This window comes from Labrus mixtus, chromosome 9 (assembly GCF_963584025.1).
Source record: "Labrus mixtus chromosome 9, fLabMix1.1, whole genome shotgun sequence".
Classification (NCBI taxonomy): domain Eukaryota; kingdom Metazoa; phylum Chordata; class Actinopteri; order Labriformes; family Labridae; genus Labrus; species Labrus mixtus.
The window spans coordinates 17,168,907-17,240,476 of record NC_083620.1 but is presented as its reverse complement, the minus strand read 5'-3'; the positions used below and the strand labels follow the sequence as shown (position 1 = coordinate 17,240,476).

At 42.0% G+C, this 71,570-nt stretch overlaps 3 protein-coding genes across 9 annotated transcripts; all 3 read left to right on the top strand.

The window, feature by feature from the left end:
• The first annotated feature begins 22,499 nt into the window (after positions 1–22,499).
• Positions 22,500–33,234, top strand: LOC132979942 (multiple epidermal growth factor-like domains protein 6). The gene is made up of 24 exons (XM_061045764.1): positions 22,500–22,695; positions 22,747–22,893; positions 23,011–23,175; positions 23,294–23,445; positions 23,621–23,789; positions 23,971–24,079; positions 24,517–24,653; positions 24,854–24,979; positions 25,504–25,683; positions 26,342–26,566; positions 26,711–26,837; positions 26,950–27,149; positions 27,246–27,461; positions 27,598–27,743; positions 28,180–28,307; positions 28,448–28,592; positions 29,845–29,977; positions 30,135–30,290; positions 30,388–30,514; positions 30,603–30,814; positions 30,909–31,071; positions 31,230–31,318; positions 32,685–32,845; positions 32,972–33,234. The coding sequence occupies exons 1-24, from the start codon at positions 22,500–22,502 to the stop codon at positions 33,098–33,100; spliced, it is 3,738 nt and encodes a 1,245-aa protein (XP_060901747.1). The 3' UTR covers positions 33,101–33,234.
• Positions 33,235–33,245: 11 nt separating this feature from the next.
• Positions 33,246–37,781, top strand: LOC132980450 (uncharacterized). The gene is made up of 10 exons (XM_061046604.1): positions 33,246–33,559; positions 33,650–33,698; positions 33,788–33,934; positions 34,073–34,399; positions 34,519–34,616; positions 34,698–34,804; positions 34,881–34,960; positions 36,337–36,365; positions 36,444–36,575; positions 36,989–37,781. The coding sequence occupies exons 1-10, from the start codon at positions 33,470–33,472 to the stop codon at positions 37,463–37,465; spliced, it is 1,536 nt and encodes a 511-aa protein (XP_060902587.1). The 5' UTR covers positions 33,246–33,469; the 3' UTR covers positions 37,466–37,781.
• Positions 37,782–41,230: 3,449 nt separating this feature from the next.
• Positions 41,231–50,901, top strand: scn3b (sodium channel, voltage-gated, type III, beta). 7 transcript variants are annotated; one of them, XM_061046600.1, is made up of 8 exons: positions 41,242–41,375; positions 41,539–41,636; positions 41,786–42,004; positions 43,710–43,888; positions 43,984–44,212; positions 46,726–46,864; positions 49,189–49,272; positions 49,887–50,901. In XM_061046600.1, the coding sequence occupies exons 3-7, from the start codon at positions 41,950–41,952 to the stop codon at positions 49,250–49,252; spliced, it is 666 nt and encodes a 221-aa protein (XP_060902583.1). In that variant the 5' UTR covers positions 41,242–41,375; positions 41,539–41,636; positions 41,786–41,949; the 3' UTR covers positions 49,253–49,272; positions 49,887–50,901. The 7 variants fall into 7 exon arrangements, with proteins under 7 accessions (XP_060902582.1, XP_060902584.1, XP_060902586.1 ...); XM_061046599.1 differs by lacking the exon at positions 41,539–41,636 and having other exon boundaries at positions 41,231–41,375; XM_061046601.1 differs by adding an exon at positions 42,925–42,951 and having other exon boundaries at positions 41,234–42,004.
• The last annotated feature ends 20,669 nt before the right edge of the window (positions 50,902–71,570 follow it).

The following is a 71,570-nucleotide window of genomic DNA, read 5'->3' as shown; positions in this document are numbered from 1 at the left end:
AAGTCTCCTTCAGCAGACTGCGGTGGCAGCTTACATAGTGACTGTGAGCATTGGACCCAGGTACTCTCAGTCAGGCTCCTTATACAGCCAAGCCTACCAGTTACACAAACCTGAAAGGCCACAGGTCACAATATCATACTACTGTGTTACAGGTTGTTAGTCATATACATTTAAGACAAATGTTATTATTTTACTACAACCAAGTAATAAAAAGCTGAAAATCAATGGATTTTGTTTTTTATATAATTAGGAACCCAGCATGCCACCCAGTTCCCCTGTCCTCGTGGATACTATAACCCAGAGCCCATGACTCAGAGTCTGGACAGCTGCCTGCCCTGTCCTCCGGGACACTACTGTGAGAAGGAGAGGCTGACTAAAGTGTCTGGAAAATGCAAAGCTGGTGAGTAATGTTTTTTTTAAATGTATTCTAAAGATACAAACAAAGCAATACAGCCCAGTGTCAGGACTTTGTTCTCTGTCAAAGGCCAACAAGCCAAATCGAAGCGGTCTGGAAGTATTGACGACTGCTGATAAAGAATGCACATTATGCACAAAATATCAAGACTCAAATCCAGATACATCAATTATCATTTACCTGATCCTTTCATGTACTTTTTATTTCAGCAAACAGCAAGTGCATAAGTTTTTAGATGTACCTTTTTATGTTAATATTTATGTTTTAGGTGCAGAACAGCAAAAGTGTCTACCTGCTCCATTAAGCCTTGTTTTCACATCAATGACTCATCTCTCTCACTTCCCTCTGTACTGCCATCATCCAGCTTTTTTGGCACATTTGGTTTCACACTCTGCTCAGGAAGTGATCGGGGGATATCTACAGAGATGCTTCTTTTTGTGGCAGAAACAAACAGTGTTTGTATATATCAGAATGATACAGTAGTCAAAACAGCAGTACATCACCTTCTTTGTCTCCCACTCTGTCTCCTGCTGTTTTTTTTTTTCTCTCAGGCTGGTTCTGTGTGTCAGCAGCATGGAACTCCCAGCCCTTTGACCTGGACAATTACACAAATGCCAACTGCCTCTGTCCAGCTACATCCACAGGGGGGCGCTGCCAGGTCGGCTTTTACTGCCCATTGGGTAGCTCAGAGCCGCTGGCTTGTCCACCTGGAACCTTCTGTAACATTTCAGGTATTCCGGCAGGGATCATCAAATACTTCACAGCGACATCATAGTCCACAGTCAGCATGTCGGTGGTCTACACCGCTGGTGTCATGGCTTTAATGTGAACCAAACACATGTGTATAATATTACAGTTGTTGTAGACGGTGAAATTACAGTTAAAATATTGTATTGTTTGTTTGTGAAATAAAGCTACAAAACATTCAAAGAAGGTCTAAGATCAGATCTGACCTCAGTCTTAAAGTCTATGTTGTTCATGTGTAGCATATTTACCCAAAGCCAACCTAGAAACGTCCTTATGTATCAGCTTTCATTTTTAAATTTTACAATATACTTAAGAGTAGAAAAAATTATATGAATTATGCTATATTCGGTCCAAATATATAGTTAATATACAGATATTTCTCTACTATTTTAATAAATGATGGTATTGATGGTTGGGTTTTTTACTTTTATTTGGCCAGTCTTATACTGTATATACATATATATATATATATATATATATGTATATATATATATAAATGTATATATATATATATATATATATATATATATATATACACACTTCAGTATCCACATATATTCTATCTCTGATTGAAAACTTTCATTATTACTTTTAGAAAACGTATTTATGGGCTGTATGGAGACACACATATTGCTCTACAGAAGAAGAGTTAGTCCTGAAGCCATGAATACATAATTGATCTGAAGTTAAATAAACTTTGAATAACAATGTACCTATGTCTCCCCTAAAGGTTTGGCTCTACCAATGGGTCCCTGCTCCCCAGGGTACTACTGTGTAGGAGGGGCCACGGAGGCTAGACCAACAGATGGAGAAACAGGCAGCATCTGTCCACCTGGGACATTCTGTGGTGAGCCCGACATTACTGCCTTCAAATGGTTGTATTATAAACTTGCCAACACAGCAAGCCTATGAAAGGTCTTTTAGTAAAGTGCTTGGTAATACAGAAAATTATGCATTTTCAGTATTTATTAATGAGGATACCTGGCAGAAAATAAGTTCTTATTGGCTAGGCCTTTAAATATCTTACTTTGTAATCAAAGGGCCAAAGTTTGGAACTGATTTGAATAGTTTTTATAGCAACACTGCCCCAGGTTTTTTTAATTTTTATTCTCTAAAGTCTTCCCAGAGCCCTGAGACATGCAAATTAGATAGACCAGAGAATCTGTAAAGTATGTAGCTATGACTCAGGTGGACACCCTAAATCACCCATGAGTATGAGTGTGAGTCATCATGTGTCTATTTGTGTCAGCCTGCTGATAAACTGCTGACCTGCGTAGGGTGTTTTCACACTTTCTGCCCATTGTGTCCCGGAAAGAGCTTCCATGCCCTACGATCCAGGATATACATTTGAAATTAAAGGCAAATAATAAAAGGATGAATGAATATATACTCCACATTTTTACCCTACAGTTGAGGGTTCAGGAGAGCCAGAGGTGTGTCCAGCGGGTACTTTCTCCTCAGTACCAGGTCTAACCAGTGAGGCCGGCTGTCAGCCCTGCACCCCAGGTTTCTACTGTAGTGGGGCAGGTCTCAAGGCTCCCACTGGACCCTGCAGTGAAGGTCAGTCCATACACAGCTTTATGACTCATTTGCATTATGTAACTTGGGTACATTTTTAGCAGTCAACTGTTTCATAAGCATATACTGTATGCATTTTTTACTCTTGTGTATTACTTATCTTGTCACCCTGAAAGGCTACTGGTGCCCTCCTGGTCAGGTAGTTGCTACAGCCATGCCATGTCCTCCAGGCCACTTCTGCTCACAGGGTAGTGCAAATCCAAAGCCTTGCCCTTCAGGAACCTACCAGGACAGAGACAAACAGGCAGCTTGCACAGTCTGTGAAGCAGGTAGGAGCCTCCTTTACTCTTAAAACTCTGTTTTTCTCCCTTCAAGCATTTTTGTTTGGCTGAACAGACTGAAATGAAAACAGCTCTCAAACAAAGCTTCTTATTGTTTTTAATTTATAAAAACTGTGTGCTTTTATATATGCATGCATTCCATTTATTATGCTACAGTTAACTCTAAATGTTAGTGTTTATCATCATAACTTCATGATGCTAATTTTAAAACATGTATTTCTCCTCTTTCAAGGTTACTACTGTGATATGAGACTAGCAAACGCCTCTGTACAAAGGCCCTGCCCTGAAGGACACTACTGTCCTGCAGGTACAGCCTTGGCCACCCAATACCCCTGCCCCAGAGGCTCATTCAACCCCAGACAGGGAATGGACAGCCTTGTAGGCTGCACATCATGTGCTGCTGGACATCATTGTCCTTCTGTGGGACTGTCAGAGCCTGCAGGTGAGAAATGGAGACTTCTCTTCTTCTCCAACCTCCTCAGTCTTATGACATTCATATAGTGATTATAGAAAAGCTTTGTGAGGGCTTTATTAAAGGTTAATACACACTTCAGAATTTGGCTTTAAGGTGCCTGTTTTAAACATTTGAACAGGTGGCCTACCCAACTTGAAAATACACATTTTTCAACTGAATACTAGTGGAGACAGTTAAGATAACCCTAACCCGTATTGGTGTTTGAGAGTTATATGTTAAGTTACATTGATTATGCAATAATTAAAGCCAGAAGCCATTGATGTATCTGCAATACTGTAAACTGATCATTTGTTATGATATATTCTTACCCATAGGACTATGTCATGCTGGTTATTGGTGCAAACAGGGAGCATCCTCTCCCAGCCCACTGGATGGACTCTCGGGTTCCCTGTGTCCGCCTGGTCATTTCTGCCCCTCAGGTTACAGGCTTATCCTCTCTTAAAAGCAACAAGCCATCAGCAGTTGTTCAGTGCTGCTGTGCTGTTGATGCCTATAATGTATCAAGCTGAAGGAGTCCACGTTTTCAAGTGGATGCAATTATTTTCCGCAACTAAATGCTGACACAATCTGTTTTATTGGCTTACGCAATCAAATTTAGATCGCGTGAGGCTATTTACATGCTACTGTTTTATATTCAAGGCTCAACATGTTTTATTCATGTAAATTACCATTTAGGGCCCTACAGGAAGCTCTGACAAGATTTATCTTGTAACCCCATATATTGTTTTCTTGAATTTAATTTTTACACTTGCTGTCTCAAACTTGCTTCAAAATACTGCTGTAGGGTAAACTCTGTCCTGAATTGCTCAAAGCTGGGTGTGATATAAGATTATGTCCCTTTTTTAATTTATTTCTTAATGCTGCTTACAGCTCGTAAAATATTGTCACAGTTGTCACCTTTTGATAGTCTTTAATGAGTTTACTGCCTACTCTTCTGTTTACGGGAATTAAAATGTGAGTTGGTGTTTGTGACATCTTTGCAGGCACCACAGCTCCTGTAGCCTGCCCCGAGGGAAGCTGGTCAAACAGCTCCGGCCTGCGTATCCAGGAGGACTGCAAACCCTGTCTGGGTGGATTTTACTGTGACTCCACTGGCCTCACTAAACCTAGCGGACCCTGCATTGGGGGGTACATCAGACTAATTAAATACTTTTTGTAATGATTAAAGACAAACTCATGGAGAACTTCTTTCTGGCAAACTTTATTCACATGCCGGCCATATTCCTCTGAACCCACTAGCTAACATTAGCATTCAACCGCTACCTAGCTAATATTCCTTTAGCTAGGCGGTAAATTCCTAGCTACCATTACATAGTTAGGGATTTACACACTTCTTAGTCCATCATGTACAAAACAGCAATATTAGCTTGAAGCCACTCCTAACTAGAACTTGCACAGCACTCAAAAAGTGGTGAAATGTTAATGATTTTTCAAATACCCTAAATCTATATGACTTACAACAACACAACAGTGGGACATTATTACATTCTTTTTGCTTCCCAGACGATCATGGCGACAGAGAAATGGCTGCTGTGTGAATATGATCAATTGTCACGGTTGTTCTAGTTCAACACTGGCTTTTGTACACACAATATAGACATGCTTTCATGTTTCATATGCAGGTTTTACTGTGTTGAGGGAGCAGTTACATCCACCCCTGTTGATGGAATAACAGGGGGACCCTGTCCTGAGGGTCACTACTGCCCAGAGGGAACTGTTCAACCTGTACCCTGTGATCCAGGGACATATGTTGCAGTTACACACGCAACTCACTGTGAGACCTGTGTGCCTGGCTGGCACTGTGTGTCTGGCTCTCTGTACTTGTGCCCTGCAGGTTTGCAGTTTTAAATCCCCTAAAAGACATTTAAAAAATACATATATTTAATCTGTGTGGTAATTTGTATTAAATGGTCACACAAAGGAATGGCTAAACGAAGAAACAATGATGACAAGTGAAAAAGCTAATGAATTTACACAACAGTATTTATTTTTATATTTGTTCTCTGGTCTGAAGGCTTTTACTGCCCTGAAGGCACCGGATCTGACTTAAGAGGCTGTCCAGAGGGAACTTACGGTCCTGACCCTGGCTACTGGTCTGTATCTCAGTGCAGGCAGTGTGACGGCGGCCATTACTGCTCTTCCAGAAATGGCACAGCTGTCACTGGACCATGTCAGGCAGGATATTACTGTCCACATGGAAACATCTCTCCGCAACCTTTCTCAAAGACTGCAGGTAAACAAATGTCTTTACCAGTCATCATGTTTGCACATTCAGGAGATGAACTACAGTACAGTCAGTACATATTTTCTTACTTACATGTGACAACATTGGAATCTCAGCTTTGTATTATCTGTAGAAGCATTTCTACATCAGTTTTCCTATTTGGAGACTGTTAACAAATGGCACCATGTTCTCTGTGTCTTTCACCAGGAGAGGGGGGGCCTTGTCCTGCCGGTCATTACTGCCCCCAGGCCTCCATCCATCCTCTGCCCTGTCCTCGTGGCACGTTCTCTAACCTCACCAAATTAGTCTCCCAGGTCATTTTGACTCAATGTCGCACTCACATGCCTCCCTGACAATGATTGAGAGAGAAATATTTTCCCCTCAAAATTGAACCACAATTAAATTATTTTTAGGGGTTCGAAACGACTCTATGTTCTTTCCTTTCCTTGTTCAATTCTAGTCTATTGAGATTCACAATTCATTATATCTCTATTATATATTTATATCTATTTGAATGTCAGCAACGACTACTTCCATAATTAGCTTTGTTATTTTTCTGTTGATTGCCCAAAAGACTTGTTAAAAATCCCAATATGAAATATAAAATATTAGTGAAGCTATTGTGAAATAAAAAACGTTGAGGATTATTTAGGGTTGTATACTTTGTCTGCATTTATTTGTTTGCCATATTAATTTTTTTCATTTAGTCATTTCCTTTATTATTTTAATGATATTTTTTTAATATTGAACACGGCGTTGTTTGTGTTCTTTTTGAACATGTGTACACCAGCTCTAGACAGACTACACAGTAGCTCTCATTTTTTTTCTGTTGTGGTATAATCAATACCTCATCCCAAATCAATGTTGCAGTGGGGCACACTCTCTCTCTCTTTTCATTATCTTACAGCTTCTCTCTCTCTCTCTCTCTCTCTCTCTCTCTCTCTCTATCTCTCTCTCTCTCCTCCTTTGTCTTTCCTCGTCTTTTGTCTTTCCCCTCTCAGGAGGATTGCCAGCCATGTCTCCCTGGTTACTACTGTGATGGTGTGGCTCTCTCAGCACCTTCAGGAGAGTGCTGGGAAGGTTTCTTCTGTTTGGAGGGGGCCGTTCGTCCTAACCCTCCTCTGAGAGATAGCCGGGGAGGACCATGCCCTAAAGGTTATTTATTCCCCAAGAATGTATAGTCTTCTTTATTTCAGTGTTCAAACAGCAATGAGAGAGTTTTTTTCAAAAGAAGGAATGAAGACAAAAACCACATGTGGATGTTGTACTCTTGTAGCTATTGCTTAGAAAATAGAAAGCCATATTTTACTTTTTAAGCACATAATTAAGTTTAAAATGTAAAAAAGCTTAGAGCTAGCTAAGTGAACAGGTAAACAATTGACTCTTTAAGGTAATAGGGCTAAACAAAAGCAGCTGCTCTGTTGACACTGGAAATTGAACCTGTCCCCCCCCCCTGTGGTTTGTGTGTGTCTCTGGGTGTGCTTGATTGTGCATCTCTTTCATGATTCCTGTCTTTGCATAACCAGGTTATTACTGTTCTCAAGGCTCTGTGGCTCCTAGGCAGTGCCCCCAGGGAACCATCAGCACAGACAACGGACTAGCCAGCTGCAGCGCATGTCCTCAGGGGTAAATTAACTTATCAGCCACACAGTTACTTTGCATTGTAAACATGCACATTTTTCCACATTTAATCATGATGGATTACTAAAGAACTAACTGTGCAGATTTCTACACGCAGTAATGATTTCTCCCTACCTTGCATACATATACTACGCACCGACAAAAGAACATTCATGCCTCATTGCCACCAAAAGAAGCAAAGTGCTAATTTATCCCCTTCTTGTTGTCTGGGTAGCTTTTACTGCCCTGGCAGGAGTAATGGCTCTCTGTCTAGAAGTAACGAGTGTCCAGTGGGCTATTACTGCCCGTCCGGGACATGGTCCAAAGACCAGTTCCCGTGTCCAGTTGGATCCATCAACCCCCACACTCGCATGGCAAAACCCCAGGACTGCATGCCCTGCCCTCCAGGTCAGACACCATTTATTGCTAATTATGCCATTCCTAGTTTCCTTAAGGTTAAGTAGCTGAATAACGGTTTTAGGACGACCTTGATGTTAAAGTAGCAAAATAAACTGTTTCTTCATTTGGCTGGGATCAATACAAGATTCAACGCTTCAAACTAGTTATTCTTTAAGAAATTCTCCATTCCTCTCGATTTACTCTGTGTCCTTATTTAACCAGGTTCCTTCTGTGCTGCCCCTGGTAAGGGTGTTACATCAGGTCAGTGTGATGCAGGGTACTACTGCCTCTCAGGGGCCTGGTCACCCACACCACAGGATGGTGGGACTACAGGTGACAGATGTCCTGAAGGCCATTACTGTCCCCAGGGCTCCTCAGCACCCCTGCCTTGTCCCATAGGACATTACAGCAATAGAACCACAAACACTCGTCTTTCTGACTGCCTGCTTTGTCTTCCAGGTAGGAACTCCTAATGTTTCTTACTTTAGTATTTTATCATGTGTCTTGAAAGATAAATCTTCCCTTATATAATTCATTTTGTCTGAAGGTAATCCGGCTATACAGTACCTGCAACTGTTTAACAATGGTTCTTTTTGTGTTGCAGGCTTCCTATGTGCCACCAGAGGGCTCTCTTTCCCTTTTCAAATCTGTCCAGCAGGCTTTTACTGTCCAAGCAGAGATAACAGCAGCAAGGAGGCATCTTTACCCTGCGCACCTGGAAACATGTGCCCACCTGGATCTGATAGACCGGTGCTCTGCCCGCCAGGGACCTATCAGGATTTACCCAGACAGGTGAGTATGATGAGGATGAATAGTCTAATTATACTGTCATACATCTTACTGTCCTTAAGGAAAGATGAAGCTGCTATAAAATGCAATTTAAATAACATTTAGTGAGTGTGTGGCTGTCAAAAAATAAACACAAGGTGAAATATACTGGAGTTAGAAATATGTTCTACTCTAACACTGAAATAGAGTTATTGACTAACTGTACCAATAAAAGATGGGTTGTGAATGTATCATGAGGCTGCGTAATATAAGCTTTCTCTGTGGGAAGTTATGGCCCTGCTGAAAGCAAAGAAATAATGTCCCAGCTGGCCCACATTTTTTTTACATCAGTGCAAACTGTGTACAGTTTATAGTTCAGCTTTTATCATCTCCAACACAAGCATCCAAAGTGGTCGTGTCATTTGATGTAAGTGGACATCTGTATTCATAATTGTGTTTGCACTGTGTAGAAAAAAAATGATGTGTGCCCCTCCACAGGCAGAGTGTGTTCAATGTCCAGTGGGATTTTACTGTGAGGGCTCTCTGGATGCAGACACCGGGTATTTGTCTGGAACTCACACTCCTATGCTGTGTCCTACAGGACACTATTGCCCTCCAGGTAGGATACTAAAGCTAACACAATGAATGACATACTTACAATGTAATCACATCATTGAGTGTTGGCCACAAGTGATGCTGCAGGTTCAGTGAGATTGATAAATTAATGTGTTAAATTCAGGTTGTGTGTACTCCTGAACAAGTGGCTGTAACAGTAAATGGCTTTCTAATTATACAAATGGGCATCATGGAGCATAATCAAGATGAGGCTGCGCCTCACAACCTGCTCTGTGATGTTTAGTCCCGGACCATCTGTAGATATTACATGCTATTTATCTACAGGAACGCAGTCTGGTGTAGCGTTCCCGTGCCCAGCTGGTGCCTTCAGCAGGCAGATGGGGTTGTCCAATAAGTCTGGCTGTGAGCTCTGCCCTCCAGGCAGATATTGCAGCTCCTCTGGACTTGCTGCTCCAACTGGAGCCTGCTCTCCAGGGTAAACACAGGCTAACTGAACACATACGCCGTCAAGTTTTTAGATAGACTTTGAAAGCTATGACACAACTTGATTTTTGTTTAAATCTGCCCCCCTTGTTTACAATTAAACCTCCCTAATTCTCTGTCTCTCTCTGTCTTTTTTGTCCTCACCATCTCTCTGCTCCTAGTTACCTCTGTATCCATGGTTCTGCGTCTGCCCAGCCAGAGGAGGGCCCGGCAGGAGGCCGCTGCTCTGCAGGGTCCTACTGCCCCCAGGGTATCAGCTACATGGTTCCCTGTCCTGCAGGCACCATCGGCTCCATAGATGGTGACATATCACACTGAAAAATTATACAGATACACTGCTGGTGACATTTGAACATAATGGGCTGGCTTAAGGGGGCTTATCAACAGTGTTAAGTGTGAGCTTTTGTAATCAATGAAAGAATTCCCCTCTGTTTTCATCAGAAAACAATTACTAGAAGCAAATGAAGTGGAAATACTTTACTTGATCCTTCTTTTGTGGGTTATTTTGTCATTTAGATCGAACAAATTAGTCCTATTTTGTGTTTCAGGGGCAGTTTCTATAGAAGCGTGTCAGCCATGCCTGCCTGGCCATTACTGTGCTGAGGTTGGCCTCTCGTCCCCATCAGGACCCTGCAATGCAGGCTTCTATTGCACAGAAGGATCAAAGACTGCTACACCTTTGGGTAATAAAACAGAGAATACGCTAAAAATATTTTGCCCTCAATTTAGTGTTAATTAAAGCATTGCAACATGCACAGCTGGTTGTTTTATAAATTACATTTGTATAAAATGGTATTCCTCTATGAGCTTGTGATTTGCCCCATTTTCTCTCCATGTTTTTTTTGCTCTCATTTAATATTATCATGGCCTTTGCCTCCACGATGCTGAGGAGGTCCCTGCAGAACATTCACTATTCCCATTTCTTTCACTTGGTCATATTTTTCTCTCTGGAATTGCAGAAAATTGCTCTGGCCTTTAAGTTCACTCCTTACCAAATGACATCCAATAAAGGTCTATTGTGTTAGTTTCAGGACGTAACATCTCTCCATCCCCACTTCCTGCTGATTCAACCACTTGTCAGTTCCATGGGGATGTGTGTCCTGCTGGCCACTATTGTCCTAACGGAAGTGCAAAGCCGAGCCCCTGTCCACCAGGTACAACAAAACAGAACCTTTTCTACAAATCGACTATGTAAAAAGTGTAAAGATTTTCTGTTTCCATTTGTCATGATCATGTCGCTAAAATGTCCACTTTCATTTCCCCGAATGGGCTATGTGTGTGTGACCTCTTGCTTTTATTGCACTGCCTCCAAAGGTAGTGTGTAGTGCCACAAAGCCCCCAGAGGTACAGTATAATAGCTTAATGTATCGGGAACTTAAAAGGCAGTAGTAAAACCTAATGGGAGTCCAATAAAACTGTCATAACGGTCAGCTCGCTACTTAACCAAGTGGACAAATGGAGCCGTCTATGGCACAGTAGATGTTGTTCTTTACTCACGTGATTATTTGTCTTCTTTATGTAGGCACTTTCTTAGGAAGGTCTGCAGCTGAGTCCAAGGCTGACTGTGAAGATTGTTACCCGGGTTCTTTCTGCCCCTTGTGGGCTCAGACCTCTGTCGACCTCCTCTGTCCCCCGGGGTGGTTCTGTCCACAGAGATCAGTGTCTGGACGTCAGCCAGGTACAGTACACATCATCAGGGGTCAGCTCAGGTTTAACCACTGTAGTCTGTGCACTTTATCATTCCCCTTTTTTTTTTTCCTTTTTTTTTTATACACAGTGTCTGGTCATGTACAGTAAGTCTGGTGTTCTAACGGTTCTGCTCACATAATGAGGCTGCTTCACCAAGAGGCTTCACGTGTTTCACTGTTAAAAGTAGTGCCACAGTGAAACATTATAAATATATGATGTTCAACATTTTCACTTAAGAGGAAAAACATAATGCCATGAAAGAGCTTTACAGTTACAAACATGACATACGATTGCAAAGCTGTGTAAACTCCCTAACGCTCCACATGCTATTTGTTTGTGTTTTAAAACCATGTATCAGCAAAATATCAGTCTTTTAGGAGATAAGAAAAACAGAACTAGAACCAGGTTTTTGGTTAAACATTTTCTAACGACAAAGTTGCTTTTTAAACTCAATATTGAGCTGGAGAAGGCGGATCACTTTTTTACTCATTTGGAAATCCTTAACAGTAAGACAACGTAAAATACATGCTTTTAATTGGACAGACCGGTTTGGTCAGTTTCGAATTCCTCCCTTTTGTTGATGTCGTAAAATGGAAATAAAATGTCACACCTCACAGTTTTCTCTCCCATCTTTGGTACATATTTTATTTTCAATTTAACAACATTGACCCACTTTCATAGCAGTTTTAGTAACTAATCTGTCACTTGAAAGGCTCTTCATAAAGTGTTTGGTTTATTTTTGTATGCCCGCTTAATCTAGTTATTGTGTAATTGTATCCGTGGATATGTATATATTTACAAACCAGAGCCTGCATGTACATGAGCTGCATTTACCACGGGGTATTTTTACACCTTATATAGGCTTTCCTCCTTCTCTTGTATTACATGCACCAACCAATGTTTGACATCCTTGCCTCTTTTATTGCAATGATCTTTAGCTAATTTAAGCGTGAAATGGCTCAGAACCCATAAAGAGTCTCCAGCTTATGGCTGTCACAGGCGGAGTACCTGCTGCTGAGCCTTTTTGCTCATCTCAGGGTCTCCCACGGGATTTTCTTTACAGTACTAATACTACTTGGCATCACTCTCTTCTTCTTTTCATGGCTTCCGTGGCTCCACACTGAGCATGGAAAAATAAATAAATTCTGCTTTCTTTCATTCACAATATCATATCACATAAATGTCTTTAAGGATTAATCACATTTGTTATGTATTTGATTTAGACATTTCTGTTTTTTTTTTTCCAATGTAAACCAAGATGACGGTTTGAACTTTATATGACTATGTCACAGGATATCAGTGCGCACCTGGCCATGCGTGTCCAAGTGGTAGTGCTGAGCCGACCGTCTGTAGCCCTGGAACGTTCCAATCTTTATCAGGACAATCTACTTGCAACACATGCCCACCAGGTAATTACAAAAAAGACAAGACAAACACTAAAGAACAAAGAAACAAGGGAAACCTAATGCTTATTATACTGTCGTGTCCAGGTTTCTACTGTGAGGCTGGATCTTCTGTGCCATCTCTGTGTCCGATGGGCAGTGTCAATCCATCAGCTGGCAGGACGGCCCTGACTGACTGCTCCCCCTGCCCCTCTGGCTCCTTTTGCAACCGCAGCGCTCTGACGGAGCCAACTGGACCCTGCAGCTCAGGTCTGACAGTCCTCCATCAGTGCAGAATGATGTCAGATAATTTAGCTACAAGAGATGCTTTTCCTATACTGTTCAGGCCACAGTTTCCCCTGAACAGCACGATTCACTTTCTGTTACATTGTTAATGCTGAAGCTTTCTTGGTGAAATGACAAACCTTATTGCCTACCGCAGGACATTTTTGCTCTCTGGGGTCCACTGAGCCCTCTCCTGTTGCACAGCCTTATGGAGATGTTTGTCCCATGGGACACTTCTGTCCTCAGGGTAGTGGGTCACCCAAACCCTGTCCTGTTGGCAGCTTCCTCCCAGAGCCTGGAGCTTCCTCCCCCTCTCACTGCCAACCTTGCCCTCCAGGGAAATACTGCCTGAGTCCTGCTAGCTCAGCACCCACAGGTGGGTGATATTACTAGGTTTCCAGTTAGTCTGGGACATTCAGGCTTAGCATTGCTGGATGAGTATTGATGGCAGATTGTGTCAAATCCAATGCATGCCATGTTTCATGCTGTAAACTGCATCTAATTTCATGTTTGTAAGTTAAACACAAACCATTAGCATGGTTGCAAACCCCTGAATTTCTGGCCTATGTACTTTTTCTTCTGGGGGCTCAGCTGAAAATTAATGAAGACAAACTCAAATATAATTAGGATAGTTCAGGTATGATAAGGCCAGAATTTATATAGGGATCATTATTCCATGTTTACAACCTCTTTCTATTATCTTCCTGTGTCAGGTCCGTGTTTTGCAGGTTTCTTCTGTACTGGTGGTGCTGATAGTCCCACACCTCGTGTGGACTCCTCCCTGTTCAGCTGTCTCTGTGAAATACTGGGGGTTTATACCGAAAAGACAAGCACAGCCTTCTGGATGAACAATCTTCCCTGCTTCAATAACGCCAGTAATTCTGGTAAAATATGGGTTTCTTGAGTCTGTAATAACACAATAAATGCTTCCCTTGAAAGGGCGGTACATCAATTTCTTCAAGCTCTTTAAATGGGGTTCATAGCCTTTCATGTTGTGATAAATGTTCCAAAAGACAGCAGCTTTTCAGTTTGACCTTCCGCATAAGTATTCTACAATTAATCATTACCTTACAGTGCTACATTGTCAAAGATGTTCACAGACAAAACTGTTCAATCAGCAGGTAGATGGAGAAAATGGCTCCTTTTTTTGTTTCCTGTCTGCGAGACAAAGCTATTAACTAAGACATCTTTCAAGCTTTATCTGACATTTTCTATAATAGGAGAGGATGTTAGCTGGATCGAAGAAGCAACATCACAACGGGAAGATTCACACCTTAATAAGACTCTTTCACCACCATGTCTCAAGAGTCCACATTGTACATGTTCCACCTACAGAGGAGATGTATGCCCCAGAGGTGGGTAAATCCAATTAACATCATATCTGAACTTGTGTACGCGATGTGATACTCTGTTCATACCCGAAGGCACAAGTTCTCTTTCCTGCTCGGACAAGGCCCACTTACTGGAACTGCTGAGACGTATGACTGATTTAATTTAATTTGATCTGTACAGTCTGTGTTTGAGAGTACAGCAGAAAGCCACTTCATCATAAGACACCTGTATATATTCTGTCTTGGTTTCTTATTGTTGTTAATTAAAAGTAATGTTCTTTCAATTAATCTCCATCATCAAATTATCTTCATGCTACAGTAACTTAGTGAAAGCAGCAAGAGAAAAAGTAGAATTAGGCCTAGTCCACAAGTTCTTGAAAACAAAGATTTTTTGGTTGGGTTTTGGCCTTTTGTACACACGCAAACTGTGTTTGAGGTCACTGAAAACACACCTTTTGAAAAACTCCTTCCCGGGTGAAGATTTTCATGAACTCTGTTTAAGGTGTTCAGCGTTTTAGGCTTGTAACGTCACACTGTGCGTGGGTTTCTCCCCTATTTGACGTCACTGTGCGATGCTATCACTTTTACTTACATGAGATTAGTGCAATAACAGATGTAACCAAACTAGTGTTAGTGTTAACATTGCTAACTGGGCTTTTTACATGCTTACACATACATACAGTATCTCAGGGAGTTGCTCTCCCACTATGTTGGTGAGCTGAATGGACTTCTTTGTAAATGAAATGGTCATTGCAGAGGAATGGCGAGACAATGTTCGCATGTCATGATTTTTTGACCTGGCATGCTCATGACAGCCGGAACAGTGGGTTTTGCGTTTTCATGTGGACAAAGATGCTTTTGAGAACTTAGTGTGTAGACAGAATATATATATTTTTTTTAAATGGATGAGCAAAACCTCCTAAGATACCCACCTACGTGTGGACTAGGCCTAAATCAACATGTATTTTGAACATTCAAATGTTCATATCTAAAGACCTGAAAGCCTTAATGTTGGGAGTTAGAATTCCCCGGTTGAGGAGCCGTAGATGTTTTGTTGGGGATGCACATAAAAAAACGCAGCAATAAAAATACAGCTGAGGTCAGGCCAGCAAGGAACTGATTTAAATCCTTGCAGCAAAGTAATTACTGCCTCCTGGAACATAAAATGACTGGTGGATTAACAGTTCAGAGAAAAAGCACAAATAAAAGTGTGAGAGTAAAAAAGTTTGAGAAAATCCTCTGTCTCTTGAGAAAGTTTGTAAGAAACAGTAATCCTTCTGATTGGACTTCAGCCCTTGCTGAAGTTGATTTATCTCGGTGATACTTTTGTTTTTGCTATTTTCAGGCTTTTATTGTCCCCTGGGCTCTGGCTTTCCGCAGCCCTGTGAGGCTGGTTCTTACTGTAACCAGACAGGGCTAGCTCTTCCTGCAGGGCCCTGTGCTTCAGGATATTATTGCCCTAAAGGCTCTTTAGACCAACACACCATTCCCTGCCCCGCGGGACACTACTGCCCCACTGGAACTCCGCTTCCTCTGCCCTGCCCTCTGGGAACAATAAAAAGTGAGACATTGCTCTTTTATAATAAACCTGCATTTTTATGATTCATCTCATAATAACTTATCTATTATTACATTTATAAACAGAAACATGTGTGCTAAATGTTTTTCTTCCTTTGACTGTGAGTGATGAGTCAGTGATCCCCTCCCTGTTTCTTCCTCCTGAATTAATGATGAACTGGAAATCAGACACAATACTAAACCAGGAAGTACAACACCTAATCCGCAACGTTGCTCACGTTGTCAGTTTTGTTCCCTTATGTCCTTACATGAACTGTTGTATATCTTTGCAGTTCAGTGATGCAGAGAAATGTGAGAAGGCATTTTCCCTCCCTTGGGCGCCTATGAATAATTTCAGTAACAAAGTGCTCTAATTGTGTAATTGTATTCTTGTCTGGCGGTGGACAACTTGAATCCTATTAATATGCGCTGTAGCTCCTTTGCATGGTTATGAATTAGAAAGTGATGAGGGGGTAGGTATGCACTCTTACTGAATAGACTTGCACTGTCATTGGTGACTTTTTCTTCCTTCCTAGTCAACAAACATTGTGTACACATGGGTTTAGAGATTAACACCAAACATGTCAATACAAATTATTTCAGCTTGTGAAATGATTTCCGATATGAACGCCCTGTGCTTTCTATGAGGTTTCCTTGGTGGATCTGCAGTTGAGTCCTGCCAGCTGTGTCCCCCGGGTCACTACTGCCAACAGAGAGGAAAAGCGGAGCCAAGTGGCCGGTGTGCAGAAGGTTACTACTGTCCTGAAGGACAGAGCTCAGAGACACCACAACAACATTTGTGCCCTGTGGGACATAGTTGTGAGAAGGTCAGTCATCTAGTATTTGTCTTGAAGCTATTGTCAGTCATCCTTACTGAATATTATATCTGATCTCTCTGCATGAGACTTTCCTCTTCAGCTGTGCTTTCATTCTGTCATGACAATCGCATTACTGCATACCATGAACCAATTATTGTGGAGTTCCTGTTTTTCAGTCCTGGCTGTCTTGCTTCTCTTCCCATGCTGCGTCTGTTTCAGTTTCCAGTATCTTTAGTTTATTTTTTTCTCCATGTTGATGTCTGATGATGCATGTTATTCCCCCGATATAAAGTCTAATAAAATCAATTTAATGATGGCTCCAGGGCAGTGTCCATCAGACCGCCTGCCTCCCAGGCAGCTACCAGCACAGACAAGGTCAGGGCAGCTGTGAGACATGCCCTGCTGGATTCTATTGTCAAGATCAAGGTAAAGCTGATGGGTTGACAAATTGTTGAATTACAGAAAAAAAACTGTAGCAGCCTTTCACATAAATGTACTCGGTGTTTCATCGGTACATCAGGGATGACCCTTCCGCTTCCATGTGAGAGAGGATTTTATTGTGCAGGGGGATCTGCAAATCAACATCCCTGTCCTGCGGGGACATACGGAAACATGTCAGGACTCGCTGAGGAATGGCAGTGCTTACTGTGTGACCCTGGGATGTACTGTAGAGGAACAGGTACAATGAATAGACGCCTATTCCCCTGACTACTTCTGTATATTTTACAAATATCTATAATGCAGGCAGCTGCCGTATACATTGAGTTTTATATATCTGAAACTATTAAATTTGCTTTTATGGGTGATAAAATTGTTGCTTGGTTACTATATTTTAAGGCAGTACCTTCCCAAGTGGGCCATGTGCTGCAGGCTTTGTTTGTGTTAAGGGAGCCTTGACATCTTCTCCACTTGATGGTGTGAGTGGATTTCCATGCCCTGCTGGCTTCTTCTGCTCTGTGGGGACGTCAATACCAACACCATGCCCCAAAGGAACATTCAGGTGCTTATCCCTTAATATCTCTGTAACTACTAACGACCAAATTATTCACAAGACAACATAGGATTAAAACTCTATTACAGTATGTTGTGTGACTAAATATTGTCCTCTACGAAGCTCAAAGTAATATTGAATTTGTAAAGATGTAAACTAATCCAGAGACATTCAAGCAGGTAGTGATCCATGCTCACCTTCCTCCTTTATTTGTATGAGCACAACAGTGTGATAAAACAGGAGATGTACTATGGGTTGTTGTCTTTTAAAATGGTTTGTGGTTGTGACATGAATTGCCCTCAGTGATGTTACACTGAGCAATTAGTGTCCGAATGACGTGAAAGCACTTGACAACTACTGTGGTTAATATTTATTCAAATGCGCACATGTTTTGACAGTGAGCAGAGTGGGCTTGTGGACGAGTCTCAGTGTCAGAGCTGCAGTCCGGGCTTCTACTGCTCAGAGAGTGGCCTCTCCACGGTCTCTGGGCCGTGCCTGCAAGGTCAGACATTAGACTGAAGATTTTAAAAAGGCTTACTTTGAGGCATTATCATATTTTTACGAGTGTAGCTGAACAAACTATTTATTGAAGTGTTTTCCCCAGGTTTCTACTGTCAAGAGGGGTCTCATACTGCCACTCCAATATCAAGTGTAACTGGAGGAGTTTGTCCAGCGGGCCACTTCTGCTTGGAGGGCAGCAGTGTCCCCTCACCCTGCCCAGCTGGCTCCTTCCAAAATGAGACCGGAGGGAAAGGCAAAGATGACTGCAAACCATGCCCATTTGGTAATAAAAACAAGGTTTAAACTAAAGTGGGCTAAACTGACTTTAATTTGTCTGTTCACGTTCCCTCGTCCCCTCTGAAGATGTTTTTTTTCCGGTTTGAATGACTTTGCCAGGCTGGTTCCAGGATTTATCTGGCCAGAGAGAGTGTCATCCCTGCCCTCCAGGGTTCATCTGCCGCTCCCCAGGTCCCAGCCCCACCAGGGGGAGCTCTACCGGGGTCTCTAGTCCTCTGCCCTGCGCTGCTGGCTATGTCTGTCCGAGAGAGAGTCCAGACATTCGGCCTCTCCCCTGCCCCAGAGGCACATATAGCCCCAGACTGGGTCTCACCACCACAAGTATGAACCTAGACCCTCATATGACCATTTTTAAAATGAATAATTAGACTGTTTATTAGAGTAAAATAAGTGTTCAGAAGGATGTTTCATGGTGTAACTGCTGATGGTTCCAGTCAACTACCAAACTTTCAAATCTGATTTTTTAGATGACAAAAAGAAAAACTCAGGGGAGATACTATGACATGTCTAAGACTTACAGACCTACTAGCTGTGCCTCAATATAATTGTCTTCCTTATAATTTGTTTGACATAAATTCACACGGCAGTGTAAAACCATTCTGGAGACACTGATTGATCTCACCTGGCAGGTAACTTGTTTTTGCTGTTTGCTCTCAGGTCACAGCTGTCAAACTGTGTTCACAGGTGAGTGTCTTGTGTGTCCAGCGGGCCGGTTTTGTGGGTCTGAAGGTTTGGTTGAGCCTTCAGGTGGTTGTGCTGATGGGTTCCTCTGTCTGATTGGAGCCACAGTGCCAAACCCGACTGACAACAGAACTGGGTCTTTGTGTCCACCTGGTGTTTTCTGCCAGCAGGGACTAAGAGCAGGTAGACGAATTTAAAGACACACAAAGTCCTTCAAATATGCCATTTAAAGGCTTCTGTGTACACTTTTTTTTTAATTTCTTCTTTCTTTTTAGTCACTATTTTAAAGAGAATATCCATTTTTTGAACGTGTTTTCCTTTTAAACTCCAGGTGAATGCTGGGCAGGGTTCTTTTGCAGCTGGGGCTCCAGTAGAGCAGATGAGCTTGTTTGCCCTGCTGGTTTCTTCTGCCCTCGTGGAACACCAGCCCCTTTGCCTTGTCCAGCAGGAACATTTAGCTCTGAATCAGGCATCACACAGCAAGAAGAATGCACCACCTGTACCCCCGGATACTACTGTCAAGGTAGAATTATCCGCTGCAAGATGAGCAAGATATATTTCCACAACAATCCATAAAAAATCACATCAAATCAAAACACATAGACGATACACTCGGGGGGTAGCAAGTAATTTATTTTTTCTGCAGTAGTCACTGATTAGCATGCAGTACAGCTGCAGGATAAGTTATTTTAATCAGGTACACAGCTATGATCACAGACAAGTCGAAAGGACACAACGCTGGGCGAGCTAGTTGAAGAATATTTAAAAGACCATATGTTCATTTTATTAAAAGCAGCAGACTTGCAGCTTTTCCAAGAGGATTGTCAAAAGTTATTCAGGGAAGCGCATGGTTTTACTAATTAAAGCAGGGCTGAATCCTCTGGAGGTAAAATGAGAACAGCCTGTTGAAGTCACACCTGTCTTTATCTGCTAATCTGACTGATTATTACTGTCAGAATCCATGTCTTTAATTGGTACACTGATTTTATCTCTTCAAAGTAAAAGACATTCTAAAGTTAGGAAATGAGAAATGCTGTCCATTTTATCCGCGTTAATAATGTATGTTTTGTGTTGCTTAGCTGAAGGTACTGTGCAGCCTACACCGTGTCCTGCTGGATTCTACTGTCCTGGAGGACAGGTTCTTGGACTTGAGTTCCCCTGCCCACCTGGCTCCGTGCAGAACCAGCTGGGAGCCTCTGGTCCTGAGTCCTGCATACCCTGCCCTGCTGGTATCCATTAGGATAAGTGTTTTGTTCCGCATCATCACAACAAACCACCCAATAATATCTGAAAACCTTTGCGTCTGATTTCTGCAGGAAACTTCTGCTCTCGCCCTGGTCTATCCCTGCCAACAGGACTCTGTGAGGGAGGATACTTCTGTCCTGCTGGATCAACAAGCCCTAACCCGACTGAGTATCAGGTGCTAATCTTGTTTTTTTGTTGCTCCTGTTGGATTGTAACCCTGTGATATTGGTGAGTCAGTATTCGGTTGGTAAGTCCTTTTTTCCCAGAGCATATTTCATAATAATATTTTTGACACTATAATCTTTTCAGATAATGAAACTTCTTGAAAATGTTAACCCACGTGTCCACAAAGTCTGACTACACACACTTCTTTTAATAATGAGTGTGTTCCCTTTGTTACAACCCATTTCCATCCTCACTCACAGCACCATTAGCTAAAACAGTGGCATTTATGGGAGACTTGCTTTAGTTTATCGATGCTGCCTTTAGTAATTGATGCTGCCTTGGACACTCTTGTACTACTTAGCACAAAAACAGAAGAAATATTAAATTCTCACTGTGACCTTAGAACATTATTCACTCCATGTTTCTGCTCTTCATTGGGCCACTTTGTAAACTTTCCTCAAAACGTTTCAAGGGCAAAAAAGTAATCCTCACACATGGATTAATGTAATAGGAATATTGTTCAGCATCATTTTATTTTTATGTAATGTCCTCAAAACTTTCCACATCAAATTTTCAGTCCCACTTTAAGCCAAGGCTCTAAGATCACAGTGATTTGCGCTCATTCTGGCATTTTTGTAATGTTGCGTCGAATAAACAATTCAGCTCTGAGAACTCTTCGAACTTCCTATTAAAGTACAAATTTTATCTGTGTCATCTTGTTTTTATTTATCTATTTCTTCTTAGGGGAATTCTACCAGAAGCCACCTCTGTCCTTCAGGACACTACTGCCCCCCTGGTGCAAGCTACCCTTTCCCCTGCCCCATAGGCTCTCTTTCTATCCACAGAGGCCTCAAGAGAGAGGACGACTGCCCACCCTGCCCCCCTGGACTGTTTTGTGACAGGCCTGCAATAAATGAGCTATCAGATGCTCTCCCATGTCATGCTGGGTAAACACTTCTGCTCTTCTGCTGTTTTAAGTTTTCAATCTCCGCTCCTTGAGTGTAAACACCGCACCACATGTTTTTGTTTCACATTGGTATTGTTCACATTGTTTGCTTGACTGTTTTTGTCTGACTGGAGGAGAAAAAAGCGAGGAAATTGTTTTCCATTTCAACAGGATTGCCTCTCCATGAAAAGAAAACAACTTTTCCAATATGCCCCTGTTCCACTCTCTCCCTAATGTCCACGGTTTCTCATATTGTCGCTTGAAGGAACCTTTATGTATAGGATTTATACCTGATGTAAAGCGAGTAGTCCAATATATCTGCAACATATCTGCTGTTCAAAATCAGTCAAAAGCAATTCAACACACACTACAAAATCAGACACATAATGGAGGATAGCAGATTGCCTTTTACACAAGAGTCTCTTGAGACTCAGCAGGAGAGGGAGCAGGTGTCTTCATCTGGACAAGATCCATAATTAAAACGCTTTCATTACTCTTGCATTTGGTTGCAAATAAGCGCTGCATGAAAAAAAACGTTAAAGGCTTAACTCATTTCACTGCACCTGTGGCACTTTGGTGTGTCTGGATATGGTTCAGTTAAAAGCTGTAAGGAAGAACACCTTGGAGGAATTGAATTTAATGCAGTTCTGGAAGAAGTTTTCAACATAAAATAATTGTCTTAATTTTCCTCTCCTTAATCTTCTCCAGTAATGAAAGTATTCATTATTGCTTTAATTGTCAGGACTTGAAACTCATTAACTCACTGAAAATATAACTTTTAATATAATTGAATTTTATGAAATTAGCTAATTTTAATGTGACCAGATATTAAATATATACATTTTCTTTTCACTAAATCAAATATTTATGGGTAAATTGAGTCAAATACAGTTTGCTTGAACATGCTTCTTTACTGACGATTTTCCAGCCTGTGTAATGGCAGCTTGTTGAGATATCTGTGATTTGAAGTTAGCTCTCACTGTTTTTGCCTAAAGGTTTGTATGCTCGGGTGGCAGCGACAGTCCCACTCCATCTGTAGGTTCCCATGGCTACTTCTGCCCCGCTGGCCATAGCTGTCCTGTTGGCTCAGCAAATGAGGTGCCTTGTGAGCCTGGCACTTACAACCCTGCTCCTGGAGCAGCCCGCTGCTTATTATGCCCCAAAGGGAGCATGTGTTCCTCCTCAGCCACTCAAGAGCCCTCGATCTGCCCAGCTGGTGAGGATGGAGAACACGCATTTCAGTATAAATTAGACCAGATTAATGATTAACCAATATTTAACTTTCTTCACAGGTCATGTTTGTCCTGTTGGGACAGCCGTGCCTCAGCCCTGCCCATTAGGGACTTTCAGCAACCAGACGGGCGCTTACTTTCTGTCCGTCTGCACACCCTGTCCCTCTGGAGTGTACTGTAGCTCATATGGAGCCTCCACACCACAAGGTATTTAGAACCAAAGATATTTGGATACATTATTTAAAATTTTAGCTGAATTTACAGCCCATTTAACAAGTGAAATCATTAAGTAACAACCAAATTGTCTCTTCAATTTTTCTCTAGGCTTTTGTCTCCAGGGTTATTTCTGCCAAGGAGGAGCCATGGAGCCAACACCTCTGAGCTCTAACAACTTCCCCAGGAATGGCCCTTGTCCTGTGGGACACTATTGTCCAGCAGGGTGCCTCTCTCCAGTCCCATGCCCCCTGGGCAGTATTCGAAACACCACAGGTACAACTACTGAAGAAAATGGCATGTAATTCCTGTTTAAGTCCAAAAACTGTGTGATTCACTGAAAACTTTGTTATCGATGTCTGGTTAACATCCCTTCCTCACCTTTATGTGTTAGGAGGTGTGTCCATGGAGAGTTGTTCTACCTGTCCTGCAGGACAATACTGCTCCACTGAGGGTCTGTCCAACCCCAGTGGCCCCTGTGCTGCTGGTTTCTACTGCCCCTACGACTTCTCCTCCGCCACTCCATATCCCTTCCTCTGTCCCAAGGTAAGAGTTATTCATATAATCGTTCATTTTTCCTACCTTCATATTGTTCTTACTGTTTATTTGAGATGGTCTTTCCTAGAGAATCATACAGTATGCCATGGTGTGTGTTATTCATATTCTACTGCAATGAAAAAAATCCCTCAGATTCTTCTTTGTAACCTCCATTCTCTCATAGGGCCACTACTGTCCAGAGGGCTCTGCCATGGCCCAGCCTTGTCCCACAGGTGAATACCAGCCAAACCCGGGCTCAGATAGCTGCATCCCATGTCGCCCTGGATTCTACTGTGAGGAGGCCATAGTGGGAGAGCCATTGGCCTGTCCACCACACTCATTCTGCCCTGCAGGTAGCAAGGATAGCTTTGACTTCAAAAGATTTCTATTTTCATTTAATAATTGTACAACATTGTGAAGAAAACAAAAAAAGCACACTATTGGCCCTTGTTTGTTTTAAGGTAGAAAAAAACTATTCATGTTAATAAGAATGTAATAAATCTGTCTTTGTGTCTGTTCTACATCTCTTAACAGGTACCATGGTTCCTCAGCCCTGCCCTAATGGGACATACACTCATTCAAACCAGGGAGGGCTTCAAGAAGAGAGAGAGTGTTTACCCTGCCCTCCTGGGAGGTTCTGCAGGTACACTTGATGTATTCAAAACTCTGGAGTGGCAGACGAAAACTCTCAAATGAACACCTCTCTCACACTCACATACATGCATGCAGAAATGAACTGAAACACACTGTGATCACAAGTACATCCTGTACTCCTGCATACACATGGCGACAAATGCTCAAAGGCAAGCACTCACCTCTGTTTTAATTATACTCACAATTAGCAGCGTGCAGGCTTATCTCATGTTCAGGAGTCATGGTTCACCAAGCAGCCAAATTAACACCTAAATATGCATGAATATAATGAATGCAGATGGGAGGTGAAAAAGCTAGAAATTATGTAATCATCATTTTATTAATCTAATGAACCATGCATCTTATTGTCTTCTCAATGTGTGTGTGCAGTATTGTGTTTGCTTGTATGCACTGAGTCATGTGGTTTATTAATTGTTAATTTTTTAGGGCTGGAAGGATCCAGGGTGTGTGTGCTGCAGGGTATCTTTGTGTGTCTGGGAGTGCAGAGTTCACCCCTCAGACACCAATGTTTAACCTGACGCAATGCCAGTGGGGCATGCAGTGTGCTGGGCCTTGTCCTCCAGGTACAATACCCCCCCCCATCCCATTTTTTTTGTGTACAGCCACCAATGATTATTATTCAGTTTGAATACATTTTCTTTGTAACCTTTTTTTTTTTTACTTTTTAGATTGCTTCTCTCCAAACCTCCAAGTTGGGGGATTTAATATTTTATCTTTTCAACTGCTTAAAATGTATTTATGCCAAGAAGTATTTCTTTGACAGGGTTCTTCTGTCCTGAAGGCATGGTGGAGGCTCAGTCGTGTCCTGTAAATACTATCAGAACATCCCCAGGTGGTGCCAGCCTACAGGACTGCTTATCCTGCCCACCTCAGCATTGGTGTAAACCTGGTATGAGCTGATAATAGTCTTCATGTTTGAGTGGTTGGAAGCGTTTGTGTAGCTATTGTTACAACCTGACAACAACAGGAATGGCCAACCCAGGAGACAGTGGCCGGAGAAACATAGTGGGAGAGTGTGAGAAAGTTAAAAAAAATGGGGAAACCTTTTCCTTTAGTCTAGATAAGCAGTCTGAGGAGCTACTATTAGCATCTGGCTTACTTGCTGCCCCACAAGGCAGTTAAATGCATTCATTTCACGTATAAGTAGAAACCAGCAGGATCCAAGGACAGGGAATAGAGTTGAAAGCAAAAAGCAGGAAACAGCCCTGAGAATATTCAACTAAGCCAAGGCTTATGAAGGGTTAAGATGTAAGAGCCAGAGGCAAGTTATCGCTAAGCCTTGTAATCAATAAAGTATTGAAACAAATTCCTTAACAGATAATCTAGAGTGTAGTAAATGTAGCATAAATCTCTCCATAAACATATAGTTGATTCTTTTTACTTCTTAAAGTAACTTCCTGCGTACGTTTGCAGGAGACCCAGTGCTTCATCTGTGTCCTGCTGGTCATTACTGTGACGGTGTGCCTGGCAGTGATTTCACAGGAGGACCAGGACCCAGGCCGTGTCCTGTGTTCACCTATCGAGCTTCACCTGGAGCAGGCAGCAAGGGGGACTGCTTACCCTGCCCCCCTGGTTCCCACTGTAACAGCACAGGTCTGATACTTCTCTGCATCTCTCAGACACAGACAACAGTAAGCTCATTAAAAGCATGAACTTAGATGACTCATACAAAAGTAACACATTCCTTTTATTTTCCATTATTCTTTATTCGGCTGTGCTCACTGTTGGTAACTCTTCTCTGGTGGGTTGGAACTTTAATTGGCAAGAACATTTGAAAGATAAAGAGCTTTTATAGGTTTTATACATTTTAGTTTGTATGCACACTATTACACTAGTGGCTGAACCTGAGCCTGAGATAAGAGTGAAGGAGGTATAACGTGACTGAAGAACCTGTGATACTGTACCTGGGGATGAAGCAATGATTCAGTTTTGGATTTAAGTTTTGTCTTCCTTAACAATGCTTAATGTAACTTAACATTGAAACTATAGTGTTACTTTATCTTGTGGTTGAATCACAGCAGATGTCCCCCCCTCTTTCCTTCTGCTTCTGTGTATACCAAAATATAAGCTTTTAAAATAATGAGTAAAAAAACCCTCTCTCACCATATGTTGGTCTCCTTTTAGTAAGCCCAATGGCTCTGATGTTTTTTCTTTTAAGGTTCCCTCAATGTGTGTGGATAATGAAGCAGCACATATACATTTTCTTTGATTGTAGTGTGAATAGGCTTTTCAGATATCTATTATATTCCAGGATTTACAGACTACTCCAGTAGTCCCTGCCCACCTGGTTTTTGGTGCAGTGGGTCTGGACCCCCCATCCCCTGCCCTGCTGGCACCAAGAGGCCCCTTCCTGGAGCTGCTGCACCCAGCCAGTGTGAACCATGTGCGGGGGGGACCTTCTGCCCAGATCCCCGGCTTACAGGAAAACCTAATGTGGAGGGAATCCCCTGCAGGGCCTCATATCAATGCCCTATAGGTGGGATTATCAGCACAGTTGATGGTGTTAACTTGATATATTAGACTGTTTGTGACGACGTGGAATACTTTATCTTCATTAGTGCCTTTCTCCCTAAACACAGTAATGACGTTCTGCTGTAATAACTTTTTGTTCAATCTCCAGGTGCAGTCTCAGAGATGTTGTGCCGAGCCGGCTCATTCTGTGGACCTCAGACTGCAGAGCCTCCCGTCTGTCCTGAAGGTTACTTTTGCCCTGAGGGATCCCAGTCCTACCACGACCCCAAACAACTGTGAGTGCATGAACGATCCAATATCCTAATGATAGCACAGGTTAGAAAGAGGCTATAACTTACACAGTGTAAGTTAAGGCTTTATAAATAACCCTGTAGCACTGCCCCACAGCTGTCCATTCCCCTACTACTGCCCAGCCAACAGCTCGGCCATGAAGTCCTGCGAGGGGGGTTCCATGCCCATCAACACCAGTGGGCTCAGAGGATCTAAAAGCATCTGCTGTAGTGTATGTGAGGGGGGCACCTATCGTCCTTACCTCTCTCCCATCCTACAATGCCTTTCATGTCCACCAGGATACTTTTGCCCACCAGGTGACTAACTATCACAAGAAGTTCCAAGTCTCACTTTATGTATCTAAAATGTGTATCTAAATCTGATTAAAGTGTGAATTTATTTTAATCCCACAGGTACAGACCACTACAAGAGTAACGGCTGTCCTTTAAGTTATGTCTGTCCCATGAGATCAACCCAACCAATACCCTGCCCGCCTGGCACCTTTGGAAACCAGACTCATGGTGAAACAATAATGGGTGACTGTCACCCATGTCCAGTTGGCACCTTCAACCACCTGCCAGCTCAGAAGGCCTGCTTCCCCTGTGGCAGCTCCTCCATCTCACTAGCAGGTTTGATCCATTCAAAAAATTAAATGAATTAAATATTTGTATTTAACGGTTTTAAAATAGTTTTTGGTCTTTTTTTTTTACAGAAAAATATCTCAGTTGATCATATTGTTGTGCCCTATTTCATCCCTTTCCTCAGGTTCTTCTTCTTGCACCTGCCTCGGTAAGAATCGTGCGTTCCACCCCTCGGATGGTTCATGTTTATGCAGAACTGGTTTCATCTTCTACAATGAACTAGATTTCAAAAGCTTCACCTCCGACAGTGAGTTGGACTGCCAGCCTGAGGTGAGTAGAAAATCAAAAAAATCACCTTTTTTATGTTTGAATTTGTAATTTCCTTTGATTTCAACAGTTTTCACAGACTTACAACATGCAACAAATCTAATTTGATTCAAGGGTTTGCTAGACTGATGTGTTCTTGTACAACTGAAAAGTCTTAGATGGCCTACCTTTAGAGTACATTTTTGAATGCAGAAGTTGCAGCAGCCATCTTTCAAATATCAGAAGCTGTTGTTTAACATTGAAGAATCGACACCATCAATGTTGGCTACGACAAACAAACGAACAACCACAAAAACGTAGACTGTTCAGACGATTTCAAAATAAAAAAATACACAGTGGGAAAGGTTTTCAATCATGTATGATGTAATGACTAGCAACCCTAGAACTAAGTTCTTTGAGATGTTTGCTCTGTGTGTGTGCGTGTGTGTGTTTTTTTAAGGTGAGCAAACGATGTGCAACAGGTCAGGTACGTTTGGCATCATCCAGAGACTGTGTGTCACCTTCCCTCCACTCCTGTAATATCACCTGTGGACCACATGGAGGAAATCTGGATGTAGAGATGGGCATGTAAATACCATTTGTATTTCTTTTTTCAAGTTCCACCTTACTTTCCACCTTCTTTAAAATAACTTTGAAGATCTACTTAGGTTGAATGTGATAAAAGTGGCTAAAAGAGTCTGAAATTCTATTTTCTCTGATCTCAACAGCTGCCAGTGTGAGCGATATGTGTCTGCTGAGGAGCTCTGCAACACTTCCTGCCTTTCCAGGCTGCCTCAGTTCTCTGCTAAGATATCGACAGATGGAAACCTGCTGCTGAGCCTCAAAGAGAGAGATAGCATGGTGTGGGTCAGGGTAAGGAATGAGTCGATAGGTCTATTGACAAGCTAATAGTATGCAATACATTACAAGTTAATAGATGTTTGTATTTACTTGATATTATTGTATGCAATGACTATGCATATGAGTGAGAAGACAGACTTTCAAAAGCTGCTTTCATCTGCTGAAAACGCTATCAACAATTTGTATCATACTGATGTAGACAAAAGACTTCTCAGAATAGATTGACAAAGGAGTTAAGCAAATATCAGGGCCAGTGAGAGGATTAGCAGGGCATCTGCAGAAATGGTGGTAGTGTAGATTTTGCGATATCTTTGCATTGCGGAAATTCTAAGATGGGATTCCTCTCCCCGCATGCAATAAAATGTATTAAGTGGTGCCCACAAAAGTCATATATTGTTCAATAACTTTAATTTACAAAGTACAGTACGAATGTGCATGTTAAGTGTGTATGTACTGTCATTAATTTAGTTGTATTTTGTGAAATAAACCAGCAGCTGAATCTTTTTACTAATTTATTCTCGTAAATGTACGACTTTAATCACGAAATGTCTGATTTTTCCTCCCCTTAATGTGGCCCTAATACTCCTTTGTATATATAAGACTAGTTAAGCATATGTACACATATGATATGACATAAATAACTATTTCATCAATAGATTAAAATATTCACACTTAAGTGTAGAGCCGTTACGCAACAGGATGACTCGTCAGTTTTATTAGGGAACACTTCTGAAATGAAGTCTTGTCTCTTTAAAGGCTTCATGCAATTTTTTGATCCAGCAGATGTCGTCCTTGAGCACCCACATGAAACCAAAACAACTTGCGCTGCATTGTTGTGTTAGCATGCTGATGCTAGCAATCTTTATTATGCTCGTATCTTCACACTGCATGTAAATTTACCCGAAATGACCGTGATTTAGAAACGCTTACGTGGCATTCAATTAAGCAGTGAGTACAGTATGTTATTCTTCTTTTCTCTAGTCCCTCAATTAAACAACTTTTATACACGAGGGGAGGAGTCAGCCGGCCGTCCCGGTGATGTAAACAAAGTGAAGACAGGACTCGGGAAAACTTGGAAAACATCACAGACAGTGGGACTCGGGTGTTAATTTGTAGACAGTCATGACTCACAGAGTTATTTTCAGAGGATATACTTGATTTCTATTACATTTAAGTGTGAAAAATTGCATATTAAGCCTTTAATTGATGTGTTTTGATGTGGGATTGGCAGTTAGTTATTGAGCTAATTTCTGTTTACTTCCAGACTTTAATGAATGTTTTAGGACCAGATATCCATGCAAAGAATATTGGTAAAATCCATTTGGTCCAGTTTGACCCTGAAGGAGTTTTTGGTTGGATTCCCACACAGACAGAACTTATCCATCAGTTCCTGTCAGGTGACCAGAGTTAACTTTGATATGTATTCATTTAAGTTTATTTTTCTAATGTTTCTAATCAAGCTTGTGATTTCTGTACTCAGTATAATTCTAAATGACTTAAGGTGAATTTTTGTCTCAAACCAAAGCATATTAACACCACTTTACTTTGATTCAGAGCCATTGCAATTCCATGATACAAGACCGAGACAGAGGAGAGACACAAAACTTGATGATGATGCCAACTTAGCTGTCCTTCCTCGTATCCCAAACCCCATTGCCTGTCTGACCTCTGGCGACATGCTCATTTTCCTAATCACCATCAACCAAACTGGTACCAAAGATTTTGTTAAATCTAATTTTGGTTAACTGATAATAGTGCGATTAACTTAAGTATTAAACATCTAACTCATTTTGTTTCTATCATGAAGACCGCCGGCACAGCCACTTCCCAGTGTATCAGAAAGACCACCTGTTTAACAGTAACCCTAGCTGGGACTTTGGTGCCTTCAGACGTCTACAGCTACTCATGAAGCAGACAAGCGTTAACGCTACAAGGTACTATTGATGAGTCCATACTGAAGGTTACATATCACATATTTTGCCATTTTTACCATTTCCCTAAAAACGACTCTCTTTGTTTCAGTTTCGCCCATGTGTTCACAGAGACAGGGAAGTATACATTTGTTGACAGTGCGGTCCCAGAGTGGAGTTTGGTGGCGGTGATCAGCGAGGAGGGGACGGAGTGTGACCCTCGGGCGTCGGTCTTCCAGCCAATGACGCCGGCACAGCTGGTCAAACTCGGCATTGTCAAGCAGCACAGACTCAACCTGCTTCCTGACTGGGGAGTGATAGCAGGTGTGCATCTTACTGTGTTTTTAATATTTTATCATGCAGGTGAAGGATTGAAATGAGTTCATCCTCACTCTTTAATCATGCCAACTGTTTGTAGGGATCCTGAGTCTGCTGCTGGTTGTAGTCGTGGTTTTGACCAGCACAGTGCTGGTTCTGCGACCTGGCAAAGCAAAACTCGTCTCCCAGTGGAGAATGAAGCCAAAGTGGCGCAGCCTCGGGGAGCCCATCTGTCCAGTGGACTGTACATGCAGTGCAGAGAGGTCTGTTGTGACATTACAACTGTTGGTGTGTTTTATTTGTGTCACCACACTGTTGTTAAGAATCCTATTGGAACATAAAATGTATGTACTCTTTTACCCTAGCTGCTTAAAGTCGCCCTCCTTGCAAACTTATATTTTTGAATGTGTTTGTGTTTCAGCATAGCTGTTCCAAGCCATGGAGGCTTTCTGGGCAGCAGGGGTGTTGGAGAGGGAGCAGAGGCTGAGGAGCCTGTCATAACAAAAGGAGGTAAGCTCACAGTTTATTACCAGGTGCTTAGACCTTCCTTCAGAATAAGATAAACCCCATGAAACATTTAGTTTCAGTATAAATACAGGAAGTTGTGTTCTTTATCATTATGAATAATGATAAACCATTTGAATCTCAAAGATTATTTTGTAGATTTTAGTAGCCACCAGTAGCGGAAGCATACTGTAGGCCTTGGTGTGTACATCTACTTCTTGTACCTACACTGGAAGCTACCTGAAAATATAATTTTTTTTGTAATGGTATTGCCGATAATTACCAAAGTGTTGGTTTTTGGCACCTGCCTGGCCAACAGAAAGCCCAACTCCCTGTCCACAGGTGAAAGCTAACTCAAGGTTTATCCTTGTTTTGGAACGAGCTTTATCCACATGGCGCTTTGCCTCACTATGATAATATTTTTTTCTTCTATGCCCCTTCGCCCCATCGCTGAATTGTATCCACTCCTAAACTAATCTGAGCATTGTCATTGGCTAGGGGGAAAATACACAAGCTAACCACCCAGAAATGTCCCGAATCAATCGAAACAAAACAAAAGCATCAAAATACAGAGAGAGGACAGTGTCTCTGCAGACACAGTCACCACCACACATGTATGGAAGTGTTGATTGAGCGACATTACTTTTGTGAAAGTTATTTTATTTTTAAGCTATTTTATTTTTTAGGAAAAAGCTAGTGACTCTTCCTTTAAAGACAGCCTTAGGTAAATGTAGCATTGTAACTTTCTGCAACCATGTTTTGCTTTAATTGAATTCACCTTTTTTAATTATTCTGTACACCCTACAGTTACCTGGTAATAAATTGATAATTGAAAATAAGAAAGGTTTCACTAAAAACACTCACACCCTCTGACCGGTGATTTTCTCAACAGTGTTGATTAGAATAACTATAAGGCAGAACTGGCCTTAATGTTTCTCACTTAGTGCACTTCCTACATTATTCATGCAGCCTGATAGGGCGTTTAAATGTCCATTGGCCTACTCATTATGAAACCATCATGCATGACCAGGTAGCAGTTAACAGCCGTTTCCCAATGTGATAGATGATAAAGAAAATAATGGCTTGTATCACACTCTAATGACTTGTGCTGTTATCTGTAGCTCCCCAGTTTTCCTCTGCAATTTAAATTCAAGCACTTATTATCTCTTGCATGCTCCATCCTGGACTGTCTAAAAAGCTAGAAAGACTCTATGGAGAGCAGTCAGGGAAGCTTTTGCTTTCAAGGAACAGCCATTCATCATGAGGGTATCTCATCTACTCTGTAGGGGATGGCATGCTGAGAATTCCCCAGACCTTTAATTTTTCAGCCCTTTTCCAACTCTTGCAACATTTGCATTTCTGCTTCCTTTAGGAAGTGTGTCTGGACGTTTTGATCTGGAGGACTTCAATGTCAAGACTCTTTACGATAAGCTAGAGGATCAAAACCTCCACATAGCGTCACAACTGGCCCGACACCGCAAAGACACGCAGGAGTTTTACAGAAATATTTGTCAACAGGCTGAAACCCTTACTGTGAGTTTTGCTGCAGTGAGCTGTATCCAATAATACTTTTCAAGAAAGAGTAGGCTATTAAATATTTTAACATGTATATTCTTTTATGGTGCCATGAGAGAAAAATGTTAAATCATTACTTTTCAGAATGTCTTTGAGAATATGGACGGCAAAAAACTGGGTCATCTTAAAGAGCTGCTGGCAAATAATTCCATGACGGATAAACCGTCTAACAGCAGTGCAGCAGAGAGAGACACACAAGGCAAGGTTTTTTAATCTCTTCCCGCCAAGTCACTTGTTTATATTCTCCTTCTTATGAAGTCCAATGATATGATTTAAGCTTTATAAACATCTTTACAATGCACATGGAAATACATCATTAGCTGCTTGGCTAATAAGCACAAAGAAGCTAAATGATATGCTGAGCCGTTAAGGTGAGGCTCAGGCTTTAAAAAGTCTTGTATGCACCTGTCTGTTTTTCTCCAAATAAATTATTCAAAGTTTTTCTCTCAACTGTGACTTGCATTGGACTGGACACGCCCCAACACCCCAGACGAAGCTTCTCTAGTGTTACTTGGAGCTCTTCTGAGGTCAGTGGAAGCTCTTTTATGCAGGCTAAAAGGAGAAGCATGGCAGAACCAGGACATGTCTGGTCCACCATACTGTCATACCGGTGCTCACGATGCCAGGGAATGTGAGCCACATGCTGGTGACATCAGCATGTGTTATACACAGGTAATGTAGTAGCACTTGTCCAGTGTGTACAACAGTATATCTTGGAATAATATTGTGGACTGTGTATTCCTCTTTTGAATTGTGTCACAGTTTTCTCCAGTGAGCATGACCAAAGCAGATGCTCTTCCCCATGAGACGGGTAAAGAACAAACACATTCAGAACTTTGTTGTCTGTCAAAGAGCATCAGGATGTTACATCACCACACTGACATGAGTCTGTCATCCTAGTCCCTTTACAGAACACAGCTCCTTGTCTGAGTGACCACGACCTGTCCAAGCTGGTCAGCATATCTCCTCTATTCAGGACCCTGCAGGAGATCCAGCAGTCTTTGCATGACCTTACCAATACTGAGGCTAATCAGAATGACCACTATGGTACAGAAATATGATTAAAAAAAAGACTCAATTCAACACGTCAGAAAGAGAAATGAAACTAATAATGAATGTAGCACCTTATTATGATGAATATGAAGCCTAAAATAAAGAATCCTTCTACTTTTTTTGAAACTACAGAGCTCTCTGTCCAGGACAACCATGATGGACAGCTCATCCCCACTGCGCTGGAAAGCCTCTCACCTAATCACAGTGCTGTTTTCCTGTTTGGTTGCCAGATGATGCAATTGCTTGCAAACTGCCCCCTGTTCCCCACTGTGCTTCTGCTCCTGGCCAGGTCAATCCCTGTTTCTCCAGCTTCCTCCAACAGGGCTCTTCTGGCACATTGCTCAAGGGACTTTTATTTTGATCAGACCAATCACATCCTTTATCTGTCAGAGGTAAAGCTTCAGCATGCCGGACATTTCATGGCTACTATTCTACAAGCCATGGCCTACATAGCATCAGGTAATTTGACAGAGGGAGTCATGGGACCCAGTTGTGTCAATCAAAAGCACCAAGTATATAAGTAAGTATAAAATATTATTTAAAAAAACGATATATATGTTCATCCTTTATTTGTCCAGGATCCAAACCTCAGAGCTTTATGCAAGCTCTCCATGAGGCCATTTCAGCGTTAAGCCTTCAGCTGTTCAATTCTTCTTTCAAATGGAGCACAGCAGAGGTGTGTAAGTGCCATTTAAACATTACATAACCTCCCAGTGCATGTGCAGGGGAGCATAACTTTTAATGTTTTATCTTACAGTCAAAATGTAATGATTCAGCGGGGCGACAGGGGACATTCGTTGAGGAATTTCTCAACATTAGAGTTCCCAGTGAGCAGCACTTCTCAGAGCATCTTTTAGCTAACAGGTTGGTTTGAAAATACACACAACTACACATTTTTTAGTTAATAAAGTAAATAAATGGTATTCTTATCCTCCAACAGACTTGAGAAATACAAATACTTCAAGTTAGAGCAGCTCATCCTGAACCTCAAACAGAGTTCAACTGAGGACCTAGACGCAGGTGAGACATTTATTGACAGAATAACAGAAAGACAGAAAGAAGCAGTTAGGTTACTCATCATGTAAAATCAATGGAAACAATTTCTCTGAATACAACAATTCACTGGATGGACAAAATATTGGAAAACATCACATACAACAACAATAGAGTCCTTGAATGAACCTTATCAGTTGTGCAAAAACTTTAGGTTATTTACATAACCCCGGTTCTCTGAGTAGCACGAGTGAGTGCCTCACTATGGTGAATGGCTAACAGCATGACCTCGTCAGAAGCTTAATAACACTACGCAAGCTCTCACTGGCTGGCAAGGATCACGTTTATGTCTGGAGGGGATGGGACCCTCCTCCTAGGCAGGCAAAGTGTCAGCCGTCTTTCAAGAACCTCTTCTCGCTTCTCACAGAAGCCTTTCAACAACTGTATTCGTAGGCTAAGCTAAGCTAAACTGGCCATAGACACGCTGGGCGCTTTGCTAGCTGTACAGTGCCACTAGTTCACAAAGCAGTAGCAATACTCTTCCAAGCTAGTTCATGGTTGATGTGGAAACGCTTTAGCTTCAAAAGTAGTAATAATTTACACCCTAAACAGCAGAGTAGCAATACTCTGTATTTATTAATAAAGATAACAATACCAGGTAGCAATACTGATTAACCTTGAAAAGTGATTAACACTATTTTTAATGTGACATTATGCAGGATAACACTGTAATTAAGTGTGTTATTAACAGACATGCATAATGTAAATGTATCTTTACTTGAAAATTGATTGTAACTACATAAAAAAACAAAGGCAAGGTGTACAAACTATTGACCCTTGAACAATAGAAAATCTATTCATGTCTTACTAGCAGTCTCGTACACTTTCACTTTATGTAAGATTGTTTAATGCCTTCAAATCACGACACTGCAGCCGTTGATCCATAACATTATTGGCAAACTATCTAATGAAACAGACTTTGCTCCCATAATGCCCCAACAAACACTAATGAACAAATACTGTGATTTCAGACTAAAGACAGATACGTATCCATCTCTCCCGGGTCAAAACTTCTAAACATCATTAAACCATTATGGGGAGTCCTGGGGCGAAGAAGAGTGAGGTCGATATTTTACCTCCTTGGTCACCTAAAGAGCTTTTGTTCCAGAAGAATGGTTCAATATCCCAGTACACGCAGTTCATGACTTTAATGACTCCATGCACAATGAGCAAATAGGTTATTCTGAATGCAGGAGGGGGTTGTGCCTCTCCTTGATACACAATAATTATAAATTATAAATTACAATTGTGTCGTTGCCATTTTTACAGATTCCAGTGAGATATTTACCCCTAATCATGTCTTTGATGTCTGCTGAATCAAAAGTCTTGTGTAATTCCTGCAGGTTTTCCACCAAAAGGGACACCGATACAGGTATTACTCATCAAGTCTCTCTTAAATCAATAGAAAAGTTATTCTCCTCATATGCCCTCAACCTTTCCTCTCCTACAGATGTCCTGTGTGGAGGAAGAAATTGACCGCTTGAACGAGTGTTTCCTGCAGCTGAGCGTGCAGCTTCAGAAGAGAGCTCGAATGGGCATATGGCCAAAGGAGAGTGAGGACAGTGCTGCTGGCAATGCTGCGGTAATAAGCCAGAATACCTTGCATTATTTACATGATGACATAATCAAAAGAGTTATGTCTGTGTGGTAATTTAAAGCTGTTTGCTTAGAAATTATGTCTTTTTATTTCCTAAGAATTTCAACATTCTAATTTATTCCGTTTGACTGGCTCACCACTCAAGAGTTTCATTCTTACAAATAATATATTACAATGATAAATGTAGGCAATGAATCATTTAAATATGTACCCTTCATATTGATGTTTATTGCCCCTATTCCGCCTTGACTTAAGAGGAAAATGTGCAAATAAGTATGCATGAATATGATGTGTGTCTGAATTTGCATATTTCCGCCATTGCTTTAGCCTGATTTCATTCATATCTTTTACTACCCATCATCTGCAATACATTTTCTGTAATCTATTCTTTTTTGCAGAGCGCAACACCAACAGGCATGCCAAGCCTCAGTCGTAATGGAACAATCCTGCTGGAACTGAGGAGACGCTACGTATCACAGCGCCTCGATGAGCTCCAAACCACATTAGGCCACATCAGACGGTGCCAGCAGCATGACAGCAAATCAAGAGAGGGGACAAGAGGCCGTACACAAACGGACAGCAGCAGCAGCACTCAGCAGGGGCAGTGCCAGGACAGTAGTCGCAGCCAACAAACCACAGAGAGCAGAGGTCTTGGCCCATATAACACGGAGAGTCATATTTCTGACCAGCAGTGGAGTGAATCTTTACTAGATTGCAAGATAATAGAGAGCCAAGATCAACTGCCTCTGAAAGGCCCAGGAGAGCAGGACGTGTGTAGTCACATCACAATAGAAAACACAACTGAACATACAGATATTGATGACATTTGGGGATCTAGTGATCAGAAATTGGATCTGAATAAGGAAAAATGCTGACAAACAACTTATTTTCTCAAGATTATTACTTACTTACTAAGAGTTCTTTTCTTTTTTTTTGCGTTTGGTTAAAAACATTTTTGTTTGTTTGTTGAGGAATGATCCCACAGACCTCTGTCTTAATTTGCACGAGCCTTGAAACATTTCATCTGAGTTCTAATTATCTCAACTCTTGAATGGTAATTATTTCTCGGCAACAAGCAGCCGTGTCACATAATCTGTCATTTTGTGCAAACAGGAGTTAAAAGCAGACCTCTGGTACAGGCTCTGCTTATTAGCATATTCTAATTAAGATAATAAACTCTAGCGGAATGAACACAGGTGACAACTGTGCGTCTTTTTTTCCGTCCTGCTCACAGCAATCTCTCCCTCGTGTAGAGGTGATGACCCCAAGTCTTCGTGAATATTTAATATTTAATTGCAGAAATTGTTCTCCATTTTCTGTCCTGCACGCATGCAGTTCACTATGCTTTCTTCTCTAAGCTCTTCATTTAAGCAAGCTGTCTTTGCAGCCAGCAGGTTACACAGTGAAACCCAAAGCTATTTCTTGAGTTGAAATCTTGTTGCATCTGCTGCCAGAGAGATGTCTTTACTCCACGGCTTCTTCCTTTCTTCTGCTCCGATGGTTTATGTGACGCACAGGGCTCCCAGGTCCTATAATAGAAAGTGAGTATTTCTACACGGGGCTATGAGCCAAATCAGAAGGTCAGACGGAACAAGTCTTCACTTACTATCAGTGTTAGCTTTGAGCTCTGCGCCAAGTCCCCTCGGGTTGAATGTGGCATGGCCCTGAAGCTGTGTGGTGTTTGTGCGTTTGTTCACGCGAGGGGTGGAGTTCTGTGGCTCCCTGAGATGATATGCCTTATCAATTAGATTAGCTGCTATGTGCCTGTGATCTGGCCTGTGTGTCTGCCTCACAGTGGGAGACAGCATCAAATAACTCCATTCAGAGCTGCTCTGGAGCCGTGTGGGTTTAAATGTATGTGCTGGGATTTGCGGTGATGGTACATTATGTTTGCTCTAGTTGTCCGGACCAACAAGAGAGTTGTTTTTCAGAAACAAAAATATCTCAAAACACACTATGTTGCATGAATATAAGTGTTTGTCGCCATTTTGCTCTGCAATGAAACCAGTTCTGTGCTTCAAAACAAAACACCTGCCAACAACTCGCCCTTATAAGACTCAGGTGATTTGTTTTGTTTCACATTTCTGGACATTGGAAGACAGACACACATGTATATCTTGTGTGTAATTCCTATATTTTCTAAGGATCAAACCCCAAGTAAATGCATATTGCATTAGTTAAAAAGAGCCCATGAGGGAACAGATACGTACAGATCAAGAGTGCAGGAGGGAATTTAGATCATAGATATTTAAAGCGACATGTGAAGTTAGTGCGGTCTTTCCACTCTCTAGCATTAAGCGTTTATTCTAGCAAGCTGCACATGAGATTTACATTTCATTTATCATCAGTGTCAGCGGTAATCATGTTATAATCTTGAAATCCTTCCAAATCCTTGGAAATCGGCTCTCTGCAGTGCGTCCTCGAGGTGCCTGCACACACAAGTATACAGTACGTATATGAGCAAACACATACTCTCTGTGACCCACTTCTTTTATGCCCACAGACGCTGAAATGACTCCTTACCTTATGTAAACAGCTTGTTTATGCTGTGATTTCGACCACAAAAAAAGCCCTTAGACACTTAACATACAAGAGTATAAATACATTATTAATTCTACTTCTGCTGTGAAATCAATGACATTTTCGCGAGTGTGGAAAGTAAGTCAAACACATTACAGTAGATGTCTAAAAAAAAACACACACAGGGAGAGAAGGATAGGTTTGTGGCTTCCTGTTGTCTTTCAGAGTCTACGGGCTGTCGCTAAGCAGGCCTCCTTTAGTCACCATGGCACTACGTTACCGTTGCTATGGTTTCCTTATCTGCCGGATGTGGTTCAACCAGGCCTGCCATATTTAGTCTGCTGCTTGGAGTTCCAGCCTACTGCTGATTCTGACAGCCACACAAGAACGCACTCAGCTTCCTCTGTGCTATTCTTTTTTCTCTTCAAATCTGTTCCAACAACTGAGCATTACTGCTAAAAACCTGTTGACTCACTCCTGCAGCAGTTTTCAGTGTTTCGCAGCTCTAACCTGGCACACATTGTGCAGTTTTACATATAGATGGAAGAAAGACAAAGAGGATAAAAGAAATTGAAACCTTGAGTTGTGCTCAACTTGGGAGTAATCCTCTACTCCAAAAACAATGCAAGATTAAAAACAGTGAAGATTAGAAAATGAAAGTGAGATTATCATGGCTGACCTGAGGAAGCTGTGCCACTGGGTTGGACCGCAGTCTGTTTGTTTTCCCCCTGTGTTCTTTCACATAGCAGGCAAAATTACAATATCAAACACCAAAGTAATCTTGATCTCTTCCTGGGAGTCTCGGAAATGCAAAAAAAAATTCAATATTTGTACATTCATCAAACCAAACTCTTACTTTAATGTATGTATGTATAAAATAATGATTTAACTGGTTAGCTTGGTCTGAAATATTACAGACATGACTATATTTTCCATCAATCTAACTAAGAAACAGCACTTTAATTCAATAGCATTAAGATTAAAACATTCTTTACATTTGTAGTAGACAAGAAATAGTGGCACACACATTATGGATGAGCTGCAGGTACAGAGCAAAAAGCACAGTTAATCTTTTGGCCCTTTTTTGCTTCCTCATCACATCAGCCTTTAGAAGAGATTCAAATCACTGCAGCTTTCAGTGGGAGAGAAGACAAGGTGATATAATTACACCTTTTAACAGTCAGTCCTTCAGTCACCTCCGCTTCAGCTTGTGTTGGTGTGATGGACAGAACCATAAATCAAATCTTAAACCACCTCAGTAAAAGTGAATCATTTTATCATCATATCTAAAGAATGTATTCTCTTTTACCCTTCCTATTTAGAACCCTTTATACTTTAATCAATTAAAAGCAAGGGAATACAAAAACAGAAAAAAGAGGCGTTTGTTGCTGGGGCGCAGTCATGCATGATCTGAGAGTTTGGAGCCATATAGACAGAATATTGCAGGAATAGGTCAGGCTCTTTCAAGGCTAAACTCCAGAGAATAGGAGATCACTAGATTAGTGGACTGTGTCCTGTACAGTATTTTATCTTCTTCATTACTGCTGGGAGCCAAAGATATAGATCAGTCTGTGTATGTCCTTTCCATTTCTACCCTCTCAAAGTACTTATGCCAGCATGCTCAATAGCCTACTGTTCTTTGCTTCTATGTCTCAATGAATGTAAATATTGCAAGAATTTTGCACAACATATGCACTCTGTTAGCTTATAAGCCTCTATTAATATATATGTGTATGCTAACAGAAATCTGTTTCAGTGTTTACAATGTACACAGGATAACAACTTCCTGAAGTCAGGTTGCTATAAACCTGTGAGGGAAATATTTTTTATCATTTTAACACTTCGACATGGAAAGTATGACTTGTGCTAGAACTATGTATAACAAATTAAATGTCCTGAAAGTATGAATGAGCTCTTCCAGCAGCTGCTACACAGGATTACATAACACTAATTGTTCTTTCAAAGCTTAAATAATGTTTTCAGTTCAACCTGCAATGTTGCCTCTGTTTTTCTTTATGCAGACAACACACAAAAACAGGCTTACAATGTTAACTTGATTAGGCCTTCCATAATGACAGTAATATGGTCAAGCACATTGTAGTGTGGGAGGGAGTGACTCGCGCATGCGCATCAAAGCCTGAGCTCCTCTGCCAGTAAGTGAGTGCTGGAAAACAAAAGCAGTTAGACGCGACTGGGAAATGTCATCATTAATCCTTCATGAAAGAAGTGGACTTCTGACGATCACTGCTATTGTTCCCTGAACAGGTGAAATTAGAGAACTGTTGTCGTTGTGTCTGCTGTTTGTCTGTGACTAAGACTCCACGTCTCGCAAAGAGCGAGAGACTCCATCGGCTGTTCAGGATCCACAGGTTTTCCTCATCGCGTGATTTGTGTTTAATTCTCGTTTTTTCTGGATTATTCTGGACAGAAGGACCGAATTTGTGAAAGAAGATCTGTTGTATCACTGTTCCTGTCACGGACTTGTTTATTTCACTGACTGGAAGGAACAATGAAGTTATTTCTCTGGTGATTGACGTTGAATGCTACGTCAGAGATTTTTTTGTAAATTCTTAGTTTGGCACCTAAAGATTTCAGAGATTAATTTCTACAACTTTCTACAACCTTTGGCGGTTCTAAACCCTGCATTTGAGCTGACAGTTTGATATGGACCTTAGGTCGTGAGGAGCGGAGATAAACCTGCGCGCGCATCTTTCGAGAAGAAGCGCTGTCCGTGGTCCTGATTTCATTTCGGAAACTTCTTCCAACTTCTCCAAGGGTTTCTTCAAACACCAACACTTAGAGCGACTTTGTGCATCTGAAGCTGCAGAAAGAGCTTAATATGGTAACTCAAACCAGAGTTCATCTGCAAACTTTGGTAATTTTGATTTTTCATGGTAAGTATAACTAAGCAACATCTAAAATATTTCGCATATATAATATTTTACATTTCTTATGCCATCAGGTTTTTTTGGTCACATCGGAGAGTATTCAGGGATCTTGTTAATATATTGTGAACCTTCCAGATGGCTGTAAACCCACTGACATCTGAACAGAGCAACACCACAGCTCAGTGTCAGCTAAGGCCAAATTAATCTGTGCATTGAACAGATGACTCAAGAGTTAAGCCCTTTTTCTTTTCCCTTTTTCTAGTCCCTCTCTCTGCATCCCTTCTCCTCTGCCCTGCTTCCATGTGTTTGCATGAGCTCTCAGTAAAAGTAAATGGAATCAATGTTGTCACTGTCTGCCCAGAGGGGCCTTTAGATTATATAAGAGAATGGACCCAGCACACAAAGACATCCATGTGGCGAGCTCACTGAGAGTGATGCCTCAATGCACTCTGAAAGAAATCTTTATTATCATTCCCTTTTACCAGCTGCCTTCCTTTTATCCTGTTATTTATTTACCAATCATTTTGCTGTCTTCCTCCTACACTTTCAACACTCCCTCAACATCATTTATTCCTCCCTCTGCTGGCTTATACTAATGGGTAGAGGCCATCATTAGTGCTCACTGGCCTGGATGATCTTAGATTTGCCTTCAGGTTTGTGACTCAAGTCTCTCCAGTGCATACAGAGCTGAATAATTGAATTTATGTATTTTTAACGCCTACTAAGTTTTGCATCTGGCTCATAGGCTTTAATGTAAGCGCAGAGTGACAGAGCTGATGACCTCAATAATAAAGACTGGGTCATCATGAGTGTATGACTATGGATAAAAACTGGGTCTTCACTGAAGCGTCTGTGGTTGTATTCTCAAAGTCACTGAATATGGTCTGAAGAAAACATGGCACTTTGTTTTACACTTGGATTTACAGTTGGCCGGATCTGAAGCATTATGTTTGGTTCAGTGACAAGTATTTAACTAGCATATACTTTATGCTTGTTTAAAAGCTATTTTTGGGTCTTTTTGCCTTTATTAGTTAGAATAGCTGAAGATAGACAGGAAATGGGCCAAAGGGCTGAGGCCGGATTGGAACCCACGCCTGCTGCAACCTACACTATGGCCTCCGTTCATGGAGTGCACATGTATTTTTCCACTGTACTGAATGCATTAAATATATATACAAAATTAGACTACAAAAAAACATAGTTCAGGGGGCGCTGGTGGCACAATGGTTAGTGCGCGCGCCACATGTATGGAGGCTGTCGTCTCAAGCAGGCGGCCCAGGTTCACATCCCACCTGTGGCCTCTTTCCTGCATGTCGTTCCCCACTCTCTCTCCCTGATTTCCGACTCTATCCACTGTCCTATCTCTCCATTAAAGGCACAAAAAGCCCCAAAATAAATCTTAAAAAAAAAAAAAAAAAAAAAAACATAGTTTGTTGCCTTGTGTACATTATCACAATATAGTTAATAACAATATATGTGAGTAGTAAGCCCCTGTATCAAGATATCTAGTAGGCCTATTTTATCCGTAGCTGGATGCCAATTCACAATTCTCCTCGATCCAAAGTTGTGGTGATGTCAGATTGATTAAATTAGAACAGATATCAAAGTAACAATAAATACATTTCTGAGTATTGATTTTTGACCTGAACACTTTCACTGTGCTGTCATCAGCCAAGCTGCTAGATGGTGTGATATTTCTTTGCTCTTTCAGTCCACCTGAGCCAGCCGGTATGTGTCGATGTCCCGTCAGCTACAGAAGCAGTCCTGGGGAAGTCTATGAAGTTGACCTGCATCTCCTGTTTGAAACGAGAGGAGATCAAAGCAAAGACACGTGTGGATTGGTACTACATGCCAAACAAAGAAAATGACATGCCAATCGACAGAACTCATGTAGGACGCCGTTAACTTTTTGCATATGATTCAGCATTTTGTGTGTTCACACTGGAGACTTAATTTAGACCTGCTTGTCCTTTCTTCTCCTATAGATATACAAGTATGACGATGAAGTTCCACAGGAAGTGGACGGACCTTTTAAAGGCCGTCTCAGGTGGGACGGGAGCCAGGACCTGCAAGATGTCTCCATTCAAATCAAAAATGTCACCCTCAACGACAGCGGAGTGTATGAGTGCCATGTGTATCGTGAGTTTGAGTTTGACTTCTACACTCCCTCAGTTTTCCTCATCAAGGACATCAAGCTGAAGGTGAAAGAGCGAGGTGCGGCTAACTTTTTTTTTTAACTTTCTTACATGTTATTCTTTGTTGTTTATATTTGAGTATGGCTCAGTGTAAAGTCAAGCTCTGATTTTGTGTCTAAATGAATCTGTTTATGATTAATTCAGAGCTGGACATGAGATATTCAGACCTCAGACATGAATCTGGCCTCTACTCTCTTATAAGTATTCAAGCAGTTAGTAAACAGGAGAAGGCCCAATGCAAAATAACATTGCAATAAATGTCAAGTTTTAGTTTCCTACAAAAATGATTACCCCTGCATGCTTTACAGTAGCAGCAAAAGTGATTGAAGTAAACGAACACGCTCCAAAAAAGAGTTTGCTTTGCAGAAGCAGGACAGCATGACTGTTCATTTGACAACAGAATTGCTACATTTCCTCACAGTGAGTAGCCTAGCTGTTCAAAATGAGGACAGTGATATAGCTGCTCGTTGTACATGCTGGAGAGGTTCAGCTCAAGCGTGTTAATTTAAATCCCCCTCGGTGGAAACACTCGTCTGTGCTGTGCTGACTTCCTGAAAGCTGTCTTTGTTCTGTACATGCTCCTACCTAATTGTTTCATAAAGTTTTCATATGAGTGCTTTACGTGGCTTTTTTAGTTTTATATTTATATCCACCTTGTTGTTTAACACTAAGTCATGCATAAGGGTGAGGTCAGTCTTCCACTAACAACACCACTCTCCTTCTCTCCCCTCTGTTGTGAATGTACTGAAGAGGAACAATTTGTTTTGTTGTCCTCTATTGTTCGTCGAAGCTTTCTTCTGTTGTCAGTGAAGGGATTAACTCAATCCAATCTCTTTTATGTCTTATCATAAGGGGTATGTTGGTATGTATGCATCCTGAATGCTTCATCTGGATATACAAAATGTATATTTGGAACTACTTAATCTCCCCCATTTCTATATCTGCTTGCATGTGGTATATAGTTCACTCTCAGAGGAGTGTAAAGATGTGCTACTTTTAAATTGTTTGCTTTGTATGTAGAAGAGAGGAGTGCCAATTGGATGAGATTGTCCTCCGAAGTGCAACTTTTTAAAATATACAATTTACCTTTTATTCACATTAAAAAAAAACCTTGCTTCATATCTCATGCAACCGAAGTATCAAATTTCATAAAGCTGATAGTCAGCGTACTGTACATCATAGCTCAGGAGTCGTGTTACATTAATGCTGTCCATGGTAGTGAAATGGATTAGTTCATGGCAAACATTGCTGCTTTCCCATCTGAGGGATTATTTTACACTAATAGCCTCTATTTGCAGCGGCTGCAGAATCAAATCAGTGAAAGCTGTCAACTGTCCGGTCAGCAGGCTTTCTGGAATTTGGTACACGCTCAGTGGCTCAGTGGTTCACAATGGCTCAAAAATGATCCTGAAATATAAAAATATTTAAGGTTGGGTTCACAATGTTTTTAATTCGGATAAATGCCTATTGAAACAGTTTTCACTAGCTGTCAATTGTTATACATAAAAACAAAAAAAGATCAGCTAATCAAACAGTTCAAGGCAGAATCTGTCATGCACTGAGAACCACTGTGACTTTACATCTCCATCTTTTTATCATGTAAAGGTGTTCTGTGCAGATTTCAACAACTAGCAGCACTAATAATATCTGAACAGGTCCTCATATTGTTTGTGACATGAGAGAACAATTAGCTGTGATTGATATTCTGCTGTTTGTTTCATGATGTTTCACTTCAATGGCACCATCAGGTGTAGGGACAACAGCAGTGACGAAGAAGAAGAAAGCCAACATGGATTTAAACAAAACACATCGTCAAATGTGTTATTAGGCAACAAACACACTATACCCGCTGTTCTCTACTTGTCGAGCCTCAGAACCCACCACCAACTTCTTCATGTGACGTCGCGACCCAAATTACTGATATTTTTCAACCAATCAGATTTATTTCACCGTTGCAGTTTGGACCTCAGATGGTACAAAACATGTGACAGAACAAACAAAAGTTTGTTTTTCCTGGCTGAAAATGGCTTTGGGGTCATGACCCACCAGTTGAGAACCACAGTGCACCATACATTCTCTTTAAAAAAAAACGTTTTTAACTTTTGTTTGTTTGAAAGAAAACTCCACAGGGCACCTTTAATTCTTTGCAGGCTATATTATAACTGTACTAAAATGATGGTCATAATGTTCTGTATGCTACATGGTTTGTGCCTTCAAAGTTTGTCTTCAAACAGGATACAGAAAACACAGATTTTGCTTTTCTTAAAGTTCAGCTGCATCCTATCCATACCACAGAAACTATTGAACACACTGAGTTGACACTGTGGGAAGTTACCATATAGCCTTGAATAATAGACTGACAGGTGATTGTGGGTCAGCAGAGTTGCACATGAACAAGTAAGGCACACTCTTCTTAAACTTGTGATTTTTTTAAGAGCCCTTTGCTCTGCCCAACGCACACACACAAAAACAATCAAAGTTAGGACACTTTTGGATTAAAACATGTTCCTCTCTGTTGTTTCTGCTTCACAGCCACTCAAGACCCCACAGCACTCTACTCTGAGATCATGATGTATGTGCTGCTGGTGTTCTTGACCCTCTGGCTGCTAGTGGAAATGGTCTACTGCTACAGGAAGATCTCCAGGTCTGACGAGCAGGTGCAGGACACAGCGTGAGTCTCACACACACACACACACACACACACACACAAACGTAGAAATTCACAGATAAGGGTATGAATGAGAACATGTCCACATACACACTCTATTAGAGCTAACTTTCCTTTTTCTGTGACTCTAAATTAACCTAGATAGTGGGAGTCAAGAAGTGAAAGTGTTACTTGTGTATACCTGAGTTTCTGGCTATTGAATGGTCGTAATTTGAAATCTCAGAAACACATCAGACAGGGCAATTTAGGAGGCATCAAGAGACGGAGGGATCAGTACAGAGAGGGAAGGAAAGAGTCGGACAGGTAAACAGAGAGAGAGAGAGACGGACAGAGAGGTAATTGAGTTTAAACCGCATCAAAGTGTAACCCTCTTGCAACAGTAATCTGTCTTTTCACTTAGACTTCCCAACAGCTCTGAATAATTGTAAGCTCTGCTGACTGCTCATTTCTTAACAACCTTTTTACATCCTTGGTGGATTTGCAGCCCCATCAGAAACGAGCTTTTTGCGTCACCCTGTCAGCACTGACAAAGCCCCTGAATGCCCCTGTACAGTCAGCTCCCACAGGATTGTCGTGGTGTTGATGAAGCCAGTCCATCAAGGTTGACAACGTTTGAGCAGGCAATTTATGTCCCGGACAGAACAATCACAGATACTCAGAGCACATGTGCTGATCCAGTTATTGTGCTGCTGAAGACGATTAATCTGGAGTCCCATTCTGAATCCTGCAGTGACACACAAAACCGAGTCCTTCACAGTGTATGTTTACAGAATACACAGGCAATGCATCATAATTGAAAACCTTCTGAAACTATTACTTACTGCAAAAAGAAAATATTACAGTCGAAGGTAACACTGTTTTACAGCCACACAAGAAATATCATTCAAAGCTTCCTTAGTACAATTTTTGTGTTTATTCTTAGAAGAGCCAGCATTTCTTGAATAAAAAAACGTCCTTTACCTATTAATTATTTGAATATTTATTGGCCCTGAACGTTATGTTTAACAGTATACTTTCACAGTTACTTTGTATTTTATGTCTTTATTTTAGACAGGAGAGTCAGAAACTTGGGGGGAGAGAGAGAGTTTTGAACGACATGCGAGAAAGGAGCAACAGGTCAGATTTGAACCTGGGCCACCCTCTCTCTCTCTCTCTCTCTCTTGAGAATTTAAGCCCCTGTACATTGGGTCTTTGAAAATGGTCTTTTAAAGCCCTTTTTAACAACAACACCGATTTGACTGTAGAAAAAGTTTGTGCAGTATTTACTGTGTGTTGATAATAATGTGCCAAATGACTGCACCTTTGTGGATCCTAGAATTCAACAAACAACACAACATCAAGTGTTTTAGTAGTAGTAGTAGAGCTCGGTAAAATCAATTCTGTCCTTTAAATCAGTGAAAGGAAAATGTCCATGGACAGTAATGTAAAGTTTAATGTAACATTAAGTGGAACATTTAAGCCCAGGCTTAGCTGCTGCTGACTAATATTACTTTAGTAGAGATTATATCCCACTTTGCTCTCAGCATTACAGTTTATTGATCCAGGGTGGGACAGAGTGCACATTAAGTTCAGCATTAAGTTACTGAACGTATACTTCTCTGTGAACTTCATCACTTCCTGCAGCTGAAAGAGTAAACGGGTTGTGGCCGCGGGCGGTATTGACACGCATGACAACACATTGCTTCACCCACTCAGAGTGGCTGTCATGTGGTTATCTGCTCGAACTAGCCAAAGTTGTGCACATGTCCAACTTCAACTCCCTTATGAGGTTAGATTTTGTGATGCATTAGTGGCTCCGATTATATTACCATCTTACTGAGGGACAAGATAAAGTGCAGCAGCAGAAAATGATAATCAGTCAAAGATACAACGGAAGGCTTTGTTTCAAATGTGCTGACAGAGTCACAGAAGTCTCCTCCATGTAATGAATGTGGCTTTTCTACACATTTTCTGTGAGGTTCTTTTCTACTGGATGTGTATTTAATGAGGGTTTTGTGTTTTTTTAACGAAGAAAGTTTGCTATAATAGTGTCATGTCTTCCTGTTGTGCAGCTTATATAGCATTTCCAAACTGCAACAATTATAATGTTGTTTTTTGTATGTGAAAACCATTCCCTCTGGGGTTTACATAGCAGTGGCATCAGAAATTAGGAGCATACATTAATGCAGGAAGCCTAATGGTTCTAAAAGGAGGGAAATTAATTCATGTCCCACTGCAGTGAGAATTATAATAACCTTAACCAACACTAGTCTTTGGTGTCATGCGACAGTGGAGAGGACCGTACTACCAGCTCTTAGACCCTGCTTTGCTTTTTTACCAATCTGCAGGACAAACTACCTAGCCATTCCCTCTGTGCAGAAAGCAAATCCAGCCGTTCCTGTAACCGAATGAAAGTGGTTGTCAGTAATACGGTATTTTACATGTGACTCTCTCAATCCAATACAGTACAATACATCATCCCACTCACTTTCAGCTCATTGTTTGCACCTCTATAAGTCATGCCTGTGCAGGTCTGTAGATGAGTCATGATGCTTCAACATCCTCATTGTGCTCATCCTTGTCCAAAGAGACTTCATTGCTCCCATTTTTTGGAATTTTCCCCTAATCACAAGTGCACTACTCACCCTCCATTTAGTGCACAATTGCTCTCACAGTCAAACGCTATTCATAAGGAATTTTAAAATAGATTTTTATGTGAGATAGTTAGTGCTAAATTATGGTTTTAATCATAGAGTATGTCAAGTTTAATATGGCTCATTTGTGTGCTAATTATAATTTGTGAGGTGTGTAATTTCAGCAGTTCAGTAGGAGCATATTCAGGTTAAACACAGTGAATGAAGTAAATCATTGCAATAAACCATGTGCATGTTAATGAGGAAGGTTTCTCTGGCATAATAATCCTAAAGAACACTTTTGTTTATTGGAACACATGAAGTTGAATTTGTTTATAGTTTTATTTTTGAATACATGCATTTTTTGGCACAGTTGTTCCATGTTGAATAAGCTTGATCTCTGCTCTTTTCAGGTATTAACCAATCAGGAGGGGAATTCAGAGACATGTGACAGAACACAACAGGCATAGATTTATCACCATCTACAGTATGTCTCTGTGAAGGAATCGCTACTGCCAGTCACACATGAGACAACAGACCTCCCCTGTGTTTCAATGGAGTCTTGTGAAGAGCCAGACAAAAATGTCCAAGTGCTCAAAGTTCTCCTTCTTTTCCTCCCGTTACTATTATAATTTTTTGTTTTTACCTTTGTGCCAGGCATCTGCAGACAAGTGCATTCACAAATACAGCAGGTATAAAGGACATGTAAGTCACTGTTTTGCACTTATTAGGAGATAAATACCAGCTTTGCTTCATTTGGACCTGACAGTGTTAAAAGTTGCTGAACATTTCCTTGCATTCAGTCGTGTCTCTCTTATTTTTTTTTTTAACCTTTAAACAGAAAAGATTCTGTAAAAAGACGGCCCTGCTGCTGTTATACACAACTTTTACTGCCGCTGTAGTACTGTGTAGTTCATTTTGTGTATTACAATTTTATAGACCACGCTGACATTTTGTGTCAAAGTTTTATTCGTACTGGCAAATATCTTTTGATGTATTTTTATGGAGAACACTTTCAAAGCTTTTATACGGTGTGGATGTGCATTACTGTGTTTTTTGCTGTGTGCATCACTGAAACAATCAGATGATATTGTACCGAGTCATTTTATTCCAGTTAATCTGACTCACCTTGAGATCTTTCCTACACTCTCCTCCTCTCTATGAATCTTTTATTCGTGTTCCTGTGTCAGCACTGACGTCAAAGTGCATCCAGTAAGTGAAGTCTCACTGCACATACAGTTACTCTAAAAATGTTTCTAAAGCTTTGACTGTTGCTGGTGTCCTACAGTAGCATTGCTATTGAGACTACATGTGTGCCTATTTCTAGAGTACAACACTGTAGAAATGTTTCTACGCCTTTCTTTGCCTACTAGAGATCTCTCCTGTGTGAGTGAGCTGCTTTTGAACTATTAAACATGATGCCCTTCACATTTTGTGTTGAAGCTCCTTTGTTTACGAGACAGTTTTTTACTTTGGTGTTTTGTTGGAGATGAAATTGCACAAGGTATGAGTCGACCAGGATGTTGAGAGGAAAATGCAGCACTGACTCTGTGAAGCTTATTATCTCTGACTAAGGTTGTATTGAAATGGGGGAAAAAAAGTGTTTCCAGCTTTCTTTTAAAATCCTGAAAAGACTTTTGTTTCTTTTTTTAAGAAAACTCTGTAATTTGTATTATAAGTATAACAGAGCTCTGTATAGCAGGCGATAAAGAGTTTTATTCAGAGGGAGAAAAGCCGGTCCAGATAAGAAAAGCCATAGAGGTTGAGGAAGACAAAGAAACCCAGGGAAAGGTGAAAGAACTAGAGGAGAGAAAGGGTAAAATAAAAAAAAAGCAAGTAGGAGCAGACGTGATTTTCATTGCTCTTTTAGCCAGCCGTGACCCACTGCAGTGACAGATATAGCAGCAGTGGTTGTTATAGCAACCCCATGCATGCCTCTTGTACGGTAGATTGCCTGGCATAGATATCACCCTGCAATAGCTAGGATGCATTCATTTATACTCTGCTATAAAACAAGACAGGATGGTTTATCACTTACTATGCACAACATTTGGAAGAGGGAACAGGTCAACCAGCATATTTTGCAAAAAGAGGAATGGATGGAGTGTTCTAGAAAAGAAGACATGCCCCAGGAAACCTACACCAAAGTAACGTATGTATCAAACAGGGCGATGTGACAAGTGTACCCCTATCCTTCCATCAAATTCACATAAATTGGTTATTGATTGGGCAACACATCCCATAAACTCCCCAACAGAATGGCATCACGGCTTGGTGATCCGAAGTGCACTTCAATAACCCTCCTCCTCATCTCCCCCATTTTCTCTCTTCCCTCTCCATTGTTACGACGTGCCTCCCACAGGATACAACCCAGTAATATGGCCCACATTCTACAAATATATGTTTCAATTAAACCACCAGGCACCACCTGCCTCTGTGCTCCGGTGAGCATTTGAAGTCACATCACACCCAGGAACAAGCCTGGACTATAAACACTTTGACATTGGAGTTAATTTTCTTTGCTTGGAAATGGAAATGGCTAATCACATAACGTGTCACTGGGAAAAAAGGGGAATTAAACAGATCAATATTCACCTGACAAAGCAGACCTCACAAATCACACCGTTTTCTTTTCTTTTCACAAGAGCCTGCATAGCCGTATCTCTGTCACTTCAAGAAAGACCAAGAGTTGAAGATTTTTTTTTCCCATTTTGACATAACATAATATGCCCTTATATCATAAATCATGCAATGTGCCGCACATTATGCTTGTCCATCTATGCAGGGTCTCTGTCTCCCCCTAGTGTAAAGCACATTATGTCATCATTTGTGACGTAACATGAAAAATAAATTATAAAGATTGTTGTCTCTAACTCAAATCAAGCCCTTGCTCATACTTTTGATCAGAAGAGGCATTTTCTATTTTCAAGTTGCTGGCGGTGGCAATACGTGCCTTTAAGTCAAATATGTATGTTATTGATTTATTGATCCTGCATGTTTTGAATGCTGGGTTGATAAAAACACTTGGCTGTGGCCCAAGTGTTTTGATAATTGCTGCATGCTGTACGCTGCCAGACATTGCATTCACCCAGAGACACAAGTTATCGACCGCTGCAGGTCAATAGTCACTTTGCTGAAAGCTGAGTTCTATCTGTTTTATCATTTAAGAGTTATGATAGATTGGAGCATATTGATGAAATACAAAGTGAGTGATTATTATGCTGTTGTTTTTCCTCTTGTGTGTAACCTGTTAACCATGAAGCTTAATTTTTCCCTCCCCCCATTGTTACTGCCTCATATCTGTTCTTGCTGAGGGGTCCATCCTCTGTGTGGTAACAGTCTCTAAGGGGATTTTCCAAGCATTGTGTCAGACTGAGCTGCCCATCTCCCTTTCTGTAAGCGTCTGAAAATGGATGCACATATATCGAATGAAGAAATTGAATCACTTCTTCCACGGATCATTTTTTTGTGATTTCCATGGGCAGCCTGCTAATAATTTTCAATCTCCACGCATCTCCTGCTGCACACTTCTTGACGGGGCTGGGTTGTGACTTTGTCAAACACACACACACACACACACACACACACACACACACACACACACACACACACACACACACACCACACACACACACACACACACACACACACACACACACACACAGAAAGGCCTTAAGCTTATTAAATCATTTCTGGAATGTGTAAGTTCTCGCCTTATTAAGGACTAGCAGAGGATGGATAAGAGATATTTTTAGATTTGCAAACAATCTGTCTTTGAGGAGACGGATATCAAACCAGGATTTAGAGACTCAAATCAAAGATAGAGTCCAATCCAATATGTTTAATTAATGATAATGAATCACACAATACTATATTACCTTATCAGACCCCATCTCCAATTTTTTTCCAACTTTTCCGACACAATATTGTGATGGAGCTTATTTAATAGTTAAGCCAATTTGGCAATGTAACACATGTTGTGACACAATGTTGTAGTATGTTGTTTAGGCTTTAGATATCACTCTCACAGGCACCATCTGTTTGCAAGCTGACACTTATCTTTGGCATATCTCTTTTCAAAAAAGTAAATATTTCACTAAATATGAAACTATAAGTTGCATACATAACCTTATAAACCAAAAGCAAGCCATTCAGAATTGTCTTTTAATGCACAAAAAGAAATGAACTGCCCCTACAAGGTCATGTTAAGATTAAACCTAATTGACTTCTCCAGTGTTTTTTTATGTGGATGCAGTTCCGCTTTATTCAAAAGCAAGCTCTCTATGATTAAAAGCAACGTGATCACAATTTTTCTTGTGAACAAGATAATGCACTGTCAGCAGAATTATGTTAACGCCAGTGTTTGAGTCTAATAATCTACATAACACCATTATTTTGTCTATTTAATCAGATATTTACCTTCCTCTCTGACTCACACATTCTCCAAAGTCAAAGCCCATTATGGAAACAGAAACCTGCTGGCACATACACATGCGTTTAGCATCTTCGTCAGGTGTTTAATTGCACCTGCTCAACTTTGCATATCCTCCTGACAACCTTTCCACTTAAGTATAGCATAATCCTTAAACAATGCAAAGACAGTCTCAGTAAATTATTCCTGAGTGTGTGTATAATTATATCAACCTTGCCATAACAGAGTTGTTATCGTACCCCTGTGGTGTCATTGGCACTAAGGACAGCAAAGAGGTGGAGGTGTTTGACAAATAGAGAGCTGCACCTGAATACAGAATGAGACACCCTATCTTGTCATTCATTGGCTGTTGTGTAATCCATCAAAGTTCATTTTCAACAGAAGTGGTCCACCGGCTATTTCACCTCCTGTCACCTGCAGAAGATATCTACTGAGCACATATCCTACTTTAGCCTTCTTTTCATTTCATACAGATGTGTGATATCTGTTGAGCAGTTTTCATCATACGTGTAATGCCTTTTCTCAATCTCTTTTATATATTTTTTTCATAGCGACAAAGCTCTGTTTTGATTCTTGTCTAAATCCAGTGCAAATTTTCCGATGCAGCAAAACATGTAGAAGCAAAAGATCTAAAGGGAGATGTAGAATCAACAATAAACCATATGGAGGAGTGCTGATGTCAGTTATAATGTCAACATTGTCATTTCACACACGTGTTTCAACAATACCTCTGCTCAACTATTGTGTGCATTGGGAAGCACATGTGTTTGTTCAGTCAAATGTTACAGCTGATATGAGATGTTGGCTTTTGATTTTTCTAAGGAATAGATAACTAAACCACAGCCTTTGCGTTGTCTTTGTTGCTATTATTTATTGCACAGTGGCCTTTTTTGCAATATAAAAAATATATAGTATCCAAAGTCCCTTTTCAACTCCTAATCAAAACTGAATTCATGAATTAAACAGAACCCCGCACCGTATACCGTAACCTTTCCTCCCTCCCATCTATCTCTTCCATCCATCATCCACATCCTCTGTTTCATTCATTCGCATTTCAAACAAGAGCCATCTTTGATTAGCAAGACAAAGGAGGGAGCCTTAAATAAAAAAACCATTTACAAGTCAGACTGGGGAGCGAGGCAGTGACTGTGGCAGTGGCCCTGCTTTCCAGTGTGTGATGAGAGGATGGAGCTGGCCTGTAGCACAATGACGTTGCAGCTCTATTGTTAGTGAAATGAACACCTGGCTGCCGGAGAAGTGCTAAATCACTGCTGTGTGTGTTTAGCCACACCTGAGGCCCTCCACACAGAGTGTAACAAAGCAGAACATTTCATTGCAGGCTGGCTGAATTCAAACGTAAATGTGCCTGAGAGATGCAGACTTTTTTTCTATCGGATTAGTAAGATAAATAAAAAGGCTGATGGTCCGTTGAGGAGATCTTATTGCAGCTTGCATTACTGCAATATTGTTTCCAGGAAGACACTGACTATGAATTATTGCCAAACCTTGTTTTTTTTTTTTTTTTAAATCGAAGAGAGGGAAATAAGACTGCTCAAGATTGTTATTTTGTTGTGTTGTGAAATGTTGATACTGTACGGGGAAAAGAGAAAGTTTAAAAACACTGCCAGACCCTTGTCGAGCTTGCTGCTTTATTACTGTTGCTTTGTGCCGTGGCTAAAGCTGCAGTCGGCTGATATCCTTCTTGACATGTGTTTAGGGAGAGCCCCACTTCGTTTGATAAATGTAACTTTACCCCCTTGGTTATAGATGCACGCACAAACACAAGCACACACACACTCTTCATCCAAGTATGTTCACATTCATGTCTCAATCATAGGCCATCATTAGAAATAATATCTGGGACTCATATCCTGAAACTTGCATTGCTATTGCTGGGGATCAGACACTCAATGAATTCAACTTTTTGATCCCCTCTAACGCCAGCAGGTTCAATCTGTGGAGGATAAACTTATAGATGGGTAGTGAGAAATAACAGCTGCTCCTCTCTGCTGCTGTCTCATGTGAGGTTCTCCGGCTTTATTTCAACAATAAATCCCAAGGCTGTACAGACACTCAAGTCAAAACTCCTTTCTACTAAATCTCCTGGGAACAATTAACGAAGGGTGCCCATGGTTGTTTGAAGTTTTATGGACACTTTTAATCTCTTTAAGTGCCAGATTATTTCTTGTGCGCATTGGTATTATTTACATAATTCACAGCTTGGCATATGTACTCTGATTAAGCCTTCAAGCTTATCTGGCAGAGATAAATGCAAGCAGGCGAGCTGTGACTTAACTAATAATTTGGAGCAGAAACTAATGAACGCAAGGAATCAATAGCAAAACCATACAGCACAGTCAGTTACTAGAGCCCTGCTTCCTGCAACAGTAGACTACCAGTGGGAAATGCTGACCTTATTGGCCTAGACATTGTGGAAGGAAACAGGGAAAAATTTGAACTATGGGTCAACCCTGTGTATTTTTACTGAGGATTCATCCAAAAATAAAATGGTTATCTTGAGGTTGCATGATACAGCGTAGAAGATTTTGGAATAATAGAACTTGGGAATGGACTATGATGTCTAATTTCATCATAAGAATACAGCATAAGTCATCTCTAGAATGGCTGAGTGATGCTACCTAGCATCAGGGTTTGCTTAATGCTAAGTGCTGCACATTCAGCATAAATTAATTAATCCATATTAAGACAAATAGAGGTCTAGAGATGGAAACAGACTGCTTCATTACCAGGACTCTCTCCAGACAAAACATACTACATTTCCCTTAACAGCACCTTTCTGTTGCACCTCTCAGCAGTGAAGATCAAATTTACTTCCCCTAGTGAATTTGATCTACACTACACCATAAAAATCACTTAGCCCAGTAAATTTGATCTAGGCTGAATTGGATCGGGTTACGTGTTGTGTTACAGTGGAAACCACTAAAGAAAGGGTTTAATTGAATACCGGGATAGACCTTGACTGAAGCGAGGCTTTTCCAACAGTAGACAAATTGCTTCTCAGCAGCTGTCCACAACCAATTAACTTGCAGACACTTGAAAATACGAGTTTTGCACTTTCACAGGAAGCTGAGAATGAAATGAAAGCATAGCCTGCATGTTTAACTTGTCTTTACAGGTTGATGAAAATAATACAACATTAACTACTTTTAGAAATGTAAAAAAGAAAAAAAAACATCTCGTAATAAAATTAAGAACTGATGTGACATATTGCAGGCAGCAGCAGTTTCAGTTGTCTTGTAATACTTAAATGTTTTTGGTTAATTTTGATGAATAAAACAAAGATTAGCACACATAGTGTTATCATTATTTGCAGCTAGGTAATAAATATGAATGGAAATTAGCTGTATGTCCTCTCCACCTTGACTCAGGGTAAAATCACTGCACAAAGTACACATGTCTTGTTTTTATTTATATTTCATATCCTTGAGGTCTCCTAATGGCGCAGATAAGTCTTTCTCTGCTCAGTGACTGTGACTGAACTATACACAGGGAGAAAGAAACAGGCACTTAGCATTAGCATGGGATAATTGAGTTTTCTAGGTATTGTGGTTGTATTGCTGCCGTCTGGTTCATTTTTCTTCAAACACAGTTTCCTTGCAAAAGAATGCAGTAATTGAGGGAGATGTAAACATGCACGTGCACACACAGCCACTGCATGACACATATTTGTGCTGCAGAAAATGTATTTCTTGTCCTGATTCACATCATGGCAACCCTTCCTTCCCCTTTTGTTGTGTTGTTTGTCATTCCCTGTCTGTTTAATCCTCATGTGTCTCTCCTGTCTGTGTGAGTTTGGTGGGCGGGGCTCATGTTCTCAGGCGGCGCCAGGTGCAGCTAGTTGGTCATCAGGAGCTTGACTACAAAGACTTCCTTCTGCTTCACCTCGGCGCCAGATTGTTTCACCTGCTCGCGTGGTATTGTACTCTCTTGGCTTCTCTGGATTCTAGTGCTCATTGTGATAGCTTGTGTAGCTAACCCCGTTTTTCTTCTCTGCCTTGCACCAGATCGCTGTTCGTGTTTTTTGCTTCACCTCACCTGTGCTTTTTTGGACACCACTCTGGGATCACGGACACTGCCACTGGGAACCTCGCTCTAGATTCAAGATTCAAGATTTTTATTTGTCACATGCGCAGTGACATGTAAGGACTGTTCCGCAAGGCCATGCAATAAACACTCAAATTACTAATACACATATATACAGTAAAATAGAATATAATGTAAAAAATAAAATAATAATTATTTGAATGTACAAAATATAGAGTAATGTCAACAGTGTAAAGTGTCAGTGTGTAAAGTGTCCAGGGTGTCCAGGGTCCAGTAAAATAGAATATAAATTAAAAAATAAAATTATTTGAATGTACAAAATATAAAATATAGAATAATGTAAACAGTGTAAAGTGTCAGTGTGTAAAGTGTCCAGGGTGTCAAAGTGCAATGTGCAGATTGGAATGTGTGGTGTGTGTGCATCATGTAGTCACAGTTCTGTTTTGTTTTTAACTGAGGAGAGTGGAGTTAACAGTCCGGACAGCCTGAGGAAAGAAGCTCTTCCTGAGTCTTTCTGTGTTCGCCTTGATGTGTCGAAGGCGCCTGCCAGAGGGTAGCCATGTAAACAGTCCGGTACCTGGGTGGTGGGGATCACTCATGATCCTCTTTGCCCTGGCTGTGCTCCTCCTTGTGAAGATGTCCTGGAGGGTGGGGAGTGTTGTACCCATGGTACGCTCTGCTGACTTCAGCACCCTCTCCTCAGAGATGTGCACCCCCAGGTAGCTGCACACACTGTCCACCAGCATCCCATCAATTCTCAGTGGGGTGTAATCCCTCTGCTATCCTCTCCTGAAGTCCACAATCAGCTCCTTGGTTTTGCTGACGTTCAGGAGCAGGTTGTTGTCCTGGCACCACTGTGACAGGTTTCCAACCTCCCCTGTATACGCCTGCTCATCATTGTTGCTGATGCGACCAACAACCACCGTGTCATCTGCAAATTTCACGATGATGTTGGAGCTGCTTGTGGCCACACTGTCATGTGTGTACAGCGTGAAGAGCAGGGGGCTGAGGACACAGCCCTGTGGTGCTCCGGTGTTGAGGGTGCAGGGGCTGGAGGTGTGTCTGCCCACTCTGACCACCTGGGATCTGTTCGTCAGGAAGTCTAGGATCCAAGCACACAGGGAGGTGTTAAGTCCGAGGTTGATCAGCTTGGAATGGAGGTTGGTGGGGACTATGGTGTTGAAAGCTGAACTAAAATCAATGAACAGCAGTCTCACATAGTCCCCCTTCCTTCTGTGCAGATGGGAGCTAACAGGTCGGCACAGGACTTCAGCACTCTGCCAGAAATACCATCTGGCCCGGCAGCCTTCCTGCTGTTTACCTTTCTCAGTGTCCTCCTCACGTCGTGCTCTGACACAGTGAGCGGGTGCAAGTGTGCCGCTCTGGCCTCGGAGATCCTGCTGGCTGCATCAATTGGTATGCTAACGTTAGCGGTTCTAGCGCTAGCCTCGAATCGCGCATAAAAGTCATCAAGTTCGTCAGCCAGAGCAGCATCTGCACTCACCGAGACATGGGCTCTTTTCCTGTAGTCAGTAATTGTCTGCAGTCCTTGCCACAAGCTCCTTGAATCACACTGCTGGAACTGTGATTCCACTTTGTCCCTGTACCTCCGCTTAGCGTCTTTCACTGCTCGTCTCAGTCTGTAAGACGCCGCTTTGTATTCCTCCAGTGTATTGTTGCCCCTGGTGGAGCAAGTGACGTGTTGGGAAAAGTTCGGCATAACTTTCTTCAGGTTCGCCTTGTTAAAATCCCCAGCCACGATGAGGGCAGCGTTCGGATGTTTGTTTTGGTGCTGGCAGAGCACGTCATGCAGGTCCGATAAAGCTGTGTCCGTGTCCGCTTGTGGTGGAATGTAAACAGATGTAGCGATGACCGAAGTGGATTCCCGGGGGAGGTGAAAGGGACGGCACAGGATGGTTATGTGCTCCAGATGTGGCGAGCAGGAGTTGGAGAGAGTTTTAATGTTTTGTGGGTTACACCAGCTGTTGTTGGTCATAAAACAAACCCCTCCACCCTTTGACTTGCCAGATTCCTCCGTCCTGTCCTTGCGAAACACAGAGAACGAGTCCAATGGCATGATGGCTTGATCCAGCACCACAGGAGTGAGCCATGTTTCCGTCAGGCAGATGATGTTACAGTCCCTCATGTCCCGTTGGTATTTTACCCGACCCCTCAGATCATCCATCTTGTTATCCAGGTACTGGACGTTGGCAAGAAGGATGCTTGGCAGGGGTGGGCGGTGGGCCTGAGTTCTTAGCCTGTTTCAGACACCACCTCGTCTTCCGCTGTACTTTTTCGTCCTCCGGCCATTGTTCTCGTCCTGTGTTGTGTTACGCAGGAGTTCGACCGGCAACCACTGATCATCGTTGGAAACTGTGTTTGTGACCAGTCTCTTTATGTCCAAAAGCGTATTTCGGTCATAAGTTATCTTTGCTGAAAGAGCTGATGTAAAAAAGTTCACAAAAACAACATAAAGAAAAAAACGCACAGCCTCAGCGGAGCAACCCGGACGACGTCTGGACATGGCCGCGCCATCTTGGTGAATGAATACCCCTCCTCCTTGTACCTTTTGAGTCACTTTTTGGAATAAACCTTTTTGTTATCACTTGATCCTGCCTATCTGTGTCGTGTTTTTGGGTCCAGAATTTGTACTAACCGTAACAGAACAATCTGGCCAAAAAGCATGGACCCAGCAGACTCAGACCCCAGTGCCCAGGTTAAAACTCTCAGACACGCTGTGTTTAACCAAGGCGTTATGCTTGGACAACACGACCAGACGCTTCGTGGGATTATGGACTCCCTGTCTGAACTAGCCTCCGGTCTCTGTCGTGTTGAAAGGCAGCTACAGATTAACCCACAGCCTGTACCTGTCTCAGAACCTCCTCCAGCAGTACCAGTCGGTGTTTTTCAACCCCGTGAGTCTTTTGTCCCAGCCCCTGAACGTTACGACGGTAATTTAGGGGACTGTAGGTCATTTTTATTTCAATGTTCTCTAGTGTTCGAGTTGCAACCTCTGACCTATTTTAGCGATAGAGCTAAGAAAGCTTACGTTCTGGGTTTGCTCACGGGAAGGGCTAGGTCTTGGGGTACAGCTTTTTGGCATAGCCCACTGACTGCTAATGCTACCTTTGACCAGTTTGTTTCGGATATGACATCTGTTTTTGACCACCCTATTACCAGCTGTGACTCTAGCAACCAGCTACTTAACCTATGTCAGGGCTCCCTTAGTGCAGCTAATTACTCCGTGGAATTTCGGACGCTAGCCGCTGAATTAGGGTGGGACGACAGAGCACTGCAAAGCATTTTTGTAAAAGGACTGAACGAAGATGTAAAAGACTGTTTAGTGGGGAGAGCCGAAACTAAAGACCTTCAGGAGCTAATTGCGCTAGCAATCAAGATCGATAACAGATTAAGGGAGCGACGGCGGGAGAGAGGGCAGGAGTCCCAAGCTAATGTCCCCGGTTCTGCTGCTACACCATCCTCCTGGATCCCTGAAAACAAGCCACCCAGCAACAACTCCTCCACGGCACCTTTTCGAAATGAGGAACCCATGCAGTTGGGACGGAATCGCTTAACTCCAGCTGAGCGCAACAGGCGCTTTCAAGAAAAACTCTGCATTTACTGTGTTAAACCTGGACATGTGATTGCTGCCTGCCCCCAGCGTTTAAACACAAGTCCTCACCAGTCACAGACGAGGTTCTGGTGAGTAGCACTGTAGTTCCTAGTTTACCTTGAAGACGCATACACTTAGACGCTTGCTTATTTGTTAATGGTAATTCTTATAAGTTTAAGGCCCTTGTCGATTCTGGATCAGACTCTAACATCCTCGATTCTATGTTTGTTAAAGAAGCCCAGCTTATTACTGATCTCATTGATACACCTCTGTCTGTTAGTGCGTTAAATGGGGACTGGTTAGCTACCATCACTCATCAAACCGAGCCACTTTCTCTCTTGTTAGCTGGCAACCACCGTGAAAGTTTGACTTTGCACATTATGCACTCTTCAAATGCTCCCTTAGTGCTCGGCCTACCCTGGCTTCAGATTCACAATCCGGTGATTGATTGGGCTGCCGGTAACATAGTTAGTTGGAGTTCTTTCTGTCATTCTACCTGTTTAAAGTCTGCTCAGCCTCTGTGTTCTGATATTATCAGTGCTGCTCCACCAGAACCCCCTGACGTTTCATCTGTGCCTTCAGTGTATCATGACCTTGCTGAGGTTTTCAGCAAGCAGAGAGCGTTGTCATTACCCCCTCACAGGCCTTACGACTGTTCCATAGAACTGTTACTGGGAGCCCCTCTACCAACAAGCACGCTCTACAACCTCTCTGCCCTGGAACGTGGAGCCATGGAGAACTACATCACAGAGTCTCTAAACTCAGGTATTATCCGACCATCTTCTTCTCCTCTGGGTGTGGGATTTTTCTTTGTGGACAAAAAGGATAAAACCTTGAGACCCTGCATAGATTTCCGTGGCTTAAACAACATTACTATCAAAAACAAGTATCCTCTGCCTCTCATTAACTCTGCTTTTGAACCCCTGCATGGAGCCACTATCTTCACTAAGCTGGACCTGCGCAATGCCTATCACTTGGTGCGCATAAAGGAGGGCGATGAATGGAAGACTGCCTTCAACACTCCTTTAGGCCACTTTGAGTACTTAGTCATGCCGTTTGGCCTAACCAACGCTCCTGCTGTGTTCCAAGCCATGGTGAATGACGTTTTAAGATACTTTTTGAACAGATCCGTGTTTGTCTATCTAGATGACATTTTGATTTTCTCCCAGAACCTAGAGGAGCACGTGGTACACGTGCGGCAGGTCCTTCAGAGGTTGTGGGAGAATAAACTGTATGTGAAGGGGGAGCAGTGTGACTTTCACGCTGCTTCTGTCTCCTTCCCGGGGTACATCCTGGAGAGTGGGCAGGTGAGGACGGATCCTGCTAAGGTCCAAGCTGTCACAGATTGGCCTCAACCCACCTCAAGGAAACAGCTCCAGAGGTTTCTGGGGTTTGCTAATTTCTACCGTCGTTTTGTGAGGAATTATAGTCAAGTAGTAGCCCCATTGACTAAGCTTACTTCACTGCCTGTTCCTTTTGTCTGGTCACCTGCAGCAGAAGAGGCATTTCGGGAACTCAAGAGGCGGTTCTCCACAGCCCCCATTCTGGTACAGCCTGATCCCTCTCGCCAGTTCGTTGTGGAGGTGGACGCATCGGATATTGACGTGGGAGCTGTCCTGTCACAAAGAGCTGCAGGTGATGACAAATTACACCCCTGTGCTTTCTTTTCCAAGAAACTATCACCGGCGGAGAGGAATTACGATGTTGGCAACAGGGAGTTGCTGGCTGTCAAACTGGCCCTGGAGGAATGGAGACATTGGCTGGAGGGAGCTGCGACACCTTTCACGGTATGGACTGACCACAAAAATCTTGCTTACATTCAAAGTGCTAAACGTCTCAACTCTCGCCAAGCCCGGTGGGCTTTGTTTTTTGGCTGGTTTAAGTTTACACTCACTTACCGGCCCGGAAGTAAGAATGTAAAGCCTGACGCTCTCTCCAGACAATTTCAGGATGACATTAATAGAGCTGCAGTCCCTGACACTATCCTTCCTTCGTCATGCCTGGTAGGCTCGTTAACCTGGGATATTGAATCCCTGGTTAGGACCGCCCTCATCACTAACCCTGATCCCGGTGGGGGGCCCGTGGATCGTTTGTTTGTACCTGTTTCTGTCCGTCCTCAGGTACTTCAGTGGTGTCACTTTTCGCACCCTGACCTTGCTCCAACGTCACTTCTGGTGGCCCACCATGACGGCAGACACCCGTGAGTATGTCAAGGCCTGTACAGTCTATGCCTGAGGAAAGGCTTCTCATCGCCCGCCTGCTGGCCTCCTCCATCCTCTCCCAGTGCCTGGCCGCCCATGGTCTCATATAGCTTTGGATTTTGTGACGGGACTACCACCTTCCCAAGGTAACGACATGATATTAATTCATTGATTGTGGATCGCTTTTCCAAGGCAGTGCACCTCGTGGCCCTTCCTAAACTGCCCTCTGCTGCTGAAACTGCGGATCTGGTGGTGAACCATGTTTTCCGCATCCATGGCATCCCCTTGGATATCGTGTCGGACAGGGGTCCCCAGTTCACCTCTCACGTCTGGAGGGAGTTTTGTCGGGCACTGGGAGCCACTGTAAGCCTGTCATCGGGTCACCACCCCCAGACCAATGGACAAACTGAGAGGGCTAATCAGGATTTGGAGGCGGCGCTGAGGTGTGTGTCTGTGCCTGTAATCCAGCCTGTTGGAGCTCACAGCTCACCTGGGTGGAATATTACCACAACTCATTGACCTCTGCGGCTACAGGTATGACACCATTCGAAGCATCGTTGGGTTATTTACCACCTCTCATCCCAGTCCAGGAGGTCGATATCGCCGTACCTTCGGTTCAGCACAACCTGCGCAGGATCCGCAGAGTCTGGAGGGAGACCAGAGCTGCGCTCTTGCGAACTTGTGAACAGAATCAGAGGTTGGCTGACCGGCGACGGAAACCTGCTCCTGTGTATAGACCGGGTCAAGAGGTTTGGCTGAATTCCAAAGACGTTTCCCTCAGTGTGGCCTCCAAGAAACTCGCTCCCCAGTTTATTGGGCCTTTTGAAGTGGAGACTGTTATTAACCCTTCTGCTGTTCGCCTCAGGCTCCCTCAATCTCTCAGGATTCATCCAACCTTCCACGTCTCTCAATTAAAGCCAGTGTCTACAAGTACTCTGTGCCCTCCTTCCGTCGTCCCTCCACCCCCCCGGCTCATTGATGGGCACCCTGCTTATACGGTCAGGCGGATACTGGACGTTCGCCGCAGGGGGCGTGGTTACCAATACCTTGCCGACTGGGAGGGTTACGGGCCTGAAGAGAGTAGCTGGATCGCCCGGGGGCTCATTCTGGACAACGCACTCCTCAGGGAGTTTTATCGGAGAAACCCTGACAAGCCAGGTAGACCACCTGGAGGTGGTCGTTGAGGGGGGGGGTACTGTCATCATTCACATCATGGCAGCCCTTCCTTCCCCTTTTGTTGTGTTGTTTGTCATTCCCTGTCTGTTTAATCCTCATGTGTCTTTCTCCTGTCTGTGTGAGTTTGGTGGGCGGGGCTCATGTTCTCAGGTGGCGCCAGGTGCAGCTAGTTGGTCATCAGGAGCTCGACTACAAAGACTTCCTTCTGCTTCACCTCGGCGCCAGATTGTTTCACTTGCTCGCGTGGTATTGTACTCTCTTGGCTTCTCTGGATTCTAGTGCTCATTGTGATAGCTTGTGTAGCTAACCCCGTTTTTCTTCTCTGCCTTGCGCCAGATCGCTGTTCGTGTTTTTTGCTTCACCTCACCTGTGCTTTTTTGGACACCACTCTGGGATCACGGACACTGCCACTGGGAGCCTCACACTACCCCTCCTCCTTGCACCTTTTGAGTCACTTTTTGGAATAAACTTTTTTGTTATCGCTTGATCCTGCCTATCTGAGTCATGCTTTTGGGTCCAGAATTTGTACTAACCGTAACATTTCTGAGGGAAAAAAACTAGTGATAACAGAGATTTTCTTGTTTCAATCTTGTTGTAACAGGCGGAATAAATATGTATATATATATATAAATATATTAGTCTCCCCTCGTAAAATCAGCAGTAACATTCGAGACATCACAAAGTGACATTCAATGGATATTGTGACATGTATGTTGTGTCTTTGTGTAGATTTATGACCTCCCATGCGTAATTTATCAATGGTACAGTGGGTCTGGAAAGTATTCAGACCCCATTTTTTACTCTTTGTTTCATTGCAGCCATTTGCTAAAATCAAAAAAGTTCATTTTATTTCTCTTTAATGTACACTCAGCACCCCATCTTGACAGAAAAAAAACAGAAATGTAGAAATTTTTGCAAATTTATTAAAAAAGAAAAACTGAAATATCACATGGTCATAAGTATTCAGACCCTTTGCTCAGTATTGAGTAGAAGCACCCTTTTGAGCTAGTACAGCCATGAGTCTTCTTGGGAATGATGCAACAAGTTTTTCACACCTGGATTTGGGGATCCTCTGCCATTCTTCCTTGCAGATCCTCTCCAGTTCTGTCAGGTTGGATGATGAACGTTGGTGGACAGCCATTTTCAGGTCTCTCCAGAGAAGCTCAATTGGGTTTAGGTCAGGGCTCTGGCTGGGCCAGTCAAGAATGGTCACAGAGTTGTTCCGAAGCCACTCCTTCGTTATTTTAGCTGTGTGCTTAGGGTCATTGTCTTGTTGGAAGGTGAACCTTCGGCCCAGTCTGAGGTCCTGAGCACTCTGGAAGAGGTTTTCTTCCAGGATATCTCTGTACTTGGCCGCATTCATCTTTCCTTCAATTGCAACCAGTCGTCCTGTCCCTGCAGCTGAAAAACACCCCCATAGCATGATGCTGCCACCACCATGTTTCACTGTTGGGATTGTATTGGGCAGGTGATGAGCAGTGCCTGGTTTTCTCCACACATACCGCTTAGAATTAAAGCCAAAAAGTTCAATCTTGGTCTCATCAGACCAGAGAATCTTCTCTCATAGTCTGGGAGTCCTTCATGTATTTTTTGGCAAACTCTATGCGGGCTTTCATATGTCTTGCACTGAGGAGAGGCTTCCGTCGGGCCACTCTGCCATAAAGCCCCGACTGGTGGAGGGCTGCAGTGATAGTTGACTTTGTGGAACTTTCTCCCATCTCCCTACTGCATCTCTGGAGCTCAGCCACAGTGATCTTTGGGTTCTTCTTTACCTCTCTCACCAAGGCTCTTCTCCCACGATTGCTCAGTTTGGCTGGACGGCCAGGTCTAGGAAGAGTTCTGGTCGTCCCAAACTTCTTCCATTTAAGGATTATGGAGGCCACTGTGCTCTTAGGAACCTTGAGTGCTGCAGATATTCTTTTGTAACCTTGGCCAGATCTGTGCCTTGCCACAATTCTGTCTCTGAGCTCCTTGGGCAGTTCCTTCGACCTCATGATTCTCATTTGCTCTGACATGCACTGTGAGCTGTAAGGTCTTATATAGACAGGTGTGTGCCTTTCCTAATCAAGTCCAATCAGTTTAATTAAACACAGCTGGACTCCAATGAGGGAGCAGAACCATCTCAAGGAGGATCAGAAGAAATGGACAGCATGTGAGTTAAATATGAGTGTCACAGCAAAGGGTCTGAATACTTATGACCATGTGATATTTCAGTTTTTCTTTTTTAATAAATTTGCAAAAATTTCTACATTTCTGTTTTTTTTCTGTCAAGATGGGGTGCTGAGTGTACATTAATGAGAAATAAAATTAACTTTTTTGATTTTAGCAAATGGCTGCAATGAAACAAAGAGTGAAAAATGTAAAGGGGTCTGAATACTTTCCAGACCCACTGTATATAAAATCCAGTGGAACTCTTGGCTGCTCTATAAAATAATAAACCATAAATAATAATAATACATTTTATTTAAAGGCGTCTTTCAAAGCACTCAAGGTCACCTTACAAAGCAGAGATAAAACAACATAGTAACAATATATCCATAAAATGAACAGTACAAAGACAATTTTACAGTTCATGAAATCATTGTGAAGAGGATTTGTGAGACAGGATGGAGAATGATCAGACAGGATATGCCAGTTTAAAAAGATGTGTTTTGAGATGGGATTTAAAAATGGAGAGAGAGTCAAGAGGGGGGGCGGGGGGCAGAAGTCATTAACATTGACTGAAGCCCTCACCGTGACTGTTTGCATCTATCTTTCAGTAACACACTTGAAACATTTTACATCCCCTATGGTGTTGAAACATCATCAGCATGGAAAATTAACTGCTTCCAAGGATATTAATCATACAATGGTTCATGCACACACATACTAATGCTTAATTGAAAAATGAAGCAATTCTGGGAAGCTTAAAATTAACAAATGCTAAAATTAGTATGGAAATGTAAAACAGACAGAATTTAGATCGAAATGCTCGAGGTTTTCAGATATACATGACAGTAGAGGCTGGATACAAAGCAGGTAGGGCTTGCTGAGAAGGATCAAAGCTGGCCAGCCATGCTCTTAATGGACCTGTCTGAACAGCTCTGCAGAATTAACGGTGGGGGTTGGTGGAATTCAAATTCTTTGGAAAACTAGACTGAGCAGTGGTGGAGCCGTGCACGGGTTCAAAATCATGCCCAGCAGGGATAAGTGAGGAGGGGGTAGGGTGATGTTTGTCATTCTCCTGTTGCCAAGCAACATAAATCCAGGTGCCTATGAGCAATGTGTCTCACCTCTAACACCAGCTGCTTTGAGTTGGTCCATTCAAACGCCTGCATGGTGGACTGCAGTTGTGCCAAAAAAAAAAACAGCAGCAACATGTCACTGGCTGCACAGAATGTGTTTCCTATGACTTATATCCAGTTGTATTGGTTAATTTGCTAATTTGCTCTCTCAGTAGAAACTACACCTCTAATGAGAGATAGGCTAAAGGTACGGTGAATATATATTTAAAATCATTCAAAATATGTACATATCTTTGACATGAATATGTTAGTTATTTGACTTGCTATGAAGATGAACTGGCAGTCTTATTTATTCACAGAAATAGTGCAGATGCACGGACCCCCTCAGCTGACTCCTTTCGATGCGAGCGATCAGCCGCTCTACTCCAAGATCCTGCAAGTCGTCTCCTCCCCCTATCTCTAAGGCTGAGCCCAGCCACCCTCAACCGCTTGTATCCGCAAACTCATTCTTTAGGTCATTACCGACCACTACATAATCTCTTTTCACCTATTGTGATTTATTTGTATTTTTATGACAGCACATATCTCAAAGCAACTCAAAACAGGGACAAAGGTTTGGTTGGTTATCTAGCTAGTTCAAGTTGCATCTAGCTAAGCTACAGTAATTAAGAGTTACATGATGATAGAGCCAAGCAATTCTTTGTTTAGTGTATGCTTAACTGAATACATACTGTATGTTAAAAGGAAACAAATACAGTTCACTGGAACATACATCCGGAAAGTAAACACTAAACTTTATCATAACGCATGTAAAAAAAAGTGACTTTTTTACTACTCAGAACGGCCAACAACAAACTCACAGTATTAACTCCGTCATCTGTGACACGCTTTGAGTGTGGGCTGGTGCACGCAAGGGCATAGAAGAGAACAAGCATGGAGACAGGGAAGCATGATTGGTTCATCACATTGGTACCTCATGGCAGGCATTGGTTGAAGTTTTTACATGCTTACAACTGCTACAGGTGACAGATTTTCTTTATTCCCTTTTTTAGGGCACATGAATTATTCATTTCTGTCAGGATCTAAAGACAATTTCAACCAAAATCTTTAAAAGTGGATCTGGAGCAAATTACCAACCCTGACTTTAAGAACTTGTCTTTCTGACACCCAATGTGAAGTCTGAAACTACATTTTAGCTTTACTTTTACTCTCATTCCATTTCAAGATACCAATAGGAGCGATCTAAGTTAATGCACAAGAAAGTTGGCCAGTTCAGGTCTTTATTGAAACTTCATCACAGTCCCCTGTAACTATTCCCACTCACACAAACTCTTTACATCATTTTGCAGTTGGATGTGGGAAGACAGGTAGAAATGGCTAACAAAAAATGCTCCTATGAATTAAAAGTAACTTTAAACTAACACGGTCAGTGCCTTCACAACATGAACTCATTAGCTGGAGAACTTGTGGCATGCTGTGCTGAGAGTTTTAATGAGCAGGGAATATGAAAGGAAGTTATATCTACAGAATGCTGCTGATTAAATGTCCCCAAAAAATCTGCTCGTCCCTGCATGTGAAATAGGTCATTGTTCATCTACAAGTCTGTTCCATTTGAAAACAATACTATTTCTTCAGTTCAGTTTCTGCATTTGTTAAGATGGCTGTACATATCCAGCTTGATTTATCTTGTCCGGCTGTAAACTTTCTTTTATTACTTTCCTGTGCTGATCAGTTGCCATAATTAATGCTGTGAGTGAATGACTGCACGTTCATTTCTCTGTTGCCCTTGAATTCAACCCACAGTGAAACATTAATTGATTGTGATGGTTGTGAAGGTCCCGCTGAGTGACAGTCAATAACACATTATATAGTAAGGACTTCTGTCACCAGTCATAACAGCAGATGCAGACCAGCATTTGCACACACACACACACAAACACACCCCCCCCCCCCCACCCACACACATGCCAATCCAATTGTACTATCAGAGATGGACAAAAAGAGAGCAGGCACTGCCACCCAATCCCATTGTACCCTGCATATCTGCAAGGCCACACTTCTCTCTACTGCACCTTGTCGCTGAGAATATATCACTAAATATTTCAAAGTGACTACTTCCACAGGTCCACACAACTAAACTAGCTGCAAAAACACATGTAATAAGGATGTTTGCATGTATGAGCAACGAGTATAGAGAAGAACACTTGTGGTACGAAGAACCAAAGGAGCATTGTGGTATCTGAACAAATATCTGAATAAAATTGCATGTTTAAACCCAAAGCATTTTTGTTCCCTGTAGCGCTGACACAGCGGGATACTTAAGATCTTCTCTTGTAGTGTCATTTCATATTATTCATGGCCTCCCCTACAGCCTCCATATGTGCCTCGTTTTTATTCCTCCCGTGGCCCCCCATCTTTTTTATCTTCCTCTCTCTCTTCTCCTCCAACCTCTTTGTGTCCTCTTTCTGAATCCTTCTCCCATACTCTCCTGCCTCACTGCGATTGTAGGGGAGCATCTGAGTTGTGGCTGTTCGATGTTGTTGTGCAGCAGTCGAAAGGGTCACTAAAGATTAATTAACACACAAGCTGCATACGGATTCATACACACACGTACGGAAAACTGATTTTCTGACACAAGTAAATGACAAGTAGAAGGACTTTTAATAGGATCCTTTTATGGTTTCTCTCAATGGTTGGGCTGACTTCTTTGCACATTAGGCTTCACTTTAAAAGAAAAATGCTGATTTGAGAAGTTCCAATACAGTTGACACCCAATGAAAGTGCATCTCTGCAGAGATGGGGCAAAGAAGGGAGGAATAGAGGAAGATGAGTTAACACTAAAAGGTGACTTTCTTATAAAAGATGACAGTAGCAGTGGAGGAACATGATGAAATGAGAGAGAAAGATCAAAAGGAACACAAGAGAGAGGCAGAGAGTGAGGAAAAGGGACACAGCATGACAGTTCTGAAGTTGACGGGCTCCATGGACAAGAAGAAAGAGTACATGGGTAGCCTGAGGATGCTTGTTGAGAGTTAGAGGAGACAGCGCACGGTGACGCCCACACACTCTGGGCAAGGAGACCTCGCATCTGGTCCAGGCGCCTTGTGTAAATACAAGACACTTCTTAGCATTTTGGGGGAATGAATAATTCTAAAAATGCACACAGTTATGTTGTGATGCAACGTGTTCCAGACTGGTCATGAAAGGAAAAAGCTGAAAAAGGAAGAAGCAATGTTGTAATGTAAGCAGGTAAGTCTAAACCAGCATGTGCAGCCCTTACACCGTCATGAAAAATCAATGTGTGGCCTTTTGACTCATACTGTGCATGCTTCAGTTACACTCCCTGTGATGGAGGTGGAACGTGCTGGTTTAACTATCTATGAGGG

Excerpts from the sequence above, each read along its gene's own strand:
- LOC132979942 (XM_061045764.1), top strand. The coding sequence starts at position 22,500 with ATGGCTACTTCTGCCCCGCTGGCCATAGCTGTCCTGTTGGCTCAGCAA. Across the intron at positions 27,462-27,597 it reads CTCCTCCATCTCACTAGCAG|GTTCTTCTTCTTGCACCTGC; the intron begins GTTTGATCCATT and ends CCCTTTCCTCAG. Across the intron at positions 30,291-30,387 it reads AATCACCATCAACCAAACTG|ACCGCCGGCACAGCCACTTC; the intron begins GTACCAAAGATT and ends TCTATCATGAAG.
- LOC132980450 (XM_061046604.1), top strand. The coding sequence starts at position 33,470 with ATGTCTGGTCCACCATACTGTCATACCGGTGCTCACGATGCCAGGGAA. Across the intron at positions 33,560-33,649 it reads TCAGCATGTGTTATACACAG|TTTTCTCCAGTGAGCATGAC; the intron begins GTAATGTAGTAG and ends ATTGTGTCACAG. Across the intron at positions 34,400-34,518 it reads CATGGCCTACATAGCATCAG|GATCCAAACCTCAGAGCTTT; the intron begins GTAATTTGACAG and ends TTATTTGTCCAG.
- scn3b (XM_061046599.1), top strand. The coding sequence starts at position 41,950 with ATGGTAACTCAAACCAGAGTTCATCTGCAAACTTTGGTAATTTTGATT. Across the intron at positions 43,889-43,983 it reads TGCCAATCGACAGAACTCAT|ATATACAAGTATGACGATGA; the intron begins GTAGGACGCCGT and ends CTTCTCCTATAG. Across the intron at positions 44,213-46,725 it reads GCTGAAGGTGAAAGAGCGAG|CCACTCAAGACCCCACAGCA; the intron begins GTGCGGCTAACT and ends TCTGCTTCACAG.